We start from the raw sequence: 72089 nt of genomic DNA on the forward strand, positions 1-72089 counted from the left end.
TCCTTCGTGAGAATATCCTGAAAAAGGCAAAATGTTGGATATATTAGTGCTATACAATTTAATTCTTCAGTAGCTTGTCCTACAGACAGTAATTTATTTGTAAGAGACGGTACTAAAAGAGTATTAGGTAAAGATATTGATGATGATAAGTGCACTGTTCCAGCCCCTATAACTGGATACATGACCCCGTTAGCATTAGAAATACTCGTTCTTCTTGGTTCTGTGTGATTGGCAAGATCATATGGACTAAAGGTCATATGGTATGTTGCACCGGAGTCTACTATCCAGTCATCTTTTCTCTGTTCCTTAGAGACTATGAAAGCACTGCTGTTGTAATAGTAGTCGTTACCTTGATCACTGCGATTAATAGAAGTCTCTGCTTTTGATTCCACAAGAGGAGTAAGAGAAAGTTGGGGTCCTGCGTATGCTATTGATGCTCGTCCAGTTCCACCATTAGCTTCCTTTAGTTTCTTTGCTTTGAGTTCATTCCACCATTTTGGGTAGCCATGCAGCTTGAAACAAGTTTCACGTGTATGTTTTACGTTCCCACAATGAGAACAGCCATGTCCTCCACCCTCTATCTATCCCTTAACCTTTAAAAAATTTAGTTTCCCTCCCCTCGGTGCTGCATACCATGTTTGTCTCTTTTTCATATGTAGTGGTGGACTAGTTTTTCCCCTTCTAATTGCCATTACTGAAGCAGTAGGACCACCATTGGTTGTGAGCATGACTGATTGTCTGGTGTCTTCTCTTCGGACACAGGCATAGGCTTGTTCAACGGTTGGAAATGGTTGTAGTTGAAGTACATCACTCCTAATTTTATCAAGTCTATCATCTAGTCCATCAAGGAAAACATAAACCCGATCTTCTTGAAGTAGGGTGTTATATTTATGTATATCACTTGCGCACTCCATTGGATTTGGGCAGCGAAAGTCGATTTCCCTCCATAGGCCTTGAAGACCATTGTAGTATGACTCGATGGATTCTCCACTTTGTCTTATTCGAGTGACCCGTCTCTTCAAATCATATACCTGAGATTTGTCATTCCCGTCAAAATAGGTTGTAGCAATTGATTCCCATACCTGTTTTGCTGTTGGAAACCGAATAAGTTGATAAGGAGGGGTCCATCGAGTTGATCAACCAACCCTTTACAATAGAGTTTTTTGTCCTCCATCTTCTGAATGTAGGATCGTTCGGATCTGGTTGTGGAAGATCACCATTTATATATCCTAGTTTGTCTTTTCCTAAGATATACATCTCGATGATTTGGGACCATAGAGCGTAGTTGGTTCCATTAAGTTTGATAGTAATCGGTGTAGCAGTATCATATGTCACTATAAATGTCGGGGTCTGGTTTTGTGTCAAAACCTGACTCATTCTTGTGGTTAAATCTTCAAGGATAACAGTAGTTCCTTGTTGATTTTGTTCCACTAAATCAGTAGGGGTTGCTATCGTCTTCTGTGTTGTTGCTATTGTTACAATAACAGCTTTCAATAATTTAAAGGAAAAAGAAAATAGTTTTTATGTATCGCTCTAATATCATGTTACAAAAGAAAGAGTTCTTCGATTTGTATTCACTCGCTTAATGTTTTAAGTTTACAATGCTCCTATATATACACAGAGAAGGTGTTCTTGAAAACTACGGATTCCTGCCACAGACAACACTTATACAGGTGTGGAATAAATTAATTACTAAACTTTCTCCTACAAACTCTCAACTAGATCAATGTATAGCTAATGCCAACAGTAATGCCAACAATACTGTGGACTTGTGAAAAAAATGCTTGCAAATAAAGCTATCTCAATAACTTGTTCAGAAGAGGATTAAGAAGACAAAAAAGAAAGGGAATCTCAGGATTTTATTGCAATTTCAAAATTATAAAATAAGTAACAAATAGCTCAAGGAATCATTCTCATGATAGAATCTCACCAATTTGAAGTATCTCAATAACTTGCAAATAAAGCTATCTCAATAACTTGTTCAGAAGAGGATTAAGAAGACAAAAAAGAAAGGGAATCTCAGGATTTTATTGCAATTTCAAAATTATAAAATAAATAACAAATAGCTCAAGGAATCATTCCCATGATAGAATCTCACCAATTTGAAGTATAACTTTATCACAAGAACCTACCTTATGGAATTACAATCTTATCTTAAATAGTTTTACAAATAATAGTTACTTAAATAATAATTACTTAATAACTAAACAAATCCTAACCGCTAAAAACTAACTAGGTAAAGACAAGAATAGTTAATATTAACTACTACTTCCACTTAGATGATTGGCATCATTTATTGGAAATCAACTGCTATTTCCTGTCAATAAGCATTGCTTTGTTAAAATGCATTGCTGGAATCTTAGCTTGCACAAAATATTCAATTCATTGGAACTTGCATCAATATAATTATCAGCTTTAGCATCATTCTTCCTTTTGTTAGGCTCAATTTGTTTCTTTACTTTGACTTTTTTTCTAATGTCCTTGTCTTGATCATTAGAACTTGCATCAATTTCCTCTCTCACCAAGCAACTTGTCTTAGGCAAGTAATGTTTGGTATAGTCTTGAAGGAATTGAGGATAAAGGTGATGAACTTCACTGCCTTGTAACCACATTGCCTCCGAGTTGGGTTTGGATGCCCATTTCACCAAAAATTTATGATAACCCCCTCTTCTGGTAGACACAAGTTGAAGTGTTAATATTGAATCAACAACTTTTGGTGTTGGCTGAACTTGAGGGATTGTTGAAAGAGGATTCTCCACTTCTTAATGGATACAGAACCATAATAAGCTGTAAGATCTTTCATATTGAAAATTAGACTAAACTAAAAATTTGTTATTAGATCAATCAAAAAGGCATTAGTTCTCAACTTCATAAGGATCTTGAATAGACCACCTCTCCTAGTATGCAATTTGTTGTATGTTCTAGGGGGAAACTTTCCTAGCCGTAATCTAACTAAAACCAAATCCATTTCCTCAAAATATAGCTCCTTCATGTGTCTATTAGCTTGTGTAGTATATTTAACAACCTGATATGTCATCTTGCACTTGACACTCATGTAAATTGGATATAAATACTACAAAATCCAACCTTATTTCACTAGTCTTCTGAGGTAGAGGCAAGGAAGTGATGTCTATAGGAATCTTAGGGTTAAACCTATAGACCAATTCAAATTGTGTGATACATGTTATTTGATTAACATTAATTATTGTACGCAAATTTAACTTATGGTAAAATTAAATCTCAATTTACAATATGATCATTAGTTAAGCATTTGAGCAGATTACCAAGACTTCTATTAGTAACTTTGGTTTGACCATCAATATGTGGGTGGAAGGCACTAGAGAAAAGATGTTTTATTCCTAATTTAACCTAAAGTGTTTTCTTAAAGTAACTAACAAATTTGACATCTCTGTCAGAGACAATGGAAACTAGATGCCATGTAGCCGTACGATTTCTTGTAAGAACAAAGAAGCAATATGAGAAGCATTAAAGGTCTTTCATCAAGGAACAAAATGCACCATCTAGGAGAATCAATTTACCACCACTATGATAGAATCATTACCACGAACTGTCTTTGGAAGGCCAAGTACAAAGTCCATACTCTAATCAAGCTAGGGTCTTTATGGAATTGATAAAAGCAATCAGCAACCAAAGAGGATGTTTTATCTTGCCTGAAATATCTTGTTGCTCCATGCAACTCCTGAACAATAACCTTTTTTAAGGACCTCTTAAAAACACATATATGACCACCCTTAGTCAAATAGCCATCTATTATTGCATAGTCTGATACTGGAATAGGAGGACTGTTGTGCAAAGAATCCCAAACTTACTTAAAATCTAAGTTTGTACTATAGTTGTTCTTCATTGAAGCAAAACTTGAATGACTTATTGAGAGAATGACTAATGGATAAGGCCTGTGACTAAATGCATTTGCTACCTTGTTCTCGCATCCAGTCTTGTGCTTGATAACAAAGTTGAATTGTTGTAAATAACTTAACCATTGAGCATGTTTAACACTCAAATTGTGTTGAGAATGTAAGTACTCTAAGTAGTAATGGTAAATAAAATGAACTCGTGATAGATAAGGTTAGGCCTTCGGTGCTTTAAAGTTTGAATAAGTGCATACAATTCTAGGGCATAGGCTAAGTATTTCCTCCTAGTATCATTCGATTTTCACTGTAATATGCAATAGGATGTCCTACTTGACTAAGCACACCCTTAATGCTCACGTGGGATGCATCACAAAAAAATTTAAAAACCTAAGAGAAGTTAGGAAGTTTAAGAATAGGAGCCTTTATCATCTTTTGCTTAATATCTTTAAAAGTTTGTGCTGCTGCAGAAGACCACTTAAATACTTTGGCTTTTAAACACTCTGTGATTGAAGCCATGATGGTACTAAAAGCATAGATCGACAATAAAAGGTGGCTAAACCATGGAAGCTTTTGACTTCAAAAACAAATTATAGTTCTAGCCATTATGTGATTGCTTGAATCTTCTCAAGGTCTGTTTCAACTTTTTGTTGGAATATGATAAAGCCCAAAAAATTCACCTTGGATTGAAGAAAAGAACATTTGTTAAGGTTAGCATAAAACTTCTTTTATCATAGCACCTTGAAAATTTATTCCAGATGTTCTAAATGTTCCTCCATTTTCTGACTAAAAATAAGTATATCATCAAAATATACGACAACACACCAGCCTAAAAAGGTTTCAAAGTCTGAGTCATCACCCTTGTGAAGGTGTTTGGTGCATTTGTTAGATCAAAAGAACATTTGTTAAGGTTAGCATAAAACTTCTTTTATCATAGCACCTTGAAAATTTGTTCCAGATGTTCTAAATGTTGCTCTATTTTCTGACTAAAAATAAGTATATCATCAAAATATACGACAACAAACCAGCCTAAAAAAGGTTTCAAAGTCTGAGTCATCACCCTTGTGAAGGTGTTTGGTGCATTTGTTAGATCAAAAGGCATCACAAGCCACTTATACAGCCCATCCTTTGATTTATAGCATTGTGATCCATCAATGCCCATCATAGTTTTGTTCTGGTCTCCATAAAAGCCTGTATTCCTTACATTGTTCATGTTGCCCTTCACATTATTCTTCAATGGTGTAGACTTATTCATGCCATGCTAATCTCTCTCATATTTATTTCGAATGAATGCTTATTGTTTTTGTATCTACAAAGCAAGTTGGTAAGCTTCATCCACTGTAAACAATCTAATAGTGTGCATGTCCTTCCTATTATACCCTCATAAACCCTTCAATTAACTAGCAATGGCTTGTTGATTAGTTTCTATAATCTAACTTCTCATTATCAAGTCATGGAATTTCTCTATATATTGATCAATAGACATGTTCATCCTTTGTGTCTAACAAAGCATATTTTTATACACTATCTGCGCATAGTTGTTTGGCAGGTATTTTGTTTCTAATCAAGCCTTCATATCTGCTTATTCTTGTATAGAAGGTTAGCGTGTACGCCTCAATTGTTGTTCTTTTACACTCTCTCACCATGAATGTGCAACCCCTTTTAATTTCAGTTTAACAAACTTGGTCGTTCTGTTTTCTGGCACTGAAAACCATTCAAAATAATCTTTTAAAGATACCATCCAATCATGAAAAGTATCATGATCAAACTTCTCATTAAAGTCAGTCACTTTCATCTTTATTTTTTTAATGAGTTCATCCAAAACTCTCTCATTTTCTTTGTATTTATCCCTACCCATATGTTCTCCCTCTTCATATTCACCTCCCCCATATCTTTCATCTAATTCTGCCCTTGGTTGACCTTCCCAATACCTCCATTAATGCTCTTGTCCTCTATATTATCCAGAAATACATTGCTAGAATTTTAGCTTGCACAGATTACTTCAATTCATTGGAACCTGCATCAACATAATACTTAGTTTTAGGACTATTTTTCTCTTTGTTAGACTCAATAGTTTCTTTCCTTTGACTATATTTTTAATATCCTTCTCTTGATCATTAGAACTTACATCGTATTGTCGCTTGACAATTTGATTAATCAGCTAATTAAACTATAGTAGCAATCATGTTCTATTTAGTGATTGACATGTTGATGAAGATTAGAAAGGGCTGACATTAGAAAAAAAAAATTTAATGGAGAGGACAAAGCAAACTAATTCAACATTAAGAGTAGAGGGACCAATAAAAGCTTTTTACCAATGTTTCGACATATAGTTTCCTTTTGATTGGTGTATTCATTGCGGATACATCAACAATGGTGAAGCCCGATAAGCTTCTGTGCTCTGAATCACGAGCGATAGTTTTGTGACCTTGAGTAGGCCTCAGGTCCAACTTGCATTCAGCTTAGACGAGGAGCTCGAAGCCCGATCAACCTCGGCCCTCCAAACCACCCCTTTGAGCGCCGCCCATGTGAACACGTGAGCCTGCCTTCTTCTAGATTTTCAAAGTAGAAGAAACCGTTTTCAGCCGTAACAAATATTTAAATATTTATACGCAGGCGCACAAACCCCAGTCAGGTCTTAGCAGCCAACAAAAATTTGAAGACTTTGAAAATTATACTTTCATTGGTGGCATTTCCATTCAACAAAGTTCAGGAGGCTAATTACCAAAGAAACCAAAAATCTACTCATCCATGCATGCATATATAAACTAGTGTCATCTCTATTCGGCTTGGTACAGTCTTTAACACTATGGGTGTCGCTAGCTACACACAAGAATTTACATGCCCAATTTCCCCAGCACGCATGTTCAAGGCCTTAATCTTAGACTCAAACAATTTGATCCCAAAACTCTTGCCGCAAATCGTAAAAAGTGTTGATTTAATCCATGGAGATGGAGGAGCTGGAAGCATAGAGCAAGTCAACTTCACTGAAGGTTTGTAAACAAGGGCTATATATTAAGGATAGTCATGGTAGCTTGCAGCCGCGGATCATGGCCGTCGCGGTGGCCCTGTGAATCACTCGTACGGTTAGGATTCGTGGCTGCAAACAACTGCCATTGCCCTTAGCCTATATATTTAAGCATTCTCGCATAATATATGCGTATATATAATATACACACACGCGCACTTAGCAATTTGTTTTACTGATGCAAGTCTTATGCCAATATCACAACTTGGTGCATGGATTTGATTAGTTTACCATGCAGGTACTGATATCAAATACGTGAAGCATCGAATTGATGAGCTAGACAGAGTCAATCTCGTTTGCAAGTACACTATGATTGAAGGGGATTCACTTGGGGAGAAGCTTGAATCTATTGCTTATGAGGTCAGGTTTGAGGTAGGGAGTGATGGAGGTTGCGATTGTAAGATGACAAGCAGCTATTTAATGCTTGGAGATTTTACTCTCAAAGAGGAAGAAATCAAGGCTGGTCAAGACAAAGCTAGGGGAATATACAAAGTCGTGGAAGCCTACCTCTTGGAGAACCCTCATGTCTATGCTTAGTTTTGTGTCTTCATCATGAACTAGCTCTATATATGTTGATCTATCATGTCATTTCAGACATTTGTTCTTCGTATGTTATAATTCAGAATGGTAATTCAGATCAGAATATTACTACTGAAAATTCATGGAAAAAGCATTATTGATATGGACAACCCCATTTTCAATCGTATGTTATGAACTGGGATATAAGAGGTAAATCAATCATATTAACGATACTAGTGAACAAAATCCGCGCAGAAAATTAACTTCTAGCAAGTACCGATCGAGAGGAAAAATTGCAGTGAACAGATTAGTTATTTTTTAGTCACGCTTTGGCATATCTTGAACCTATACCATATTTATTCACTAATTAAACATTTAGTTACGTGGATTAATAATTAATATGACTAGTCTGCATGGAGAGGGAGAGAGGGAGAGACGCACAGTCTTTTGCTACCATGGGCGGCGAAAGTGTGACTTTTTTCTTTCTTTCTTTCTTTCTTTTGGTAATGAAGAGGTGACTTGTTCAAAATTCATAATCCTAGGACGTTAGGAGCAAGCAAAGATAAAGCATTTATGATTGAATGGCTGCCAGTGAAACGCAACATTACCACACATTAATAGAGTAATCTTAAAGCTAAGAAAAGCCCCCTTTTCTAACCATAGTGGGCATTGAAGTGGAGCAAGAGTACTGTGCATGGTTGAACATGTTCTAACTACGTGGCTTAATTAAGAAATTGCTGTTCTCCAGCAATAGCTAATTAAAATATATGCGGTCAACATCACTATACATTGTGTAGGTTCTGTTTTGTTTTGTTTTCTTTATCTTTTTTTCTACATGGCTAAACGGGGTTTGCTTTGCGATCCTAGCGAATGGCATCAACCTGAACCACCTGCATCCGGCTACATCAATATGGCGTGTTTATTTTTGCAGGTTTTTGCGATCCTAGCAAATGACATCAACATGAACCCAGTTGCATCAGGCTAGATTAATGGCGTGTTTATTTTTATTTTTAATGTTTTAAAAATATTTTAAAAAAATTAAAAAAAAAAATTATTTTTGTTACTTCAAATTAAATTTTTTTTAGTATTTTTAGATCATTTTGATATGCTAATATCAAAAATAATTTTTTAAAAATAAAAAAATATATATTATTTTGATGCATTTCCAAACAAAAAACACATTGAAATAAGGGTAATCATTTTCGGTTCGGTTTGGTTTTTACCTAAAAACTAACCAAACTGAATTTTAAAAAAAATCAAAACCGATTCAAAATAATCGGTTTCGGTTTGGTTCGGTTATTTTAGAACAAAAACCGAAACCCAACCGATTGGTTTCGGTTTGGATTGGTTTCGGTTCGGTTATTTTATATTAAAAACCAAAAACTATATTGTTTTTTGGGGGTTTCTTGTAATTTCTAATGGGTTTGGTTTCGGTTTGGCTCGTTTTTTTTCCGGTTTGGCTTGTTTTTTTTTTGTTTGGTTTTTTTATTAATTTCAATTCGATTCGGTTCTGTTTTTCGGTTTCAGGCTTATGAAACTGAACCGATCGGGTTTTTTAAATATTCTAATCGATTTTTTTTCACGATTCGGTTTTTTTGTTATTTTTTTCGGGTTTTCTCGGTTTAATCGGTTTTTTGATTTTTTTGTTCACCTCTACTTTGAAAAGCAACCGCTACCACACTCTCAAACATCCTTTAGGGGTGTTATTATTAAATTCCTCTTGAACATATTAGTATTATCTCCTTACTAAATTCCTCTTGAACATGTTGTTAGGATAGTTATTATACTTCGGTTTGTCTATTTAGTGATAGTGAATAAACTTTGATTTGTATATGCTCTATATTACACGTGACAATAACTTTATATATATTAATATATTTAATTTTAATAAAAAATTTATTTATCTTTAATATTCATTAAATATTTGATTAATAAATCTAGAGTAAAGATAAAGTTTTTGAAACAAAAATGCTTTGCAAAAAAAATTATGAGTTTTCATAATTTTGAGATTTCTATTACAACAAAGCATTATTCCTAAATATTTTTGGTCAATGCTCTATTAAGACTGAATATATATATATATATATATATATATATATATATATATGTTATTTTTTTTTATGAAATGAAGCAATTAGTTTTCTTAAACTAATGTATGAGAAATACCTAGAACTAATATGTAGGTGCTTGTCATATGATATATTTATTAAAATGACCTACATGAGAATTTCACATGGAGAGATCATATATATTTATAAAAAAAAGCTCCCGTGACAGTTGTGTAGGTGATCCGTAGACTTGAGATCACCAAGTTTATATAGGGAATGTTATATTTTGATTCTGCTACATGTTGTTCTAATAAAGGGTAACAAACGGGAAAATATTGGGCATAATATAAATTATATAAAAGTATTTGAGTAATTAAAAAAGGATTCATCATCTTAGGTGAATTAGATAAAATATTTCATATATTCTCAAATAATATTGATTGTAAATTCTTAAGTAAGGTGAAATGAGATTTGAAAAGAATTTCAAATCTTGTTCAAAGAATCAATGAGTATGGTATTAAGAATAAACATGATTTGACAGAGTAGACACACTTTATTATATAATGTCTAAATTGGAAAATAGTTGACGGAGAGATATAATAATTATACTAAGAAACTAGTCAATTAAAGATTAAATCAAATCACTTATGACTTTTCTAATATTTAGGGATCATGACAAGTTGCTAAATATTGTACTTGATTTTCAAATATTAATCAATTAATTGTTGAATTAAAAATAGATTAATATTTTTATTTATTTAATCCTATTTTATTTAGGTTGTGATTTATATTTGGGCCAACTTATTAGGGAACCTAATAGGTCATATACATAAAAACCATTGGTCATAAATTAAACTAAAATAATTAATCAAGTGTGACTTGATTGTGAATAAGTTTTAGACACTAAGAACTAGAATGTAATTTATATAGTAAATTATACATATGACTTATTAGGTTCCCTAATAAGTAGAGACTTGATTAAATAAATTTTTAAAATTTTTCTAAAATAATATATATGATATTGTTCAGAAGCAAATTGATGTCTTGTCATTTATAGGGTTTTCAAGTTTTCTATGTAGTACACTACAAAACACCTAAAAAACACAGAACAAAAGAGCTAATACTCAAAGGCATAACAATCATTACCGCTAGAGATCAGACACTTGGTTGACTTGTGGTTTGCGGCAACTCAGTCTTGAAGCAATTATTCAAAACCAAAAGGAATATATGATTTTTAGGTAATTTTCGTATAATCCCTAAACAACTCTAGATCTATCTAACAAGATCTTAAGTTTATTGTTTTTGCTGCGTATATGTGTTTCGGGAAACCCAATATATAGATCCTGGGTCAAGTTGAGTTTTTTTAACAATTTTGAAAGTTGATTCATTAAAACATAAATGACCTATTTAGTCAATTCATAATTCAATTGACTTGACCACACTTGGTTGAGATATGAGAAGGTCAATTGTAAGATAACTTTTTAAAAAGTTTTGTTCAAAATGACATGCTTTCTTTGTTCAAAATTAAAATAGACTTGGATTGACCCAACAAATTCACAATTTAGGTCTCAATTTAGCTTCTAGATCTAATAACTATCAACATATTTGGAACCTTTTAAAATGAATTTAATGAATAGATTTTAATAAAATCTTATGTTTGGAAATCACTTAAGTGTTTAGAATTGAATTTCAAATAAAATTTAATCTCTAAAAATGCTACAAAAGTGAATAAGAGGTCACCTCTTTTAATTTACAATTCCAAAAAGAAGAAATTTAATATTAAAATTAATTTTTTTAAACATCTAGCTTTTTTAAAAAAAAACTTTAAAGAAATAAAATGAAGGTAATGAGAATAATATATAAAATAAAATGAATTTTATTTTATTTTTTAATATATAAATTCAATTTATTTATTAATTAAAAAATTCAAATTAAATATTATAATAATTAGATGAGTGAAGATGTGAAAGTTATTTTAAACCCACCCATTCATTCCTATCCCAAGTCCTATCTAACTTCTAAAGAGGCACGCACATGCTCGAGCATGCAAATGAAATCCACCAATTCCAAATTAAGACTGCATCTTGTCCGTACAGTAACAACCTTAACAGAAAAAATACACCGACCAGTGCTGTCATCGGCGGCGGCGGCGGCGACGACAACCTCATCATCATCACTGGTCTTAGAATCTTACCTCCAACCTCACATAAACGACACCATTTACGCCAAAAACAGAACACTTGACAGCTACATAAAATCAGGGAACGTTACCCTTGCTCAAAAACTATTCGATGAAATGTCCATGTGTGATGTTGTTACATATAACTTGATGGTTTCCGGGCTTGGAAAATACGGAATACCAAAACAAGCTCTTTACTATTACTATGAAATGGTTTCCTTAGGAATTAAAGAAAGCCCATCAACTTTTTCTTCTGTTTTAAGTATATGCAGCAGCCAAGATGGGTTTTTAAGACAAGGAATTCAAGTTCATTGCAGGATTATTAAACTTGGGTGTGGCTCCAATTTGTTCATTAGAACTTCACTTGTTGGTTTTTATATGCAGATGGGATGTTTTGATTTGGGTTTTAGTTTGTTTGATGAAATGCCTGAGAGAAATTTGGCTACTTGGAATTTGGTTTTACGCGGTTTCTGTGAACTGGGTCGGTTCCATGAATTATTAAGAGTGTATCATGAGATGAAATTGGATGGTGTACATCCGAATGGACTTAGTTTTTGTTATTTGATTCGAGGGTGCCGTAATGAAAAGTTTTTTTATGAAGGGAAGCAGCTGCATTGTCATATTATTAAAGTTGGATGGGCGAGATCAAATATTTTTGTTGCTAATGCTTTAGTGGATTTTTATTCTGCTTGTAAGAGTTTGAATGATGCAAGGAAATCATTTGAGTCCATTAAGGTGGAGGATGTCATTTCGTGGAATTCAATAGTGTCAGTTTATGCTGATTGTGGCTTATTATTTGAAGCTGTTGAGTTGTTTTATTTGATGCAGTTTTGGGGAAAGCCATCAATTCGTTCATTTGTTGCACTATTGCATTTGTCAAGCTTGAATGGTAATATTTTGTTTGGGAAGCAGATTCATTGTTGTGTCTTGAAGATGGGTTTTGACATTGGAAGTTTTCATGTACAATCTGCGTTGATTGACATGTATGGGAAATGCAGGTACATTGAGAGTTCAGTGTCCGCTTTTGAAAGTGTTCCCAAGAAAACTACACAGATTTGCAATTCTTTAATGACCTCTTTGCTGCACTGTGGTATTGTTTATGATGTAGTTGAGATGTATGGTTTGATGGTTGATGAAGGAATTGGACTTGATGAGGTTACATTTTCCACAACACTGAAAGCATTATCAGTTTCTGAATTTGCAAGTATGGACAGCTGCAGATTGGTGCACTGTTGTGCAATGAAATTAGGTTTCGGATCCGATATTGCAGTTTCATGTTCGTTGATTGATGCATATTCAAGGTGTGGTCATGTTCAACTTTCAAAAAAGGTTTTTGAACAACTTCCTTCACCAAATGTAATCTGTTTTACGTCAATTATCAATGGGCTTGCACAGAATGGGTTGGGGAGAGAATGCCTTCAGACATTTGAAGCAATGATCCGAAAGGGTTTGGAACCTGATAAAGTGACATTCTTGTGTGTTTTAACTGGATGCAGTCATTCTGGGTTGTTTGAAGAAGGAAGATTGATTTTTTATTCAATGAAAGCCCAGTATGGGATCTGTCCAGCAAAGGAACATTTTTCCTGTATGGTTGATATCTTGGGGCGTGCAGGTTTGCTTGATGAAGCTGAAGAGTTGACGCAAAAGGCACCTGGAAGAGGTGATTGTGTGATGTGGACCTCATTACTGCGAAGCTGTAGGATCTATAGGAATGAAATTGTAGGAAGAAGAGCAGCGAAGGCATTGTTAGAGCTTGACCCAGAAGATTTTTCAGTGTATTTGCAAGTATCAAACTTCTATTCTGACATTGGGGAATACGAATCCTCAATGCACATTAGAGAGCTCGCTATAGCAAGAAAGTTGACAAGGGAGATTGGTCGCAGTTTTATTGAGGTGAACAATCCCCATATAGATTGGAGCTCTGTCCAAAATAAGAAAACTGAAGACATCAGGCATCGCCTCTGACAGTAGACAGAAATTGAACTTTCTTTTCACAAAATCCCTTCTTGTCAAGTGTACACTACATAAAATATCTATGTAAAGTTTTCTTTTGCTTGAAGCGTTTAATGTGCATGTAGTGGGAAGTCACCATAAGCTTTTTGGCTGCCCTGTTTGGTCCAACAAAACAGTCGATTTCTTCATAGCTTAAAGTATTTTGCATTGTTTCTCTGCCTCATTGTATACTTTTGCAGTAAACATTTAATTTACGTCTTCAAAGAGAGAACAGAAGCCAAAGGCAGAGTCTATGAACACTTGGAATGGTCTGTGTATTTGTTGAGTAAAGCAAAGTAGTTTAAAAAAAAATTCCTTGTACTTTAAGTGTGGGGGTGTAGAAATTCGTGCTTGTTAATGTGCTTTTAAGCCAAGCCATAGAGCCCACAAAGCTCCAGATTTCGTTATCTAATCTCCACATATAAATAATCACCTAATGTTCACAAGGACTTGCATAAATCAATTAGTGTTGCGAAACATAAAGAACTGACAATATAATGGATAAATTCTTCTTCATTTCCATTCTTGGTTTGCTGATAGTGGCTCACGGAGTTGCAGGAAACATGGCATGTGACAGCATTGCCATGCTTGAGAAGCTTGAAAACTTTGTCATAGAAGAAGTAGATGAGACAGAGTTTTCCAAGGTTGTTCCATCATGGACAAGTGAACGTGGGGGCAAGGTTCTTGTCAATGTTGATAGCTTTGGTGCTATTGGAGATGGGGTTTCTGATGACACTCAGGTGCGTTCTGTTTTCTTGAAATAACTTCATAAACTTTTTAGTATTTGGTTTTCCTTGGTGGTTAAGCTTCACAAGTCAACTCCAAAATTGATCACCGATAGCTCACCTTTAAAGAACCAGCTAGCCTGGAGCTTATGCAATACCATTTGAAGCATACAATATTTCCCTTTCTGTCAACTTTTATGATTCTTTCTTTGTTCAAAGTAGTCTTGATGCTGATTATCAAACTGGCTTTATTTCGTGTTGTTATATCACCAGGCCTTTGAAAAAGCTTGGAACACAGCCTGTACTACACCAAAATCAGTTTTCTTGGTTCCTCCAGGACGGCATTATATGGTTAATGCAACGAGATTTAAGGGGCCTTGTGCTGATAGGTTGGTCATCCAGGTAATTTGGAAGGCTGTATCAATTTGAGTTGACCAAGACCATATACTTCAGCAGAGATTAGCGTTGTCATTTATTGCTATGAATTATTGTTGGCACTTTTCCAATGTGATAGTAATATGCATATATCCCCATCATCAAACATTCCATCTTCATTATGCATTTGCAGATAGATGGAACAATAGTGGCACCTGATGAGCCTAAGAATTGGGATCCAAATCTTCCTCGACTTTGGCTATACTTCTCTAAATTGAATGGAGTTCTCTTCCAAGGGAACGGAGTAATTGATGGCTCGGGAAGCAAATGGTGGGCATCATCCTGCAAAAAGAACAAGTCAAATGTAATTCTTCTAAACTCTATCTAGATTTACCCCTACTAGTGTGTTGCTATTCCAAGAGTAAAATGTAACACATATTTCTCTTTCTGTACTTTACAGCCTTGCAGAGGAGCACCAACAGTAAGCATCTGTTTCTTCATTACATTCACCATTGTTTGAGAAACATATCCAAAACATCAAATAGAACTGCCAAATGTACACTGTTGGAACTAACAGACAAGGATTTTGCAGGCATTAACTATTGATTCAAGCTCAGCTGTAAAGATTAACGGCCTTACTATCCAAAACAGCCAACAGATGCACTTTGTGATTTCCCATTCTGATTCTGTGCGGGTTTCTGATGTGTTAGTCTCAGCTCCAGAAGATAGTCCCAACACTGATGGAATTCATATTACTGGATCAACTAATGTTGTTCTCCAGGACTGCAAAATTGGAACAGGTTTGAAAACCTTATCATCATTCTTTTCTTCCTCTTCCATTTTCTGAGTATAAGAAAATGAGATTTAAAGGGGAGAGAGCTCATATTCGTTTGTTTTTTAAGCATTTGTCTTAAAAATGATAAAAACAAACCACAAGACAAGTAAAACAATGAAAGAAATTAATCATGATGCATCAATGGAGAAACTTAGAATTCAAGACTACGTTCCCAAGTGAAACAAGTTTCATGGTAGCAAGTATACTGGTGTTATAGGCACACTTACTAACAGGTCGTTGTGTTGATTCTACTTCAATATACAGGTGATGATTGTGTCTCAATCGTGAACGGTAGCTCCAATATCAAGATGAAGAGAATTTTTTGTGGACCAGGACATGGAATCAGGTATATTTACTGTGAAGTCCTACAGCTCAAGGTTCAATTGAATTGTTAATGTCCACTAAGTGTTTACAACAACTAGGAATGAGTTTCTTATTTTATTATGAACCAATTCTTTTGCGCAAATGTTTCTGCTAATCAGCATTGGAAGTCTTGGGAAGGATAACTCCACTGGCATGGTAACAAAAGTAGTCTTGGATACAGCATTCCTTCGGGAGACAACAAATGGCCTCAGAATTAAAACTTGGCAGGTAATACTTTGCATGATGATGAACTGTACTGTTCAGACTCTAGAGGCTTCGAGTGCTGTTTTTCTTAAACATGTTCCAAATCTTACTATATAGGCTGTGCTTTTAAATGTCCAAGTGATCATTCCAGTTTTCTGTTGCAGGGTGGTCATGGTTATGTCCGTGGGGTACGCTTCGAGAATGTGGGAATGGAGAATGTTGCAAACCCCGTCATTATTGATCAGTTCTACTGTGATTCTCCAAAAACATGCCATAACCAGGTAATTCTGCCATTTTCCATTTTACCATATCTTGTAGTAATATATTTGTTACAATAGGCTAACTGCCAACCATCTGACCAGAATCTCCGTTTTTTTTTTTTTTCTGCCGTTCTTTCTCTTTAGACATCAGCTGTTGAAATAAGTGAGATAACATACCGGAATATAAGTGGTACTACAAAAAGTTCAAAGGCCATGAAATTTGCATGCAGTGATACTGTTCCTTGCAGCAACATAGTGTTGAGCAACATCAACTTAGAGAAGAATGATGGCACAGAGGAGACCTATTGCAACTCTGCACAAGGCTTTGGGTATGGTGTCGTGCATCCCTCAGCCGACTGCCTAAGTTCCCATGCCAAAAACTGTAATGTCATTGATCAGATGAAAATTTCTGAGCTTTCTGAAACCAGTACTGAGGATATTATTCACACTGAGCTCTGACTTGATCTTCAAAGAAATTAAAATAATCTTGTTATAGTATTACTAAATAGGGTGAGTGGAATGTAGGGCATGCTATTGCTGCTAGATGATTTTTCGAGGAAAATGCCAATCTGCAGTACTAGGGTTCTAAACTTACAGCAAGGAAAGATGCTTCCTATGTCATAAGCTTCACAGATTTGTAACAATAATAAGTCTTTTTTATTTTATTGTTTAGGGACCAAATCCAATTATTCAAGCAATTCAAGGGACTAAACATAGATTAAGACAAATCAACTTTTCTTAGAATTGTAGAAGCTGTGGCGACAAATTAGAATTGAAGACTTCCGTGCAGGACCTGGTTTATTTGAAGACTGACTCCTATGTTGTCTGTGCAATTCCTGCTGTATTATATTATGAGATTAAATATCTCAATTATTTGATAATGAATGAAATCGCATGTGTCGTAATCTATTATTCTACTGTTTGTGTCAAAATATTTATTAATTACATAACTTAAATTAAATATCTTCTTAGAAAATTAAACAACTTATTTAATAAACTAAATAAATTGCTTAATAAATGAGTTATTTCTTTGAAAACACATAAATATTATAAAAATAATAAGTAAAAAAAAAACAAAGAAAAATAATCAAAACATTAAATAGTTTTTTTAAGTATATAAAACTATTAAATAATACAATTTAAAAAATTAAATAATAAATTTAACGCATATAAAATAACACAAAAACGATAACAAGTAACATAACTTTGTTAAATAGAGTCACCAGACAAAAATTCTAAATTAAAAATTTTATTACGTATTTTATCTTCAAGCAATCTAATTAAATACAAGTTCTAGGTCTATTTTGAAGAGAGAAAAAATCTAATAAATAATTGTGAATTATTATAGAGATTTATAAATTAAATAGAAAATAAAATTTCCAAGCATAATATTTGATTCCTTAAACTAAATAAAAATAAAACTAAGAAAACAAATAATTTTCTCTAAAGAACCTCTAGCATCAATCTTTCCATGTTCGAAATAATTCATCCTCGAGTTTAAATTGTTATTGCATTGATATCATAAATGTCTAATCAAGACTTTTTAACCCCTTATTTTTTTTAATTTTAGATATGTCAATTTTAATCTTTTCATGTTAAAATTTACATAAACAACAATAATTGATAAATTATTTCTTTTCCATTGACTTTTATAGTAATGAATTGTAAATCTTGAACTTGCTTTATCAACATGTGTATACAGATAACCCTTAAAAAAATCTATATTTGTGTTAATAGTAAACATGTAATTAAAACGGCACCGTTTCAAAGCAAACTGTTCATCTCCTTCATCCCGATTCAGCGGAAATGGCAGAGAACGTGGTAACTTCTTTCCCCCACAATGTGCCATTAATAGTCCAATAATGGATGTTATCCCAGCAGCTGAATGATCACCACTCTGAGAGGTGCAAGGGCGTTCTCTTGCCTATAAATACGAACACAACAGGTGAACGAAAGTGGGGATAGAGACAGAGAGACAAAGAGAGAGAGAGAGAGAGAGAAAGCAGAGGCGCAAGGTGAGATAGAGGAAACCGGGGAAACAAACAACAAACGAACGAACAGAAGAATACCAGAGGGAAAAAAGAAAGAAAGACAGAGGAGGCATGTAGAGAGAAAACCAGAGGCAGAGTGAAACAGAGGAGAGGGACTGTAGAATTTCCTTCAAAACTCCAGCAATCGGGAGCAAGCTCAGACGAACAGGAGACGAAGACTAAAAAATACAGGAGCCGAGAACAAACGAAAAGAAAGACCAAAGGGAGCGAAAGTAGAAAACGCAGAGAGGATATAACACAGAAGAAGCACAGAAACAGAACAAAAAAAAAAACGAACACAGAGAGAGACAGAGATAACAGCAGAAAGAATGAGAAGGAACAAGAAAAAACAGAGGAGGAGAAAGCAGTTGGCCAGCCTTCCTTCGCCGTCTTCATCCCCAAGCATCTCCAGGTACGTGAGTTCTACATTTTCCTCCCCTTTGCTTCGTTTTTTTTTTTTATATATAATGAGTATGCGGATCAGTTTATGTAGAATCCCTTAAGATCCTAAAATTAATAATGATGTAAATCTTCAATAACTCTAAAATCTATAGTAATCAAACTAATCAACTCTGGAGCAAACCCAGGCTTAAAAAGTTTAGCTACCCTCTGAGCGTTCCCTTTGCATTTTAATTACATAAGCACCGTGCATCTTCATTTATAATTAACCCTTCTTGTAGCAAGCGTGCGTGAAAATTTCATGCATGCCTGCTGCTTTGCCTATTCGGTCACTGGCTTAGGTTAGTGTCCGGGTTGAGCAGGCCGGGTCCAAACCAGGCCGGGCTGGCTGGGTCCAGATCAGGCCGGGCGGTTTGGACCCAGCCCAAAAAAATTTTAAAAGCTGAGATCGGGCTGAAGGCTCATCCAGATCAATCTGTTTTGGGTCAAGGATATGTTTTGCAAGACACACCCTTATTTTTTACCCTTTTATTTTCACCTTTTTTTATTTTGATATCTAGCAAAACAGGTATTTTCGATATCAGAAAATTCCAAAAAAATTCATGGACCTTTTTAAATTTATTTGTAGGTCACTCGTGTTTTTTTAGATATTTCACTGTATATTTAATATGTGGATTTTTACTGTGAAGTGCAAATCTGGTGTATGATACTTTTTTTAGAGAAAAATAAAAACAAAATACGTATGCATTGATTTAAATTCATTTTATTGGTTTATTCACTAACATCAGCGCCAGAAATACCATATGTTCTTTTTTTTACTACGTAATATTTACCAACGCTAGAGTTGGAAGTATCCATAGTTCAATATTCACTGACGTCAGAGTCTGGAATATTACAAGTAGACCATCATAGTATAAACCAACAAACTCTTAGCAATTTAAGACAAAACCAGCAATGCAGTCTGCCTTAGGCAGGACGCTTAAGGGGTGATAATATTTTTCATTTTGCGTGACCAGTCTCATACCATAGAATCTCTATTGACGAGTTAGGATTCCTAGTGACCATAATACTATGTGACAACTCTTTAAACAAGACATTTTTCCTATTTAAGAACAGGATGTCAAAAATTAGTTCTTTATTTTGATTTTTAAGGTCGTCGTGATGTCGGGTGCGACAATCAATATAATCACCATCAATATAAATATCATAAATTGATGGTTGATTCCAATTCATAAAAGAATTAGGATCATCAAAAGTTTCAGTTTCAATATCATATCCATCATGATCAAGAGGTTGCCTCCTATACTCTCGCTTTTAAAATGGGGTTTCGAAGTTGATTATGAATCTATGATCACTCTCCTTAAAATCCTTCAAGTTAGGACCTTTATCAATTGACGGTGCAATTTTGTGATTTGTCTCTACATGTATTTTATTACCTATTCTTGAACATCTCTTTTCTAGGAGACATCCATGTCTCCTTTTACATGAGCACATCTTGTTTTGCGACATCTTTCATCCATGGTTATTCAACAACTTACAACAACTAACTACCAAGAACAATTGGGCTTTGATACCAATTGATGCAAACATAAATAATGCAAGAAAAACAACAAACACAATCAACAAAATTAAGCCGAGTAGGGTCACCACACAAATCTAAAATTTTATTACTATATCTTTTCTCTTCAAATAGTCTACTGAAATACAAGCTAAAAAACTTTGTTTATACTAGTGATAGGTCTATTTTGAAGAGGAAAAAGAATCATAAGAAATAGTTATAGAGTTATTACAGGGATTCCTAAACTAAATAAGAAAAATAAAATTATCAAGCTCAATATTTGATTTTCTAAACTAAATAAAAAAAAAACACCATACAGAAAAATATTTTTCTAAACTGAATAGGAATAAAAATAACAAAGAAAACAAATAATTTCCCCATTAAGTCCTTTAGAATCAAAATTGCATCATACTTACAATTTTTACCTCATACTTAAGAAAAAAAATAAAAAATAAATTGCATCAAACTTAAAATTTCCTTTACAATCAGATATCATCATATTGTAAAAGTTAAATTATGGTTATAAATGTTGTCATAAACTAATTCTTGAATTTCTAAGAAAAAATATTAATAAAAAAATAAATGAAAAATGATTTGAGGATTGGGTCAAGATAACACAAATTAAAATTTGGAGGACTAATAAGAATGAAATTATAAAATTGGAAGTCAATTTGGCAAAAAATTAGGAGAATTGATAAGTTTAGGGACTTAATTAAACTTTGAAATAGTTTAATTAATGCAACCAGAGGCTTAATTAAAGAAATATCAAAGTTCAGGGTCAATTTGAGTTAAAATTGCAAGAACTTAAATTATAGGGACCAAAGTTGATAAACATTGATACTATAGGGGGTTAATTGATTTTTTCAGGTGTTTTTTTTTTAAAGAATTAAAAGTTGAGGAGTCAATTAAGAACTGAATTAATTAAATTTGAAACCAAGTACTATTTTGTAAATGGCGTTGGAATCTAGGGGTCCAATTGCAATTGATCCAGGGGCGACATTAAAAAAAAAAAAGAAGATTTTCATGAATAAGGGCCCAATTGCTAAATGTCAGAACTTATGGAGCAAAATGAAGATGCCCATTTCAGCCGAAGAAACGACGTCATTCCAAGGAGGACTGTTCATCCTCTTCCTCCTTGGAATAGAGGAACTCACCTGCAAAAGAGAGAAAAGGAACGAAAAATGATGGTGGCTTCTATTAGACCCATCAACACAGCCATAGTGATCCCATCTTTTCATTCCTTCTTCACCCAACGATGTGCCATTAAACATTAAGGAAGCCATCACTAACAGTCTAGCAATGGCAAGACTGTTGGTGTCCTAATCCCACCAATCATGGAGCTAAAGTTATCTCCACGCAAGATCACGATCTCAAGGAGATAAGGATCGAATTTCCCCTAAGAAGGCTTATAAAAGCATAGGCGTAGGAAAAAACAGAGAACCTGGGGTGACTAGAAACGAAAGAAAAAAAACAGAGGAAAGATCATACAGAGAGAGCCAACAAACACAAAAAAATAGAAAAATCAGATAGAAGGACGACCATAGAGAAACAGACAAAAACAGAGAGGAAGAAAGGAGCGTTGTCCAAACCAACATCGCCTTAAAGTCTTCATCTCCAACAATGACTAAAGTAGGTAAGTTCTTCTTTTCCCCTGTTTTGCAATCATAATTACCCTGTCATTGTTGCAAGCATGCGTGAGTAATTCACGCATGCCTGCTGCTATGGCAAGCCAGGTCACTAGTCTGGCCAATGACTAAGCTAGGCCGGCTGGATCAAGCCCTGTCCATATGGCTAGGCTAGATCCAGCCTATAAAAAAAGGAAGAAGAACTATTGAGACCGGGCTGGGCCTCAGACCCAGCTGGTCCATTCTCTTTAGGCTAAGGGTGTGTTTGACAAAACACACCCTTATGCTTTTTTTTTTTTTTTTTACTTTTCTTTATTTTTGATATCTAGCCAAATAAGTTTTTTAAAATATTAAAAAATTCTAAAAAAAAGTTAGGGATAATTTTAGATTTATTTGTGGTCTCTCGTGTTTTTCTTGACAGCTTTACTTAGAATTAGATTGTGGGCATACACTCTGAAAAGCGAGTATGCAATACATATTTATCTTCTTTTTTTCTTTTTCATATATATATATATATATATATATATATAGACACACACACACCCCCCAAATATTCATGCGAGTCCACGGTGGATTCACCCTATGTTCTAACAAATGATATACCTACCTCATTCATGACTAACCGATGAAAAGAAATAGGACAAAAATGAAATAAATTATACAACGAAAAGAGAGAGTAAAACTTAGACTTTCTCAAAAATTGAATACTCACTCGGAAAACCTCCAACAGAAACTGCTTTGGATTTTCTTTGTGCTTCTAGACCTACAAAGTATAAATCTTGTATATTTCTAGTCATCAATCCTCAAGCCCAAGTTCTTAAATCAGTTTGCTTTAGATTTAATTATGATTCAAGTGGACATTTTTTACAATCCTATCACCTACAAGTTCATAAAAACAAATGAGAGGTAACTTTTGCATTCCTAAACACAAACTACAGCACTGTTTTGAAACGCGGTTGAAATTGAGTATTTTAAAAATTTTAAAAAATAAAATTTCTTACTTAAAATTATTTTTTTTAATATTTTCATATCGTTTTGATGTGCTAATATCAAAAATAATTTTTAAAAAATCAAAAAATATTATTTAGATGTATTTTCAAGTAAAATATATTTTGAAGCGCAATCGTTATGACCCTCTCAAACATCCTCTAAATCTTAAAACCACTCACACGGCATCGTTTCATAAAATTGAATCACTATCACCAAATCAAATAAAAATGTCCATGGATCTTAACACACAACAAAAAAACTCCTTGCCTATGAACTGGAGCTACGAGAAAAATGGCCATTGTAAGAGAATATGACTGCCGACACCGTCACGCCAAATTGGCACTACGAGAACACGCCCTAGGGAACGTCTCGTTGTCCTTGTGTGCTAGCATTTTGTGGGAGCATGTGGGCCATGCATAGCACAGATCAAACAGGTTTGACTGTCCCTAGCAACCAGCGTTTAAATTTTACTGATAGTATACCATGATTTTTTTTTTTTTACCCTTTTTTTTTTAAGGTTACCATGATTTTTTTTTTGGTTTAAGTTGATCCATTTATTGTAATTAAATTATACGAGCATTTTAAGATGAGTCTATGCCTCAAGATGTTTGTTTTGTTTTTTTTAATTTAACGTGAGTGTCCGGACCAGCTTGCGCGTACCTCGACTAATCCCACGGGCCCTGAAGTTAACGACCATATAAGCCTCCAGTGACCATCATATGAGCAACCACAGGGCTCGAACATGAGACCACAGAGGGAGCAAACCTCTTGGTCCCAAGCTCTTACCACTGGGCTATGTTCCTTTTTTTACTTCTTTAAGAACATGCTTGCGTTGCTGACAAATTTTTTTACTGATAAAAAAAATATTCTTGCATGTAGCGTATCACAAGCACATAAATTTAAGTGTATTTACTAGTTAGGTGACTCATAGAGTCAATTTTGTTTTAGTATAAAAAATATAAAAAAAAATTAAATATTTTTTTTAAATTAAAAAAATATAATATTCAGGTAATTGGCTCAAATGAGTTTAATAAACTCGGTTAATTTAATAATATCATTAGAAAATAAGATATCGACAACAAATAAAACGAAAAAACAATAACAATTCAATATATATATATATATATATATATATATATATATATATATATATGAATGCTTGCTAATATTATAGAAATATATCTTCACAATATTCTCAAAACGTTTCAATGATTTTATTTGTTAACAAAATAAAAATTAAATTAATTAGGATAATTTCATAGAAAGAAAAATAAAAAAAATAAATATAAAAAAAATAAGACAAAAAAGTCAATTAATGTTAACTTTTTAAATGGTGACCAGGGTTATAAAACTGAAAGTAATATATATGAAAAAATCATGAGGGTTAAAATCACAAAAAAAAAAACACAAAATAAAATCCAAAATAAAAAATACAATCAAAATAATGAGTGTTAAAATTGCAATAAAAAATAAATCAAAAGGCAACAACAAATTTTAAATTTGAGAGTTAAATTGAAAAGAATAAAAACATTAATAGAAGGAAAAAAATCAAGACAAGAAAAAAAAAACAATATACTAAAAACTTGGGCTGAGGAGTGAAACTACAAACAATGAAACTTTTATAAAAGATTCAAGAAAAAAAAAATAAGCATCAAATCTTAAACATCAAAACATAATAAAAAATAAATATACAAAATTATTCAACGTGTTCTTTTACACTAAAAAAAACTCTTAAATATAAATAAAAAAACTTATGCAGTCACTTAATTAAACAAATCAATAATCATTGTGTAAAGCAATGAGAAAACAATCATCAACAATAAACAAAAATAAAATTGAGAAAACCAAGTGAAAAATCAAGATCAAGATATCTAACATCACAATACGAATAATTTACTTGATTATATTTAATGAATTCCTCTATCAAAATAAATTTATAATAGAAAAACACATTAAATTTGTAATAGAAATTGATACACACATAAAATTTATTGAATAATAATTTAAGATAAAAACAATGCAAGGTTGTACATATGAGAAATCTTATAAAAAAATCAATTTTTAAAAAAAATTTAATCTATATAAAATTAAGAAAAAAACACTGATGAATCATACCTACCTCTTTAAAAGTTAAACACACCCAATATCATATAAAAATAATCACAATCTAATTAAAACATAAACACAAAATTTATTTTAAAAAATACACACAAATAATGCATTATTTTTTAAAAAAACAAAAAAAAATCAGGCCAGACACTGTGAGACCTGGCAAGCCTAGCCCAATAAAGCAACGGCCCGCACGCGGACCCGCAAGACTAGGCCTAAGCGCTGGCCTTTATTTATTAAAAATTTTTAATGGGGTAGATGAAATCACGCAAAATAAAAATTCAAAAATCAAAGTGAAAATTAAAAAAAAATTACATTGGTTCAATCCATAGGTAATTGTAAAAGAGTATACAATAATTCTAAAAATTAATTCCTTTTAGTGTGTGAATGGGATAGAAGCTCAAACCCTCCTCCACTTCATCCGCGCTTGCATTATTTCTAGTGTTCGAGGAAGTTAACCGATGAAGGAAGAATAGTGTTTTAAAATTTTCGACAAATTCTATCACGGCAGCAATGTCTGAGAAAGGGAGACATGTCCTCTTACGACCCTACCATGGCGTCAAATTCTCACTCACTCAAATGTCATGACCCTCCCCGTGTAGTCACAGCCCCACCCATCTTATCAATCACATCAAATTCTATCAACTCTTTCTCTGTGTCTCTCATTGTTTGAATTAATTTGCAGAATTCTTTTTCAAAGTAGAAAAAATTCAAAACTTCATTTATGTCCAGTACAGTTTGAACGAGACGCATATGTCTTAGTAAAAATATACTCTTGATTTGAATTCTCACTCACACATCAATGAAACTTGTTACTTGTAAAACCACCCCCACCGCTGCTTCAACACCCCTCCACGATGTGCTGCACTCCCTCCACTCTGCTTCTCCTCTCTCTTGCTTCCATCCTCTCTGTCTGCTCCTCCGATGCGAAGAACATGCTTCCCTCTGAGGTTGAGACCATTTTCAAGATCATGGAATCCATTTCCTCGGATGAAAAATGGAGAATCTCTTACCCCAACCCTTGTAATCCTGGCTCAACCTGGCTTGGAATTGAATGCAAACTAGGACAAGATAACCACCTTCATGTCTCCAGGCTTGATTTTGGTACTCATCCAAACCCAACTTGCAAGAACACTGCTGCATTTCCTTGCGAAATCTTTGATCTTCCTCATCTCCAATCTGTTTTTTTCTCTCAGTGCTTCACTCACACTAAAACCACGCTATCTGCTTCACCAAATAGAGGAGGAGCCTTCTTCGATTCTTCACTTCAACAACTCAGTCTTAGATCAAACCCTGCACTTGTTGGTCCGATCCCACCACAAATTTCCTTCCTAAAGTCTTTAGAGATTCTTACATTGTCACAAAATCGCCTTTCTGGGCGTATTCCAGTTGAGATTTTTAGCTTGAACTCGTTAGTCCACCTTGATCTGAGCTACAACATGCTTACGGGTCCTGTACCGATCCAGTTGGGGAATCTCAACAACCTTCAAGGCCTTGATTTGAGCTACAATTCACTTACTGGACCAATTCCTGGCACCATTGGCCGCTTGGGTATGCTTCAAAAACTTGATTTGAGTTCAAATTCATTCATTGGTACCATTCCTTACAGCATAGAAAAGCTCACTTTATTGACTTTCATGGCTTTGAGTAACAACAAATTGAGGGGAAGTATTCCAAAAGGAATTCTGAAGTTGCAAAGTTTGCAGTACTTCATCATGGATGATAATCCAATGTATATACCTTTGCCAGCAGAGTTTGGTAAACTGGTGAAACTGCAAGAGCTGAGGCTTTCCAATTCATGCTACTCAGGAACTATACCACCAAGCTTTTCACTGCTTGTCAATCTAAGCACATTGTCTCTGCAAAACAACCGATTAACCGGTAAAATCCCAGAAGGATTCAGCAGCCTTTCTCGTATATACCACTTGAATCTTAGTGGAAACTTGTTGGGAGGTGTTATCCCTTTCAATGCAAGCTTCTTGAAGAGATTAGGAAGGAATTTGGACCTAAGTGGCAACCCGGGTCTTTGTTTGAGTCCATCTGAAGCATATAACAATGTCAAGAGTGGCAGTGGAGTTGGTGTCTGCGGCACTGGTTCTCTGATCAAGAAATCTCAAGCTGCAGCTCATGGATTATCCAAATTATTCTTCCTGTTTGCTACTCTGGTTTTTCATGTAATGCACCATTAATTAGTGTGTTGTTAAACCTTTCTTCTTTTCTTAATTAAATTCTTGTTTTAATTTGGTTTTTTAGAGTTAATCTTTTTATGTTGGGCTCTGTTGTCGAAATGAGTAATGATTAGTGTGTTATTTTACTCCAATGTTTATGTTTATGATTAGTAACTTTGGCCCTCCGACATCAATGTTTATGTTTGTGACATCATTAGAAAATTGGCCAAGCAAGAACAGGTGTTTTCCGCTCGTGTTTTCTCTAAGACTTTGAGCGACTAGTGGCTTCATAGGAAGCCGTCTTTTCTTATTGCATTTGAGGCCATAAATTAATTTTTTTATGATAGTGTATTTTAATTTTTGAATTGTGTTCAATGGTATGCTTTCTTAATGGCTCAACTTTTAAATACAATATATCAAATATTTTTTATTCGATAAAATTCATTTTAAGCAAATGAATACCTCAATGAAAAGGTTATCTCTCTATGTAATTCTTTTTCTCTGATAATGTTTTTTTTTTATCGAGTTATTTTAATGTAATGTTTATTTCTACTTTTTATATATATATATATATATATATATATATATATATATATATATATTATTGTATGGAATTCTACCTATCTCATTGTTGTGTATTTGTTGGTTTTTTTAATTTTTAGAGATGTTTTTTTTTTAATGGTTATGGGTTTATTGTGAGCAATTATTGGCTTGGGAACCATAAAAAACAAAACCAAATGAAATGAAAACACCAATGAAAATATTGACAGGATATTCTATCTATTACCAATGGAATAGAAAGCCCTTACTAGCAAGTTTTTGACAATGATATTCCATCGTCCATTGGTATTGGAAAATATTGATGGAATCTTCGCTATATATTAATGAAATATTTTATCAATATTTTCTAATTTTTTGATAGTTAAAAATGGTTGGAGATATTAATTATTTTGTTTCACTTAACAAACATGGTTTCTCGAACCATGTAGGAACGTGTATAATTTATATTTTTCAATCTTGATTTTTATTATTTTAATTTATATTTTTCTATTTTAAATCATTGTGTATAATTAAAATTCTTTCTTTCAATTTCATCCTTGAATATTTGATTGATTGAGAATTTAATTTCATAGTTTTTCTAGATAGGACGCTTCCAGTCTTATGACCTGAGTCACGAGTTTAAAAAGTTAATGTAGTTTGACACTGACTTTTTTTTTTTTAAATAGGCTTTGTGATTTTCATCATTTTCTTTTCTATTAGGTTATCTCGATCTCATGACTTGAGCCATGAGTTTGACGGGATAACCTGAGTTGACTCAACCCTAATTACCGGGGTTACATGCTGTCATGCTAACTTGGATTGACTTGGACTGATTTTTTTAGATATTGTTTTTTTACTTAATTTCATCCTTTCATATTTAATGGGCTGAGAATTGATCTTATTCGTTTATACCTCTTTGGAAAAATATTTTTTTTCATAAGTTATTGTGATTTTTTTTTAATTTGATCTATTTGTTGTCGTTATCTATTTTTTATTATTTAATTAAAATAAAACCAACTTAATTAATGGAGTTAGGTTTGACATATTCATCTTCTTTCTTTGAAATGTATTTGGGCACTTTTATACATATAAAACAAATGCACGACCAGTAATTATGCTATAAACTAACACTAGACTTTAATTTCGTTTAAAATAAAAATAAAGTGATATAAATGTATGGAGTAATATCATGTTTATTTGGACACCTATAAGGCATTTATTTAATATCATTTTAACTTTATTAACAAACGTATATTTCTTATTAATTTGTACTATCTACACGTCATGAGTAATAATTGAGAGGCTATGATTCGTTACTAATTATTAATTAATGATGTAAATAATTTTAAATTAACAAATAATAATTATTTATAAATCTGAAATTAATGCTAATTGTAACTGTTTTTATACTTCGAATGCAATGTAAAGGTTATATGAAGGTAATCTTTTTCCAGCATGAAAGAATAAAAATTAAAAAAAAATGAATTTATAAATTATTTTGAGATGTTTAAGAATACGATAATGGTTATTTTTTAAAATATATTTTACTATAAAATATATTAAAATAATATTTTTTAATTTTTTAAAAATTATTTTTAATATTAACATATTAAAACAATTTAAATATATAAAAAAAATAAAAATTTAAAGCAAATAAAAAGCATCCATTTAGATGCATGTATAGAGTGATTCTGTCCATGCTTTTCACTGTCTTGTCTTGTCTTGGAGCATGACATTATTGTCCTTGCATGCAAATAGTATTAACTTTCAATAAATGCTAGATGATAAATTACAAGTGTTTTTTAATCTATAAAGATTATTACAACACTGAAAGAAAAAGTTTAGATAGAGGTTCTATGCGCATTTAACCTTAACTTTCAAAAATTCGGAACATAGAGATGAAAGAGTTTGGCAATCTTCATGCGTGTTCCTGATTGGGTGGGAGCATTTTTTTATTTTTTTATTAACATGGATGTCTAGATCAGCTTATGTATACCTCGATTAATCTCACGAACTCTGAAATCAACGACCATATAAGTTTTCAGTGGCTATCATATTAGTAATCACAGGGTTCGAACATGAGACCACAAGGAGAGCAAACCCTTTGATCTCAAGTTCTTACCACTGAATTATCTATTAAATAGTTAGTATGTTATAGTTTTTACATTTTAGGATTGGAACATATTTTGGGACATATAACATTGATGTCTTTTTTTTTTCAATAATTATTTTTTATGTAAGTATAAATTTAATTGTAAATGTAATGATATGGCGAAAATAATGAGTGTTTTATTGCAGAGAAAGCAATAAAAACAATAATGAGGAATCATGAAACTTGGTAGTGTTCGGTAGAGATAATCTACATAGGAGGTATTGTAGCTTTCGGTATCAATTATAGTATTGATTGTAATTTAATTATCTCAACAATTAATTATATTTGTATCGTATTTTCGCATCATTTGGGTTCCTAAACTCTCTTGAGACTTTTACTTTGAACTTTGTATTTTATTTTGTTACAAATAAGTCCTTAATCAAATTACTATAAATACAATTTAGTCTCTATATGATATTATTCATTTGAGACCCTACATGTCAATTTATAAACTCGGTTAAAATTAATCAATAATTTAAATATTTTTTTAATGGAAAAGATAATAGTTGAGTGGATATAAATAGGTATCTTTAAAAAATTGTTTTCTATAGTATCACATATCTATTGTCATAATTTTCTTGTTAAAAAAATTATTTTCAAAATCTCAACTAAAACAAATCAAGATAAAACATCATAAAAAAATTTAGAAAAAAAGAAGAAGAAATATTCTAATGATAGTCTTAAGACATTATAATAAATAAAGGTTTTATCGAATATAAATTATTATTTTTAAGTCATTGAAGTGTTTTTACATTTTAGGGATCAAAATGTATATTAATAAAATATTCCATACTATAAATAGATGACACTAGATAGGTGACACGTGTTTTGCCATGGGCATAAACAAATTTTTTTTTGTAACTTAAAAAATGATACTCTATCATTGCTAGCATCTGTTTAAAGAAGGAAAACAAAAATACATGTTTATTTAATGACATTATAGAAAAAACAATGACAAATAACAATAACTAGAAGAAAATGAACAATTGTTAAAAGGAAACAAATCATAAAACTGAATGTCAAGATAATTCAATGTTAAAGGATAAAATTAAAAAAATAAAAAAAATAACAAAATAAAGCGCCTCGAATCAACTTGAGCTAGCATGTCAAACTCGCAACTCATAGAAAGTAAATTGAAAACAATAATGACAATCAATCCCCAACAATCTAAATATAAAAAGCGAAAAAAAAAAGTCAATAAAAAATCTAAAAAAAATAAAACACCAACCAAACTCATGCAAGACCGCTAAATCTTGTGAGTCAAATCATGTAAATAATCTAATAAAATAAAATAAAAAAACAATAAAGCTTAATTTTATATTGTAAAAACAAATTTTAAAAGACAAAACTGTGAGGCGTGGTTTCAAAAGAATAAAGAAAGAAAAACACAAGGGTTAGGTTTTTTTTTTTCTTTAAGCTGTTCCCAGTGAAAGAGAGAAAGAGATGAGAAGAGGAGCTATGTTGTGCTTGTAGTTGTGTTTTGATTTTGAAAATGGAGTGTCAGGCTGTCAGCGGAGAGAATGAGAGTTAGTCGGGACTTTTTTAGTTCACTTTTTTTTTTTTTGGGTTAATGATTCCTCAAAATTTTTTTTTAATAATTATTGGGTCCCTAAACAATCAAATTTGATGTTAAACAACTTCGGTTCTTATTATTGTAAATTTTAATTTTTTATCTTGATCTTTTTGTATAAATTTTATTTGTTTTTAATTTTATTCTTCAATCCTAATTTACTAAATATTATATTCTTTATTTGGTTCTTATTTTTTTAATTTTTATTTTTTTTCCTAGCTATTTTTTTTGTAAAAGTTTTATTGGTTTCCAATTCCATCCTTCAATTCAAATTGATAATATTATATTTTTCAATTTGGTTCTTATTATTTTGATTTCTAATTCTTTTTCTTCGCCACTTTTATAAATGTTATTATTCCTTTCAATTTCACCCTTAAAATATTGTTTTTATTTTTTATTTCAATTTCTATCATCATTCTTTTGATTTTATTTTATTCTTTAAATTAATTGATTTTTCTTTTCAATGAATTTTTTTTATCATTTTTTTTATAATTGAATTTTTTTTCTCAATTTCATACTTCAATATTTGATCGATTGAGAATTGGAATTCATGATTTTTCATAATTGGATGCTTCATGTCTAATGACCCGAGTTACGAGTTTGAAAAGTTAACATGATTTTTATTAAGAAAAAAAGCTGTATAATCCTCTTGATTTTTTTTATCAAGTTATTCCAATCTCATGATCTGGACCGCGAGTTTAGCGAGATTTCTCAGGTTGACTCAGCCCCAATCACCATCATTACATGTTTATCATGCTAACTCGAGTTGACCACGACTGATTTTTTTATGTCTTTTTTTGCCCTATTTCATAGTTTTTAAACTGACCCGATGGTCAACCCTGCGTAAGACCCGATTCATGGGTTTTAACCGGGTCATTTGGTCATCCCGGGTTGACTCCTAATTTTTTTATACAACAAAATAACATCATTTTCATTAAAAAATAAATAGTCAACGGGTTACAACCGGGTCTTTCCGAGTAAACCGGATCATCGATTCAAATTGGGTTTTTGATCGGATCATTTGGGTTTTATCCCTCTCCTATTTTCTCTTAAATTCGGTCTGATTCCAGCCCTAAAGTGGCTAAGTCTCGATTCAACTTGCCGAGACGACCCAGATTTTAAAACTATATCAATTTCAGCACTAAACATCAATTTTTTTATATAGAAAAAAATAGTTCAACACTATGGGTAATAGCACCATGCTAGTAGTTTACTAAAACAATTGTGTTATTTTTGGTCCTTTAAACCATAGTTTTTAAACCTGACCCGGTGGTCGACCAGGTATAATAATCGGGTCACGGGTCAGATGGGTTGACCCGGGTTAACCCGGGTCAACCAAGAAAAAAAATTCCATTTCAAAGCTTTACCAGCAGCTTCAAGCATTCCTAGTCTTAATGTTTATTCATTTTACTCTTTCATCAATATTTACATGTTGAACAATAACAAATTATTAAACTACATCTTATATATTCTGCAAAATGCAGGCTTTTATTGTTGAAGATAGAAATATAAATTATGATGAGTTCCTTATAATAAAATGGTTCAAATCCCCTTGTTTCGTGTTTAGATTATTCCATTAAAGAGGACTTGCGTTCCTACTTTCGCACCTTTGTGCAACATAAACAAAAACCAGCAATTGAAGTGAGCAATTTGATGGCTTCTTGAAACAGGTATGGCGGATCAAAGACTAGTTTGCCCAAAACTAGGGAGATGCAGATAAAGAACTAATTTAAGAAACATGAATTACCCATGTAATTAAATAACAACAAATTAATTACCAAAAAAGCCAAAAACCAGAAAAGCCAAAAAACCACAACAAAGATCCATTGGTGATTTAATAACCATCATACTGTTTTACCCGGAAGAATCAAGCAATGAAGAACAGAAAACTGAACAGAAACATGTAACAACAAATGGTTTTGTCATTTGTGTGTTACCCATAACCTAGGATCTGTCGGCTTTGCACCCTTTAACTCTGGCAGCATCTTGTTAGCATCTCTCTCCTCATTGCATGCTGAGAAGATTTTAAGATTTGAGGAGGAAGCAAAGGCAAATAGGCAAGCTTTGAAGATTGAAAGATTAGGTTTTCTATGATTCTCTTTAGTTGCAAATGGTTTGATAAATTGATAGTTAAAAGCTAAAACGGTGACGTTTTATTTTTATATATATAAAAAAATCAGTCGAGTCTCGTCTAGGTTTACCCAGGTCAGCTGGGTCCCGGGTCAACCCTCCAGGTTGATCGGGTTTGGCCGAGCCGGGTTTTAAAACTATTCTTTCAACTCATCATAATGTTGGAAGAAATTTTATTCTGAGAGTAATATTACAGATTACATAAATAAACTAAAATTGCTAGCTAATTCACTGTTTCTTCTCCTGTTCATCCAAAGACAAACTTATTGTGGATTCGCAAAGTACCAAGCCATTGCCCTCCTTTCTTCTTCTTTGATGGTTCATCTCCACTTTGCCATCAGACCCAATTAAGTTACCCTACAACTGGCGTTTGATGGGGGAAATGGGTTGGGATTTGTTGGTACGCTTATATTAAGGAATAAGTTCTAGGGAGTAGGGAATTTATTGTTTATTTACACCGAATATATAGTAGATTACAACAGTAATCTACAATGTATTTTTTTTTTCATTTTTTTTTTGTACTTTTTCATTTTTTTTCCAACGTTCCCATTTTTTCATTTTTTTGTTTATTTTTTTCCAAAATTACTTTCCTTTTTTTTCCTTCCAACTTTTCATTTTTTTCTATTTTTTTGTTTATTTTTTCCAAAATTATATTTGTTGATTTTACTTTTTTAATATTGAGCTGGTTAAAATTTTCGCTTTGTAATTTCTTTCCTTTAAAATACTGTGAATTGCTACGGTGTTTTCCCACATGGTTTTTCTATTTTAGTATTTTTATTTTTTAAAATTATATTTGTCGATTTTTTTTTATATTAAGTTGATTGAAAATTTAGTTTTTTAATTTTTTTTAAAACATTGTTGATTGCTACAGTGTTTCTTCGCATGTTTTTTTTGTTTTTGTTTTCTTATGATTTTCTCTAAAATTATCATTTTTTATTTTATTTTTTAATATTGAGCTGGTTAAAAATTACAGTTACAATATATGAGGAAAGCACTGTAACTTTCCTCGCAAATTACTGTGGATTGCTACAATGTTTTTTCCCACATGATTTTTTTCTGTTTTGTTATGTTTTTCCCTAAAATTGACAAAGACAATTTTATTTTTTTAAATATTGAGTTGGTTAAGAATTGTAATTACAAGTAAATACAAGTAAGGCTAAATCATGTGGGGAAAACATTGTAACTTTCCTCACAAAACACTATCGATTGATACAATTTTTCCTCACATGGTTTTTTTCCAGTTTCTTTCCCTGTTTGTTTTTGTTATTTTTTTCTAAAATTGTCTCTGTCGATTTTATTTTTTAATATTGAGCTAATTGAGAATTTAGCTTTGTAATTTTTTTTCTTTAAAACACTGTGAATTGTTACAGTGTTTTCCCATATGATTTTTTTATGATTTTTTCCAAAATTATCTTTGTTGATTTTTTTTTTAATATTGAGTTGGTTAAGAATTATAATTACAATAAAGCTAAATCATAAGAGGAAAGCGTTGTAATTTTTCTCATAAAACACTATGGATTGCTACAGTATTTCTTTAAATGGTTTTTTTCCCCCTAAAATTGTCTTTGTCGATTTTATTGGGGAAAACACTATAGTTTTCCTCACAAAACATTGTCAATTGTTACAATGTTTTTTTCTCATGGGTTTTTTTCCTTCCAAAATTATCTTTGTTGGTTTTTTTTTTTAATATTAAGTTGGTAGATAATTTAGCTTTGTAATTATTTTTGCTTTTTATTAACAGAAAAACTAAATTATGTGGCGAAAACACTGTATCTTTCCTTACAAAACACTGTGGATTCTTACAAATCATTTTGTTCAGTCTCTAAGTTTTTTTTTTTTATCACCAACACAACTTTTTTTTTCCATCATGAAATATTGGCTCCATCATACCTTTAGTTTCTATTACTTATTTAACGCTGGTTCACAATTATAACACTATAAAGTACATTTGTTTTATAAGTCTGCGGCAGCGCGCGAGCATGCCATCTCGTTGTTATTTCAATTGTGTATCAAGAGATAAGACCATTGAATCTTCTTTTCTCTGTAATCACTAAAAGACTAGTGAAGTTGGGTTACAACTAACAACTAGGATTTTTTTTGGGAAATAAGTAATAATAATGTCCTAAAATCCAAGATATATAAATAAGAGGTGTGTCAATATATTCAAGTGTTCAGATTTCTTCTTCTTAATCTAAGAAACTCCAGACTTATGATAGAAGCTTGAGTACCTGTAAAAACAGTCTCAATTATGGGGACTTAAAGACTTTTCAATGATAAATTCAGTATATTTATAAGAAAGGTATTAAATGACTTGGGACAATAAATGACTTAAAATAGTTTTAAATTCAAGGAATAAATATGTTTGTTCTTGATTTTTAAGTTGGTTAATACTTTGAAATCTATATATTTTTATCTTAAGAGATGAAAAGTTATGACCTTATACCTAGATGGTTCAAGGGGTATTTATACCCCCTGAACCTTGTCATTTTCAAAGAAAGGAAAGACTAAAAAGCCCTTTGCTTCTAGCGACATTAATGAGAGACAAATATATTTTACATATCATTAATAAGATAGGAAGTATGGTAGATCCTTTAAGAGACCTGATATACACCTATGAGTATAAGCATGATGGTTTATCATGTCTTTTATACTTTTATTGTAGATGATCGTCCACAATCAAGCATTTAGCCTTACAACTTGGACATTACCAAATTCTTTGGGTATGACATGTTCGCCAAACCCACGTTACCTTGGGTTTGGCTGGCTGCCAAATCTAAATTCTTTAGGTTGGCATGTTCGCTAAAATTAGTTGACTGTTAAGTTTAAGTTCTTTTGGTCTGACATGTTCACTAGACTTACGTTACCTTGGGTTTGGCTGACTACCAAGCCAAAGTACTTTGGGTTTGCCATGTTTTCCAATCCCACTTTACCTTGGACTTGATAAATTGCTAAGCCCAAATATCTTGGGTTTAGCATGTTGTTCAGATCGACACTACCTTGGATTTGACTGACTGCCAAGTCCAAGTTCTTTGGGTGTGGTATATTTGTCAGACCTGTGTTAACTTGGGCTTGGCTAACTGCCAAGCCCAAGTACTTTGGATCTGGCATGTTCGCCAGACCCGTGTTACTTTGGACTCGGTTGACTGCCAAGTCCAAGTTCTTTAGGTCTGACATGTTTACCAAACTTACGTTACCTTGGGCTTGGTTGACTGTTAAGCCAAGTACTTTGGGTCTGACATGTTCGTTAGACCCATTTTATTTAAGATGATTTGTATTTATAAAAATCTTAACTAAAAATTTGACTTACCACCCCCAACCTTTAATGCTTGATCTTGCATTAGAGGTTTAAAAGATTTTTTGAGGGAGACAATCAGTCATTAGACGTTTTATCATCCTTTGGAAAGAGACAGTAAGGCGTTGTACATCTAAAAAGATTTCTAGAGAAAAGGTATAGGTTTTTGGGAAGACCACCTGATGACGCATAATAAATATTGCAGATTTTTAGCCTTCCTAGGGTTATAGATGAGGTGTCATCTGTCTTGCATTCCTATTGTCACACATGTGCAGCGTTGCTGGCGATCATCCACCCTCATGTGTGTGTGTCAATCTATCTGGCAAATATGGGATGTCGCACGTGTGCGGGGTTATGACGAAAACATCCACTCTCATGTTTTATCTTATCTTCTCGCAGAGATGGGGAGCCAAGAAATTCTTGTCTTTTATCAGTGAAAAATTGGAATGGGAGTCGCCACCTAGTATTTTGGTCACTAGGAACCTAACTGATCTTAGAGATCGGGTACGGAGACTGGTTGCGTAAAGAGAAGGTATTAGCACCCCAAATACTCCATACCTAAAGTAAGCTACATTGTTTTATTGTCTGATAAAATCTAAGGTCTTGTTGTGGTTTATAATTGTTGGTCTGTTTAAAGTTTACGAAAAGTCATCCTCGGTAAGGAGGTCCTTATCTTATCGAATAAAACTTAACCATTCTAACATCAACAAAAGAATTTAATATCCGAAATACGTCTTATGTATAAGATTGTAACCCTAGATACTAAAAGACAACAAAATAATTTTTTTGTTATTTTTGAAATTTTGGCCTAATTCTCGTGACTTTAATAAACTGATTATTAAAGCCAAAATGCATGGTAAATAATTTTTTGAATTTTTCTTTGTTGTTTGAAAATACGATATGAATTTTTTTAAGAGACTTGACCATATGCATGAAATAATAATAATAAGCTTAAAATTGTTCAATTTGGTTGATATGGCTAGAAAGCTAAGACATAGGCTTAAACCATTCATGGGAGTCCAAGACTCAATTCTGCTATTTGGAAGTCTAAATCTTAACAACAACGAAGATGTCAGAATATTTCCTGTAGCTTAGACACTGTTCAATGTTCAGCCCATATCTCAAGTTCTAAAAATCCAAATGCAACGATTCTTTTTTTGTTGGAAAGTTGAGACAATTTACTAATATAATGTAATTCAAGTGAAAGATTCGATTTCAACTATAAACATGCAGGGTTAAATAGGTACTTAGAGTTACAAACATTAGATTAAAGTCATACATTCAAATTTATGGATCAATATTACATTTCAAGTTTTAGGAGATAAGACTCTTAATTTACAAATAATTACATGGTCAAAAGCAAAAGGTAATTAAACCAATATTATTCCTGACACGACCCTGATGGACCTGAAAATAGAAATTAACGTGTACACATAAATATAAAAAGGTAGTAACAAACAATAATAATGATAGGTAATAATCTCCATAGAATTTCTTTTCAGACATAAAATTAGGTATAAACCTCTTTTACAACATGCATTTTCCATCTATTACCAATATCCATCGAATATCCTGTCACATTCATTGAGAATAATTTCATCTTGAAAATCTCAACACAACTCAATGATTTTCGAATACCATCTCCTTATAAATCAATTCTCACTTTATATCAAGATATTCATCTCTTGGTATCATTAGCTTATCTCATTTTTTTGGAATAACTAATCAATATTTTCCCTTTTTATTTTCTGGAAGGTACTCACCGACACTAATAAATCTCATTAGTATCATTAGTCTTCTAATATTAGGCTAGACTAATCAATTACATTCACGTGCCGATATTAATACAACTGATTAGTATCATTAACTATTCCTATCTGGAGTATCAAATCTTATTCATATCTGGTTTACCATCAAAGTTACCGATGTCAAGAACCCTTGACATCATTAGCCTCCTTACCTAGAGTAGCTAATTACACCAGAAATGGTTGCCGATACCAATGTGACCCATTGATATCATTAACTATTCTCGACCTGGAATAATTAATCAACTTATATTTTTCACTGAACCATGAGTAACCTTGTCGATGTTAGTAATCTTTACTAACATCATTAGTCACCCAATTGCACAGGATCGACTAATCAATTTAAGAAATGCCGGCACCGATGAAACCTCATCGATACCATTAGCAATCCAAACCCAGATAGCTAATCAATGTCGTCTGAAATACCGGTACCAATGAAACCTCATCAATACCATTAGCTATCCACACACGGATAGCTAATCAGTGTCACCTGAAATGCCGGTACCAATGAAACATCATCGATACCATTAGCTATCCAAACCTGGATAGTTAATCAATGTCACCTGAAATGCCGGTATCAATGGAACCTCATCGATACCATTAGCTATCCAAACCCGGATAGCTAATCAATGCCATCTGAATTTTCAATTCGTACCGATCCCCTTTCTTTTTTCTTTTTTTTTATTTATTAATATCATATGCATTGTAACTACGGTTGCTAAGTATCATTCACACACAAACTTAGTTATCGAAACTACGACCACTAAGCATCATTCACATAACCTTGGTCACCCTCATCGCAGTGCCAAGTATCATTGTAATATATCCTTAGCCACCGACACTATGGTGACCAATTATCTATCATTTCTCTCCCAATCTTTAAGTCATTGTGTATACCCAATCCATACTGAGGTATGTAAGATAATTACATCTATTCCAAGGTTATCATGGCTAATTCGATGCCTATCAATGTAAGGTAATTGTATTCATCGTAATAATAACATAATTAATTCAATACATAACAATGCACGCAAGGTACTCATATTCGTTCAAACATCATCCTAACTAATGGAGGTATATCGTTGCGTGCATGGTACTTTTATGCATTCCAATAATATCATCACAAGTTTGATACATATCAATGTATGTAAGATACTCATATCCATTTCAATTATATCATAACTAGTTGATACACATCAAAGCACGCAAGGTAATTATATTCATTCCAATATTATCGAAGCAATAAAACAATCAATTCTGAAATTTATCAATAAGTTTACATAATTTAAAAAGACAAGGTGCGATGCACCTACCTAGAGTATGCGTATGTGCTGCCATTCCATGCAATTGTCCAGTCCCCACAGCTTCCTCTGTACCACCAGGGATTCAGTTTTTATCAACAATACAACCAACATCACAACTTTATTTAATTTTCATTCAACTAGTATTCTCAAACCAATCACAAGGAATTTCCTTAGGATCTCATACTCTTACCCATTTTCATGTTCATATTCATTCTTATAATTTTGTTATCAAAACCATCACTCAACAACAATTCCAAGCAAAGATTAAAAATTGTCTAATTATGATCGATTTAGCTTAACCAACCTAGAACACTATTTAGTGTTTGAATCAAAACTAAACTGAAAAAAACTCAATTCTGGGCTTGATTTCTCTATAGAAATACAACTTTCATGAAGAAATCAACTTCAAATTATTTAGTTTTAAGACTCAAAATCAATAATCACAATAACCCCTCCTTTATAGCTAAAATTTTGGACAACGAGGATTTTCATCCCTGGAAATCTTTTTCAACTTTTAACTTATTTTCATGCATAAACAACATTATCCAAAGTTGTTTGTCATCATTAAATTACAAATTTAATCAATTCTAAAGCAAAACATTCAAACAATTTCTCTACGTCTACAATATAGCAAGATTCGGCCAAAATAGAGAAACTCATCCCTTTGGGATTTCTCCTAATTTTTTTTTACACACACTATATATGTTATTATCCTTGTATAGCATTATTAATACAGCAAAATGATGAACCATTCATTTTCTTTCACTTTCTCCTCGTGCGATTAAACATATACGACAAACCTTAACAATTAATATTCTTATATCATTATCACAACAATAATTTCACCCTACTAGTTAGAATCCATGAAAATCTTCATTAACTAATCAATTTGCCAAAAATATATTTATGGTTAGCTTTAACTTGTTGGTTCCACCCCATTCATATCCACACAACCAACAAGTTAGCTTTTTATTCAATCAACATGTTCATATAGCAATGTTTCTTTCTATTCTTACACAATAATCATTCTTCCCCTCATATAAAGAATACACAATTAATCTATAACAATACTAATAACAAGAACATATTTTACCATTACATCTTCCATAAACCCTAACACCCACACAATTCTAATTTCATTAAAACATGTATTTAATCAAGCTTTCTAAATTTTGCCAAAACTAGCAATAGATTCACAAAGCAATAAGTCATCAACCTCTAATTATTTGTTTGAACCCAACGGTCAAAAAATAGATCATAGAGTTTTGCACAATATATTTCAAATTCAGAATGATCCAACAGTTAGATCTCCATGAATCTGAATAAAACCAAGCTCATCTGAAAATGGACGAGCTACTGTTCAACATGAACGCCACCTTGCTGGAAAGTGCATTTCCGATCTCCACAGTCCAGAATGAAGGCAAAACTAGACGCACCACATATCCAAAAATAGGCATGATCCAACGGTGTAAGAGAGAGAATTTGGCGGCGACCAAAACTGCCTTGCAGGTGTATTTCCTTCTAGGAAATTTTCGATGATGATTTTTGTCAAACGAATTGTGTGTCATCACATCCCTCTGGTTGGTTATTAGAGGAGTGTGAGAAGAACAATATATCCATAACTCAGCATGATCCAACGGTGGATTCTAGAGATATGGCCATCGGAGCATTATTGGTTCCTCCAAATTCTGCACTTCTCTCTCTAGTTGAATTCTCTATTGTCTCTTACTTTTTTTTTAACTGGTAGCCTCTTTGCTGTTTTAAAGGCACATTTCCCCTAATTACAACTATGTCCCTCATATATGCCTTTATGTATTTTATTTTACTTTTCATGTAAACTATCTGATTTGTTTCTGCTTAAGTTGCTATTCTTTACCGAACTCTGATTGGGATGAGATCTTTAACCAAGGTAGGAAAACATATTAATAGACTTCATGCAAAATTTCATCCCAATCCAACGATTGAATTGAGAGCTCTGCTTTCTAATGTAAAATTGGTTAGTTCATGACTTTTCGTCAACGATCCAAATTTTCTTGTTCAATCTTCACATAAAATCATATCAATTATCCTTCTAAACCTTTAAGGTCATTTTATTATTTTGGAATATATTCATTTTAAAATTTCCACCTTTATTTATTTATCGGGTATTATTATTGTTTCAAAGTAATGTCACTAATTGTAATTGGTGCTTGTACCTTCAATCCTGCCATTTTCATTGCATTATCCTTTATTATAATGTATTCTTTATTACCTCACTTATTTCTTAGAAATATTTTGTTATTTTTCTCATTATTTAATCCATTAAAACACGTTACCAGTTTCTGTCCTTATGAATTCTAAACCAAAATTCATTTTATTGAGGCCATTCCCTCCATTATATATCACTTTCAGTCTTATATTTACATGGTAGTTTGCATATCCGCATATTTAAATTATAAATTTATAGGGTTTCACAGTTATACCTTGATCAGTAGCACTGAAGGGGGACCTTCAATCCCTTGGTTTTTTTACTTTTGTCAATAGGCAAAATAGACCAATGCAAAATACCATGAAGGGAAGGTCCTCTCTATCAAAAAAGTGGAGGGAGTAGTGGGTAATAGTGAGGTATACTGGCTTAGCCAGACCTCAAGATGGGTATAGCCCAATCTAGGGTTGTACCCATATTGGAGGACACCCCTAATGGGTGTAAATGAAAAGCCTTTCTTGGGCCTAAAGAAGGAGAGGGTTTGTACCATGTTGGACAACCTCCATACTGAATATGACATCAGTTGTATGGCTAAAGGGTTATATGATGATTTGAGTAATTTTGCTTCTATATTTTTTTTTTTAATTTCAATACCTTCCATTTCCTGACTGTTTTTTTATGCAGGGTCTTTACCTAAGACCGTTAGATTCAAATTCAGTGGGTCTACCTTGTCTATGCCTAGTGGCGACTCCTCTTCTAAAGAAAATCAATCATTAGAGCGAAGATGAACATTAAGGAGATCTCCACAGTCCAATTCCATGCTGAGGATGTTCCTGAAGACATCCCTATAACTAATCTCTCTATTGATGAGGTTTGTTAAGAGGCAAGATAAGAGCAAATTATACATATGTTTTTAGTCCTTTTACACTATGCTTTTTAATGTATTTTAAGCTTATTTGAGATTATTGAAAGTTATTTTTATGAGTTTGGCATGCCTAGGAGACTTTGTAAATTAATAACTTAAAGATAAGAATTTCTGCATTTTATGTTTCAAACCTTACTTTTTGTGATAGGTTTTTCATCGAGTTATAATTTTAGAATGTGAATGTGGCTTGAATCAAAGTTAAATTAAACATATCAAGCTTTCTAGTAAGGTATTATGGGCAGAAATCCAAGTTCGTTTGGACCTCTAATTAGACTAGCAAAATCGGGCTGAAATCCTCCTTGCAGCAGGATTCTTTACTTTCACACTACAGATTCAAACAGACATATCTTGAGCCTCAAACATTGAATGCATGTGATTCAAAAGCCAATAGAGAGAATAAATAGAGCAGAACACAACTGAAACAGGGCTCTATAACATTCTTCTCTTCTCTGTTTTTATCAATCTCCATTAGCAAGTCGTGAGAAGTAATATTATCATTGTAATTCTTTAGATTCAAGTATTTATTTTTTCTTATTCAAAATTAAGCTATTGATTGTTATTCAAGCTGATCAAATTGTTTTGAGATGGCATGTATGCTTTGTAATTTCTTTTAATCTGTAATTGTTGTTAGGGATTAGATTACGAAGTAAAAGGATTAATTTAATTGCTACAACTCTCATATAGATTTATTAGGGAAAAATAAACTATGTTAAATTTTCAAGCTTTTGAACGTTTGCTTAGAATAAATGCATAGATTTTACTCATAAGACTACTGCCGAGTGAATACGAATTGCTTTCAATGTTAAATTCGCTTAATGGTAAGAAATTGATTAGAGAGCTTTGTCTAATTAATTAATCTTAATCTTATCATTTTCCCTCAGCTTTAAGGGATATTGAATTTATTTGCTTGATGTGAAATAATATTTATTTTACTTTGATGATCAACAAATTTATAGGAATGAATGTGTGGACCATTGAATTGAGTTAATGACATATCAATTTATTATTTTTAGAAATATTGTTTTTTTAATTTTTCATTCAAACACCTCGTTCTTTTTCATTTCAGTATATTGTAGGAAGATTAAATAAAATTTCTCTTGGGTTCGACTTGGTTTTCATGATCATACTAAAAATTTATTTTATTTGTGATGGTTAAGTCAGAATTATATTTTGGAGGTTCCGACGATTGACCAAATTTTGGCACCGTTGCTAGGGAAGTTTTATCAAATTTTTCTTCAATAGTGAACTGATTTATGCCAAGATCTTCCCGTACAGGTGCACTAGTATTTGATCATGAGATTGAAAGAACAACTAAGGCAAATAGGAAGACCATAAGACAAGAAGATAACTCGTCAAGCTCATCAAATCTGAGTGCAAATTCTAAAAAAGAACTCAAAGTAGAAGTGCCAAAAACAGAAAACATGGTAGAACAAAGGACATTAAGGGAGTTATCAACTCCCAATATGAACTAGCAGCCTTTATGCATTGAATGTCCAAATATTGATGTAGATTTTGAGTTAAAATATAGTTTGATTCATTTACTACCTGCTTTTTATGGCCTTGAAGGTGAGGACCCCCACAAGCACTAGAAGGATATCCATGTGGTTTGCTTAACCATGAAGCCGTAAGGAGTAAAAGAGGAATAAATTAAAAAATAGGCTTTCCCATTTTCAAACAAGACAAAAGATTGGCTTTATTACCTTCCATCTAGATTTATTACCACATGGAATGATCTAAAAATGAAGTTTTTGGAAAAGTTTTTTATGGCTTTAAGGGCAAGTACTATTAGAAAAGAAATCAGTGGAATTCACCAGAATAACGGCTAAACGATGTACGAATAAATTTGGAAAAGCAAATATCACAGTTGTTTTTTCTCCTCAACAATCATCAAGTACAGGTATGTATTTAAAGGATATTGTAAAATTATTGGCCACCAACACATAAACGTTTCAACAAGAGATGAGAGCAAGCATTCAAAATTTGGAAAACCAAATATCACAGTTGGTTTCTTAAGTACATAAAATAGGTTACTATCTCAAGCTGAAATTAATCCCAAGAAAAATGCATGTGTCATGACTCTAAGAAGTGGCAAGGAAGTGCAAATCAAGACAACAATAGCGGGCACCCAATAAAGGAAAGAGAAATCAGCCGAATCACTGGATTTGCCAACCAACAAGGTAAGTAAAAATTATATGCTACCAAGTTCTAATATTTTAATTCATGTCCCTTTTCCTAGCCGAGTTGCAAAACAGAAAAATAATGAGATAGAGAATAAAATCTTTGAAACTTTTCGGAAGGTGGAGGTGAACATTCCATTGTTGGATGCAATCAAACAAATTCCATGATATACCAAGTATCTCAGGGAGTTGTGCACAAAGAAAAGAAGGCCGGATATTAATGAGAAAATAAGGGTTTGAGAGAATGTGTTCGCAGTCATACAAAGGAAATTGCCTTAAAAATGTAAGGACCTATTTATGTTCAATATACCCTGTGTGATTGGAAATTGTAAGTTAGAAAAGGCTATGTTTGATTTGGGAACATCAATTAATGTCATGCCACTATCAATTTACAAGGATTTGAATTTAGAACCTTTTTAAAAAACAAAGGTAATAATTCAATTAGTAGATACGTATAATTCATACCCTAAAGGCGTTGTTGAGGATGCTCTAATTAGAGTAAATGAACTAATTTTCTTGTTGATTTTTACATCATTGACATGGATGATGAGTTTTTTTTAAATCCAACTTATATATTATGAAACAGCAAGAACAAAGATCGATGTGCATAAGGGTACTTTATCTTTTGATGAAAAAATAGTAACATTTAACATTTTTTTATGTTATAAAATATCTAGAAGACTCTGAATCTATTTTTCATGCTGATGTAATTGACCATATTATACAAGATGATTATGAGCATAATTTCTTGAAAGATGAGTTGAACTTCGTATTATAGCATTATAAGAAAAGTAGAGATGCAAGGCTGGAGAAGAATGAGGACATGAAAGAATCAATTATGTCTTTGCATGCACTACTTAAAATGCCAAACAAGTTGGTTAAATCTCCTTTACAACTATCAAATTCTTATGAAAGGGTTTTACCTTTTGTTTAACAGGCCTTGAAATTGGAATTGAAGTCTTTATCCAAACATTTGAAGTATGTGTACTTGGAAGAGGATGAAACCCTGTCAGTGATTATCTAACCGAAGTCCGAGAAGAAAAACTATTGAGAGTTTTCTAACCAAAGACAATAAAGAAAGGCGTTCTTGGGAGGCAACCTAAATGTGGTGTTACACCATGAACAATAAAGATTTTTTTTTGTTTTGTTCATTTTTTTGTTTTATGTTTCTTAATATTGTTTATTTGATATTTTCTCAACCATATTTTCATTGCCAAACTTTATTCTCTCGGGTAAAAATATGGAGCACACTGAAGGACATACCCAATGTTAAAGATAGACAGCATTGCGCAAAAAGAAAAATCATGGTAGTTTTCCCCTCTCTTTAAAATGTTTAACTGCAAACATTAAGAATGATGTTCATATTAAGAATTTGGTTGGCTATGGTCTATGTTCAATTTGATTTTTGAATCGACAGTGACATGGATTGTGTCAACAATTTATGTGTTGACAGTAGGATGTGTGCACTAATAATTTCAGCGTCAGCCGTAGAACTAGGTTACGTTGACAATTTTTGAGTTGGCAGAGACTCAATTTTCGTGAATGATTTCTGTGTTGACAGTAGTACGTGCGCGCTGATGATACCAGTGTCAGTCGTAGAACTAGGTTGCATTGACGAATTCTGGGTCGGCAATGACTTAGTTTTCATCAACGATTTCTAAGTCAATGGTGTCCTATGTGCGTTGATGATTTCAGTGTTAGCCATAGAACTGGGTTGCGTTGATGATTTCTAAGTCACCAACGACTTGGTTTTTATCAATGATTTCTGAGTTAACAGTAGACTAAGTATGCTGACGATTTCATGCATTAGCTGTAAGACATGAATTGCATTGATGAATCTTGTTTCACCAAGCGAATCAGTTTTCACTGCCGAATCCTGTGTCACTCAATGAATCCGTTTTCGCTGTCGAATCCTGTGTCAGTAGGGAATTAGTTTTTGCTGACAAAATCTGTGTCACCAACGAATCAGTTTCACTGCCAAATTCTAAGTCACCAGCGCATCAGTTTTCGCTGACCAATTCTGGGTCACCAAGCAAATCAGTTTTCACTGATGATTTCTGTGTCACCAGCGAACTAGTTTTCGCTGATGATTTTTATGTCACCAGCAACCCAATTTTTGCTGACAACTTTCTGTGGCAGCACCGCTTAATTCACTGATAAACTACATATCGGAAATGATTTAATGCTTGTAATGATTGCATGGTATAATTGTGTAATATGTGAAACACTTGAATGTGAACATGTGTATTCTTGAAATATGGTTGATGACGAGTTATGTGATTATCGAGTGCAGGGACTGATTTGTGATTATTGATGTGTTAGGTGATGCGACCAGGATCGGACCTTCAACCGGGCTAGGGCACCCCGCGTGAAGAACAGGTAGGTGGTTTCCACCTTTTTTTTGTATAATGTTAACGTTCTGAAATGATTTATTTATGAATGATATATTATTGCATTGTGGTGAATGTTAAACCGACTATGAAATGATGATTGAGTTGTTGATGAAGGTTAAACCGATTATGAAATGTTGATTGAGTCATTGATGAATGTTAAACCAACTAGGAAATGTTGATTGATTAATTGATGTTGATGAATGTTAAACTAACTATGACATGTTGATTGAGTTGTTAATTAGCTTCACCCAACGACATCCTAGATGAATGGTCGGGTTATATTTGATGATTAGCCTCGGCTAATGTCATCCGAGATTGATGGCCGAGTTATATTTGATGATTAGCTTTAGCTAATGGCATTCGAGATGGATGGTCGGGTTGAATTGGTGATTAGCTACAGCTAATGACTTCCGAGATGGATGGTCGAGTGTGTATATCTTGATTAGTTATGGTTAGTGGCATCCTAGATGGATGATTGGGTTGGAACACGGTGGATAAACATATTAACGGTACTACAAAGGATGACCAGAATAAAGTGAATTAAAATAACCGTGGCAAATGAATTAACTTCGGTCCCTACCACACCTATGAAGAGGTTGGGACATGAGAGCAAGAGTATTATAGCTAAAGAAATATTAAGGTTGCATATGTATGTACGGTGAAACAAAAGGATCATACCCACTTAAACCATAAACGAAAGTAACGCCAATATGTTTTTAGTTATCTGTTGTCATGTCTCAGATTATTTATAATTCTTGTACCTATTTTGCTCCTGTAACAAGGATATCACACAATCAAGGTGCGTAGGAAAACACCCCTTCATGGATCTATATATTTTGCGACGAACCTTGTACCAGTATGCTATGTTATTATTTATTTTGTATGAACAGATGTATTAATCACTTAAATTGTCATCCGACCCTTTTACAAAGACTTGTAATGAAAATTGTAATGGAACACGGATGTGGATGTGCGAACATGTAGATATGATGTTGTGTGTGTGTGTGTGTGTGTGTGTGTGTGTGTGGTATGCTCTATTATAAGGATGTTGTGTTGTAAAATCACATAAGGATTGTATGAACGAAAGTACTAGTTGTGTAATTTTTCGTTCGGTACTCTTGTATAAACTTGTGATGATAAAGAGACTAGAACAAGAATGTGAACTTTTGAGTATGTCAATATGATGTAATGTAAATGTACGAGTATGAAAATATAATATTATAGGCATGTGAATTGAGTATTCATTTTATAGGAATGTTTATTTACAAAAAAAATATCAGTATGGTGTCATGATAAGGAAAGGAACCTAATTATTAATTCACGAATGTTATTGTGTGAAGTATCGAGAACTTAATGATTTACAAAAAAAAAATCCACCGATTTTGGCTTGAAAAAAACCGGGTTATTACAATTCAAGACAATCTTTATAAGTGTATACCATCTTTTGGTTGATCTTCCTTTTTATTTTGTTTGGCAGCCTCTACAACTTCATTCATCTTTGGCCTATATGGGGATGAATTCAAATGTTTGATCTTCCATTTAGCCCACAATTCAACGATTGTTTTTCCATTGAAATTATGAGCATTGTTCATGACTATCCTCTCAGGTAGCCCATATCGATAAATCAGTTCTCTCTCAATAAACCTTTTGAGTCACATATGTGTATGAACAGGCTTCGATCTATTTAGTAAAGTAATCAATTGCTACTAAGATGAATATGTGTTCATTGTTGGCTTTTGTATTAATAGGCCCAATAACATTTATCCCCTATATTATGAATGGTCAAGGGGACACCATGTTGAATAGAAAAACTGGTGGCGCAATGACCTTATCTCTATGTACCTAGTATTTGTGACACTTCTTCATGTAATCTATGCAATCTCTCTCTATGGTCATCCAAAAATACCCAGCTCCTTAGATCTGTATGGTCATCATATATCTATTTACGTGTGTAGCATAGATTTCCTCATGTATTTCATGCAGTGCTTTCCTTGATTCTTCTTTATTCAAACACCTTAGAAGAGTTCTATTAAATGACCTCTTATATAAAACTTCTCCATCTAGGTGGTAAACCATGGCTATTCTTTGTATTTTTTTCGATCTGACTTGGATGCCCCTTGGGAGATTCTCGATACTAGACAAATATCTTTACATCGTAGTACCAAGGTGTGAAACCCTGGAAAAAAAGTGATTAAAATAAATGGTTAAATGTTAAAATAATAATAAAAATAAAAATATTTCTCATATTGACTAGTTTTACGCTATTAAGCAGAACGCTTAATCTGACCGTTAGATCGAACTGAAATTTTACGCGAAATCTCATAACATATAGTCCTACATTTGTTTTTTATATAATTTTAGGGCAATCCAAGTTCACGAAGATATTTTAAAAAATGCTAATAGTCGAATAGTGAATAACATAAAATTCATCAATGACAGTTTTGTAAATAATCTTATGAGCTGGCAATGTCCAACAATTTATTCTCCCTTCTTTTGACGCTAGAAACAGAGGTAACAGAGGAATAAAATAGAAGGGAGAGAAAAGAAGGACGGAAAAACGCTTGAAACAAAAAATTACCTTGAGAGAAAGAGTAGAAATTGTGTAGAATCAAGGATATAGAAGCTGTAAAACAACAAATCACTCCCTCAAGCATGGATTTAAGAAGAAAACTAAGTTATGGAGAAGGGAGATAAAGGGGTTGTAAGTCATGGCAAAGAAGAAAAATTGAAGGGGAGGAAAAACATCACCAGGTTAGCTTTCGAAGTTCATTTTAGTTTTGGGTAATGAGTTCTACGTTGTTTAAACAAGTTTGGGTGGAAAGAAATAGATTTAATACATTGTTCTTAGATTTCTTGAATTAGGGTTTTTAGGAGAGAATTCGGGGAAAAATGTGAAATTGTTGAAATTGATACATTGTGATAAGATAGGTTGAAAATGATGCAAAATAATGAAAGATGGAAGATAAAAATTGGGTGTGATGAAAAACAACAATGTCGGTCATATTTGAAATAAAGGAGGATGAACATGGAATGTAATAAAGATTGTATAATTGTATGTGATTATGGTGTGTTGATGCATAAATGATTAAGTTGTATATAGGGATATAATAATATGTGGAAAATTTAAGTAAATAAATGGTTAATGTCAGTGCATGCTAATATGTATAGGTAGAGAATTTAATGTATTACGATGCAAATTATTAGAGAGTATTAAATTATATGTTCATGAACAAGTTAGTTAATTATGAAGGTATAAGGAATGGTGTGAGGATTTATTTGGATGATTATATGACATAGTTATTTTGCCATGCTTAGTAAAATAAAAAATAAACAAAAATAAATAAATGGAGTTATGAAAAAGAAATTATTGAAGTATGAAAGTGTAAATCAATGAGAATTGAAGGTATTTACTACCGATAACAAAAGATGCATTTTAAGGGAAATTAAGTTAGGAAAATATGTATTTTTTAACGGAAGAATTAATTAGTATGAATGGAATTAATGTTGAGACAAGAATTATTAGAATATGTAATGTTGAAATATGTAACGTGACAATGAAATTATATACATATTACAATTCTGGATATGAATATTGTAACAAGCATACCTTCCCTTTATTTATAGGAGGAGCATTCGTGGCTGGAACTTTAGCGGAGCGAGCTCGAACACCTGGAGCTGCAGGTAGGTGTTTCTCTCTTTAACTATGTAAAGTTATTGTAGTTGTTCTTTCATTTTCTTATATGTGATTGGGTTGTCTTTGTTATGTACGTTTGATAATTATTAGAACTGAAATGTGTCATGGTTGTAAGAGAATTATGAGAACACATGGTTAAGAATGAAATTAATTAATATAAGAGGTAATGTGTATGAGTTAGTTGTTTAAATGGTCAGAAACTAAGGAGATATAAACATTTGATTTTGACTTGGTTTCCAAAGTGGTGGAAAACTAAGGTGAATAGTATTTGACTTAGCCATTCGCAGAGGCATGTCTAAGGTGGTACGAACAGATGACTTAGTTATCTGTAAGAATGGAAACTAAAGTGTGGTTATAAAACTTAGTCATCTATGTATGAAATGGCTAAGATGGTAATGACTTTAATCAGGAATTGAGGAAGGCCTGGATTATTTGTGTGATTACTTGGTTTCCATTAAGATGGGGACCAAGGTGGCAAGAGGAGTAAACTTTACAAGCAAACTATGAAGCTTGATAATGAAGAAGTCATCTCAAGTAACTAAAGTTGAAGGATATGTCTAGAGAAAATTTATTAGAGATTATGGTGTTAAAAAAAATATGTAAACTATATGTATGTGTGTGAATAAATTAAATTAGTATTACTAAATAAATTATGTTGCATTGTTACAGGTCCTTCTCATATCGCAGGACAACCTTGATTCTCTTCTTTTGTGGGTAGTTATTTACTTTGTATATTTTGGGTATGTGGATTATGTAATATTCTAGTTCACTGGGATTTGAAGTTATCTTTTGGGCTTGTAATTAGTGTTAAGTCAAATACCACTTTTTAGATAATTAAATATCTTTTGTGTAGGCATTAAAGAATTTTAGTTTGCATGTAGATAACTTTATAATATGCTTTGTTTTAATGACTTCATGTGTGAAGAGAAAAGATATATGACACTATTATTAGAATGGAAAATGGTGAAGGTATAAGTCGAAGTGGATGAAGTGATGAGAAATTAAATTTTGTTGAAGAAGGTCTAGGATGGTTGGATCATAAGTATGGAGGATAAATTGTGTTTTAGGTTGATATCGACACTTAGGAAGGTCAATTTACAAAGGAGACTCTACCGAATTTTTGATAGCCAGTATAATAATAATAATAATAATAATAAGAACAACAACAATATAATAATAATAATAATAATAAGCTTAAAATTGTTGTCAAGATAGTTAGGGATCAGGGATCATGACATATATTTCAATGAATATGACATAAATTAAACTCATTCTCAAGGTCATGCCTAATTTTTTTGACTTCAAGCCTAATGATATGACCAAGATGCCGGCCTGGGTAAGATTTCCAACCTTACCACTTCGGTGTTGGACTCCCCTATGCTTATCTAAGCTTGCTAGTGTAATTGGTAAGCCTATACATTGTAATGGCCCTACAACCAACATGGCAAGGCTCTCCTATGCCCGGGTTCTTATTAAGGTTGATTTGCTGAGGGATTTGTCCAGTTCTGTAAATGTTATCCTCCCTAATGGCTCACCCCTTGCTCAGCAGGTTATGTACGAGTCACTCCCTCGCTTCTGCAAACAATGTTATGTCCTGGGGCATACTGTTTCTACATGCCACAAAGGTTTAAAACACAAGAAAAGGCCTAGGACATTCATGATGATTCTGGTAGTCCATCTGCAGAAACTGAGGCAGTTGAGAAACAACACATGTACAATCAGGGCCCTCCTATTGACACTCCAGTTGATCCTATGTCTACTGAAGCTGCCACCTCTGAATTCAGGAGGCACTCATCCCCTGGGCATAAAAGGACTAAACTTGCTGCATCATCCACCCCCAAAGCGGCCTTAGGATTTGTCCACGGTACTGATAACTTTGAGGATATGTCTGCCTTACCGGTTAAAAGACAATACTTAACCAGAAGCAAAGCTAGCAAAACTGTTGCCCACCCCTGTTTGGGACAACAGGGGACTTCCAAGGGGCATGTTCCTGTCTAAAGTGGCTCTGATGATTCAACTCCAACATCCTCGATGTAGTTTGGTTGGGGGCTTACTTCATTATTGGTTATTGTTGTTTGTTGCTTCTGTCAGCTGGTTCTCTTATGTTTGTGCAGTTATCCTGCTGGTTGGCTTGTTGCTTGTTCTTCTCTGCTCCTGTTTGTCAGGTTGTTTGGGCTTCCTTTTGTCTCCTATGCAGCTTAATCTTTGTGTGGTTTTCTAGCGTTCCTGGCAGTTGCAGGGTGTTTCCCCTGCTTGTTTTGCTAGTTTTGTGCTATGCTAGTTGTTGGCTGACTTGTTCTTGCAGGAGTTGTTGGTTGTGGTTTTGTTGCCTTTGTTCTATGCAGGTTGCTAGCTGGGGCTTCCTTGTGTCTGTATTGGCTTTGTGGGAGTCTGTTCCCCTAGCCTCTCTTTTTTTTGGGAGCCTGTTCCCTTTTCTGGTTTATGATTCTGGATGCAGGTTATGTTCTGTTGTACTGGTCCTTGCCTGATGGCTTGCTTTGGTAGCTAGTTTAGGGGTCTATTTTAGGGTGTCTGTACCCTTTGTCTCAAGGGAGTCTGTTCCCTGTATTTGTATATGCTTGTACAATTGACTTGCTGGTTTCCAGCGCTGTTTTATTTTGATCTATAAATTTCTTACATTTGATAAAAAAAACCTCTTGACAATCTTCATTCCAAATACCAGGGTTATTCTTTCTTAACAACCTAAAGATTGGATCGCATGTAGTTGTCGACTGGGAGATAAAATAAGCTATGTAGTTCAACCTCTCTAAAAAACCCCTTGCTTCTTTCTTAGTCTTAGACGCTGTCATTTCTTTAATGGCTTTGATTTTGTCTGGCTCTACCTCGATTCATTTATTACTTACCACAAATCCTAATAACTCCTCAGATTTAACCTCGAACGTGTATATTGCTATATTCAACTTTAACCAATATTTCCTCAATATTTCATAAAGCTTCCTCAAAGTTTGCACGTAATCTTCTTCCATCTGGGTTTTAGGAATCATATCATCAACATAAACTTCAATCTCTTTATGCATCATATCATGAAATAGTGTTATCATTGCTCGCTGATATGTGGCTCTAGTATTTCTTAAACCAAATGGCATTACCTTGTAACAGAAAGTTTCCTATTGGGTAAGGAAGGTTGTTTTTTCCTTGTCTTTATCAACCATTTTGATCTGGTTATAACCTGAGAAACCATCTATGAAAGAGTAAGTAAATTTCTTTGCAACATTATCTACAAGGATGTCAATGTAAGGGAGTGGAAAGTCATCGTTCGAGCTAGCTCTATCTAGGTCTTTAAAATCCATACATACTCGAATTTTATTACCTTTCTTGGGCACTACCACTATGTTTGATACCCATGGAGGGTATTTGACCACTTCTAGAAAACATGCATCTTATTGTATCCTCACCTTTTCTTTCACTTTAGTTAGGATGTCTGACCTTATTTCTTCGTAGTTTCTGGTTTACAGGTTTGCACCCATCTATTAGAGGCAATCTATGTACCACAATACTAGTATCTAGTCTAGGCATATTGGTGTACGTCCAAGCAAACACATCAGAGAGTTCTTTCAATAAAGATACTAAACCAACCCTTTCCTTGGTAGCAATCTACATTTCAATCTTCAATTCCTTTTTCTCATGCTTAGTGCCTATATCCACCATTTCTAATCTTTCTTCAACGGGTTTTAAAGCCTTCTTAGACTGCTCAATTATCTTAGTGAATTATGCTATGTCTTCATCTTTAAATTTTCCTCTTCCATAGCAATTGTGTTTGACTAATTATTCTCATTACAATGGGTTTATATATTTATTTAAGTTTCGCTTTTAGATTGCCTGAAAATGGAAAGTGTTTTTATATGAGTAAATAAAAATAAGCAAAGGCAAGAGATGGAAGAAAAATACATGATCTCATTAAAAAATAGTGGCTCAGTACATATGAAACCCTCAAACTGATAACTTGAGTCGTGATTATCAGTTGGGTGAACATGTAGAAAAACATTAATAAGAAATAAAGGACTTACATAAAGCATGTAAGAGCTAAACACATTAGACAAGCACTCTTGAATGAAATCACTTTTTAAGGACAAATGAGATTTCTTGGGTCTCTCGATTATTTAATTTTTCTCTTTCAATAAGCTTCCTTACGAAAATTTCTGTAAGAGTGTCTTCAAGTGTATTTATCATTAATTAGAGTAGGAGTAGCTCGAAATGGCTCTACTCAACTTTCTCTATTTCTTCTAGACAAACTAATTATAGCATTGGAAAAACTTTCCTCTTAGTCCTTTAGCCCTTGTCCTGCTCTTATTACAAATGTTGGTCGTGGGAAAGTATTTTGGATATGTGAGATCTTTATTTTCCTCATCAGGCTCCCTTCCCATAATCCATTCTTCTTTCCTTTTGAATTCCTACTGCCCTAGCATAGCCCTTTTTCGAAGGCATGAACACCAGTCCAAATCTTTGATCAGCTGCTCTAAACTTTTTTATGTTTATCATCTCAGGCATATCGATGATTGGGTCGTACTAAAAAGCAGCTATGCTTCAAGAAGCATTTCACGGCCATAATTGCGGCTTCTGAAAGCTTTGGTATGTTCTATACAATGTTTTTGGGCACCCATTCAGCATTTACAACTTCAAAGGCATGTAGATCACCATCTGTATTGTTTTTAGCCTCAATATATGGGACTGCCATATACTTCATAATTTTCATAACCTCTACAGACATCACAATCACCAGTTTTTCATTGATGATAAACTTAATTCTTTAGTGTAGGGAGGATACTATAGAACTAGTGGCATATATCCAGGGCCTTTCTAATAACATGGTGTAAGAATGGTGGATATCCATAACTTGCAAGGTTACCAAGAACAGTTGTGGGTCGATAACCAAATCAATATTAATGCTTCCAATGATGGGCCTTGGTGTTCCATCATAGTCTTTTGCATTCATAGTGATGGGTTTCATATGAGAAGCATCGATGGGCATTAGGTCCATCACATGTTTTGGTAACATGTTCAGAGCAGACCTATTGTCTATGAGCACCTTAGCGATGACACAATCTTTACATTTCACTATGATTATAATGGCTTATTATGCCTAGTTCCCTCATGATCAAGTTCATCTTCAGTGAAATACAAGTGGTTGGCAGATTGAATTCTCCAAATAAAATGCTTCATAGAGTCTTGTGTCATGTCTTGAGGGACATAAGCTTTATAAGGACTCTTTGGAGTGCATTTCAATGTAATTCTGAGCTTGGGATCAAGGACATCAGAGAAATTCTGGCTGGTGTTTTCTTCAACTAATCTACCACTATACTCATTGTGCTTCATCAATTTTAAAAACTCAGTAGCTTCCTCCTCACTCATTGATTTGATGACCTCATAAGTTCTGATTAAATCTATCACGTCCTTTTCCTTGGCTTTCTGCTGGTTTTCCAGTTCTTCAAGGGTAAAACACCTTCTGCTTCTAATTAATCCTCCAATTTCAACATCAAAAATTCGTATGGAAACTATGGTGGGATTGGATTGTCTGTATTTATAAGGTAGAGCATTATAATTTCCACATTTATTTACCACTAGCTTGGTGCAAATCAATTTTAATGGCCCATTCTCTGTTGGTTGATATCTGCATCCCACCACCATTCCTACCTCCATCTTCTCTTCGAGGGTGTCAATTCTTAACAGTCCTCGTGTCATCATACTCTTTACTTCATCATTAATTCTTTCATAATAAAATGGCATGCCCATTATGCTGGTGATATAGGCAAAAGTCACCCTTATTTTTTACTGCTTGTTTTTGTGATGGTGTTATGAGAGCTATCTTTAGCACCTTGTATAACTCAATCATGGCTATCCTTATATGTTTTACTTCCTGCCTTCTTGTCTCTATAGCATTGACATTTCCACTTCTTAAAGCATGGTTAGGAAGGGGATTTGAATTCACATTGGGTGCATCATCAAAAGTAATCAATCCAACTTTAATGAGCTAAATGACCTTCCTTTTAAAAGTGGAGTATGCCTCAACACTATTTCCTGGAGCATTAGTATGATATTCACATTTTAAGTTAGGTTTTTACCAATAGGGAAATAATGGTTGCATGGCTAAGGCGGGGATAGGTGTTATTTGACCGATGTCGAGTTGATGCTGTTACATCTCTTTTAAGGATATGGAAAGTGGAGGAAAGTGTTCATTGTTTCTCTAGAAGTCATTTCGGAGACAAAATGTTCTTCAGTTAGGGTATCTTACTGGTTTTTTAGGGTATTGGGTTGATTTTTGGGAAAAGGTGTAGAGAAGTTCACAATGGATACAGAAATAGATTTCTGGTAGGAATTGTAATAACTTGTTTTTAAAAGGTTGTTTACATCTGTCTTTTTTCTTCCCAATGAATCTTTTCTTTTTAGTTAGATTCACTATTTTCCCAACTTTGATTGACTTTGATTGCAGCTATTCGTTCAGCCATAATCATAATATCTGTGAAATGTTGAGTGGGGGCACTTACTAGATAGTCAAAGAAAGGTGCTTTAACATATTGGAAAATAAATTGGTCATTTCTTTTTTCAATAGTGGGGACTCAACCAGAGCGACCTTTTCTCTCCACCTTTGAGCATACTCCTGCACCGTCTCTTTATTTTCCTTTTCCATCATTAAAAGTCTAGATATGTCTAGTGTTATGTTCATGTTGAATTTGTACTATTTCAAAAATTCTCCTACCAAATCTTTCAACCCTCGGATCTCACCGATGTTGAGCCTCATGTACTAAACCAGTGCAACATCACTGAGACTATCCTGAAAGAAATGGATGAGTAATTTATCTTCATGGACCACTTGAGCCATTTTGTTGCAGTAAGCATTCAAGTGGGTCAACGAGCATTGCATTCCTGTGTATTTGATAAATTCAGGTAATTGAAAGTCCTTTGGAACTATGACATACGGTACCAAACACATTTCAGCTGCTTTCACGAGGTCATATATATTAGACCCCTTGATCACTTTCATCATTTCTTCCAATTTTATCCACCTGTCATAAGCTTTGTCGCCAGGATTCGCTTTTTGAGCTTCTTCACTAACTACACTTACCACAAGAGGCAACCTTATAGGGCAAGTAGGTGGGATGTATGGGAAACTTGTGAACTGGTTTTTTGATGATGCCCCAATAGGCCTTGGATTCTGATGTTAAGAATGAGCCATAGTTGTTGGATGAGGGGATACCTGAGCCTCCATTGATCTTGTTTGCAATGCCTGCTCAAATAGGCTAGTTAACCTTACCATGTCACCCTTAAGGTTCTTCATTTTCCTCTAATGTTCAACTTCTAAGGAGGCACGCTCTTCTTTCTTTATTATCTTTTTTTTTTATCTTGTTTGATAAATTCACTTAAAAAAAAGACCTATATTTCAACTCCTGCATATGCATATATGTTAAGAAAATGTTCACATGTTGATGCTTATGTATGAGAATGTATATTGGATATGGATTGGCCTTTTTAAACAGATTCATGACTTTTATAATTCCCTGGACAAGATTTCTAAGTTCAATTGGTTGCTGTAAATAAGCATTTGTCAAGTTCTTATCATGGATGAATTGCAAAACACATTAGAAAGAAAGATGGGTTGTGATCTTTTTATAAATGATAAAAGTGTTCATAGATTGTTTAAAATTTTTCAAAATTCAAAAGCCTTATACATCACTACTCATAAAAATCATCATCTCTATTAGCTATGTTTCTAATAAAAAAAGTGATGACACTCATGTGTTCTCAGTACTTTATAGCATCATTTCCAATTTGGATGGCCTATTGTTGCAACCTTTCAACATGACGAGCTACTTGCTCAATTTGTTGTCATTTGTCTTATTTTGTCATGGAATAAGATATTATTAGTGATCAGTACCCTATTACTAGTTGCTAAAGCTTTATTGCTTCTCTCTAGCACTCGTATTGTAGTCTTTAACGGTGCTACCTTAGCCATTGTCATTTGCAGGTCCTCTCTCTCAATGCCAAGCTCAGCTATTTTAAAGTTAATTTGAATATCAAAATTGTAAATATAGTCTTGACATCCTTGATGCTCTTTCATAGTCCTAATTAACTCCTTCATTTCAAAATAATGACTTTTTAACTTTTTCAGCTCCTCCTCTCGAATTTTAGCTTAGATAGCAATACTATGATTTTCCCTTTAAAGACTTAGTTTTTTTCTTGGTAGTCTCTCATGCCAAACTCGTCAGCTTTCCTAGCGCTCCTCTCTTCCTCATATTGTGTTACATATTGGGACCAGATTCTTCTTTCTTCTTCCATGTCAATCCTGGCTAATTGATTTTGCTCTTTTTCAACATCTAACTTCTTTCTAAAACTGTCTCTTTCCTTCTTCTTTTTTTAAAGAATCTATTATTTCCTTATTGATATTTATCATGCCTTTGGCTAACCTTTAGGTTTTGGCCAGCTCGTTTTTTTTGTTAGCACATGTTTGTTAACCAACTCATCGTACTTGGTTATTTGAGTTCTCAACTTATATTGGATACTCTTGGCTATTTCTTTGGCTACCCCAATCTTTTTCTACCATTTTTTTATTACCTTGTGATTGTTTGTCAAAGCCACTAGCTGTTCATCTTTCTCTTTCAACTACTGGTTTAGGTAATTCCTTATTTTATCTTTCTTTTTTAGTTGTTTTTCCAAGAGTTGTTGTTGCTCTTTGTTGTGGCAAAGCTCAATTCTGCACCTTTCTAGCTCCTTTCTTAACTTTTTCTCATTATCAATCCTTTTTATTTTTGGTTACTCCACTTCTAATTCTAAATTTCTAAGATTTGAGAATCTTATCATTCCATTTCCTTGAAGGATGATTGATGTCTCAATAAACTGATGAAATTTGTTTATCACAGAGTTCTCGGTACATATTGCATTCCTACAAATAAAAAGCCTTCCCTAATATTATCTAGTAAGTTCCATCTTCTTGAAGGATGACTAATGTCTGAATAAATCGGTGAAATCTGCTAATCACAGAGTTCTGGGTACATATTGCATTCCATCAAGTTCTCTTGTTACAAATGTAGGTGCATAATTGATGTATCTAGTTACACCAATCAAAGGAATTCATATCTTACTACCATAACTCATTATGCAGACCACGTCATTCATCCATGGTGTTTTCCACTTGAAGTTGCTTTGTGGTAATGCGGCATATATCTCCACCTATTGTTTTCATCCAAATTCTTTCAAGTCTCATATATAATAATCTTTAATTGTCAAAGATCAAACCACCAAAAGTTATTGAAAACATCTCTTGGTGTTTTGATGTGACTGATAATCCATAGATACAACATTAGAACACAACATCCCATAGCTCCTTTCTTATGCAACCTAAATGGTTGAGGTATAACATGGTTTCGGCCAAAACTGTAGCAAAAAGGTTGATTCGATTATGCTCATACTCCATGAAGGCATTTACAACTTCTAAACTGATGACTTTGATTTCTGATAGGAACAAAACTAACCCAAATATGGAAAAAGCTAGTAGCTTGTACCATTCATCTCATAATTTTCCCTCCTCAACATTCTTCCTTATTTTGGCTTCGATGACTTTCCACTTGAATCCTTCATTTGCTACCCCTACACTGGCTGATTTTTCCCAAGCATTATAACCTAACTACCTCAAAAGTTGTGTCTTCAAATTTTCATCTAAGGTAAATTTAAGACTGTTATTTGAGAAATCTAACATCATTTCATACCCCTCCAATGTAAGTTTCATATCGATGTTCCTGAAAGTAAAGCACCTATAATCGAGATTCCAGAAATTTCATAGGGCTTTTACGACCATTGCTTGTACTGGAAGCCTCATTAGTTGTGAAATCCTCTCATATTGTCTCTTAAAGAAAGTCTCATTGATATACCCCATGATGGGTAGCAATTTTTCCAAGTCATTTACCATGTGATTTATCTTCGTAATGCGTAACAATCCATTAGCATCAATTCTTGGATAGTTTCCCTCAGCTAATTACGTTAGCTCAAATTCTTGTCTAAACTCTTAAAAAGATTGATATTTTATGGAAGTCATGATTTCAGTTTAGAATACTATAATATAGGATTAGCATGGTCAGGCTTGCCTTGATGCAAATTATAGGTAGTACATACAGCCTAAGGACAGGTTTTATTCATTAAGTGAGCATGGGTAGGTTTTCTACCTGGTATCAAAGGATCTTAGATTTGTTTTTTCCAGTGAAAGGTCTTCCTAAAGATAGTATGAGGGCATTTGTGAGGAATGGTTAAGACACGTATGTCCACCATTAATAAGTAGACACTCAAATATGAGTTTGTTGTTTTACGCCTTTAAATCCTGACCAATAGTCAGAGGGCAAACCGTTAATCCCCCACTTAACCTGGAAACTTATGTGTACTTTAAAAAATTAGAGCAGGTGATGCATGGGGCATTAATCCATATCCAATATACAAATGCATGTGCAATATATAAAGAAAAATAAAGCATAAAAAGAATGCATGTTGATAATATGATAGACAAAAAAGTATTAAAAAATAAATCATAAAAAGAATAAAAATGTACAGACCAAAAAACAAAACACAACAATCAGACAAATGAACAAAGCTTAGTCCATGGGATGTCCTTGGTGGAGTCACTATTATATCGTATATATGCGACGTTGTGGTGATCATCCTCTTGGGTCGGGATCTTTATGGTGATGGGGAAAAGAACAAAGAATTCTTATTTCTTTTCAAAAATAAAATATAGAGTGCCACCTAGTATTTTGATTACTAGGAACCCTAACTGGTCTCAAAGTCTGGATAAGAGAACTGGTTAAGTATAAGGAGGACATATCACTCTTAGTGCACCTTACTTAAGGTAAGTTGTATTGTTTATTTGTTTGGTATAAACTAAGGTGCTATTTTGTTTTCTAACTGTTGGTCTGTCTAAAGTTTAAAAAAAGTTATACTCGGTAAGGAGGTCCCTGTCTTATCATGTTAAAACCTAACCATTCTAAAGTTGAAACATGAAAATAAAAGAAAGTGTCATTTTCTTCAATATCAAGAATACAACTTACATATAAGTTCATAGTCCCGTATATTAAAAGAAAAAAATAAATATTTGGTGTTTTTGAAATGTAGGACAAGTTCTTATGGCTTTAATAAACTAATTATTAAATCCAATATGCATGCAAAATAAAGAGACTATTTTTGTGATTTTTTTTTGTATGCTAAAATATGAAAATATAAATTTTTTTTAGAGACTTGTCCATATGTACACAAGTAAAACATATTTTCGTGTTTTTTTCAAATAAATTTTTTTTTATTTTGTTTTATTTTTTCTGAAAATTGTGAAGAAAATGGGGTATTTTTAATACCAGATCAGTATCTTTTAGTATAAGTGTAACGACCCAGCCTTTTCAAGGCCAAAGTCACTGAATTTTTTTTTTTACATTACATCATATCAACATATTCATAAATTCTCATTCTTGTTCTAATCTCGTATCATCACGAGTTCATACAAGAGTGTCGAACAACAAGTTACACAACTAGTACTTTTGTTAACCTGACCACGTGTGATTCTTACAACATGACCTCCTCATTAGATGAATACCTCATATGAGTATTCATACACTTCATATCAACCTGTTCGTACATTCTCGTCCGTATTCCATTTTAATATTTAATTACTAGTTTTTACAAAAGGGATCGGAAAACTAATTGAGTGATTTACATATCCGTTCATGCAGAACTCATAACACCCATAATATGCGAGTATATAATTCTTTTCGAAATGTGTGAGCCACAAAATGAATTTCCTTACACGCCATATTGGTATGATGTCCTTGTTACAACACAAGGTAATTTTAAGCATTATAGGTCATTTAAGAAAACATAATAAAACAAGATTAAAGTCACATTTCATTTATGGACCAAAAAGCATAATTCTTTAATTTCCCTTTACTTATGTAAATACCACCGTTAATAATTCATCAATTACCGGGGCTAATCACAGTACTCAAACCCGATCATTCATCTCGAATGCCGTTAGCCGAATTAAGGTTTTTCTCTGTTTAAAGCATAACCATTATAGTCCTTTCATATACTTAGTATTTACGAAACGTAGTATACATGAACGCATCAGTTCTTAAAACTAACTCATACACTCAAATCCGACTATCCTCTTAGGAGGCCATTAACCGAAGCCAATCATTTATTCATCCTGTCATCCACTAGGGTGCCATTAGCCGTAGCTACTCATATATTTTTTTCCATCTCGGTCATCCACTTAGGATGCGATTAGCTGAAGCTAGTCATTTCTTCATCCTGATTATCCATTTAGAATGCTATTAGTCGAAACTAGTCATTTATTCATCCCGATTATCCATTTAGGATGTCATTAGTCGTAATTAATCATTTGTTCATCTCGGTGATCCACCTAGGATGCTATTAGCCGAAGCTAGTAATTTATGCATCTCGATTATCCATTTAGAATGCCATTAGTCGTAGTTAATCATTTGTTCATCTCGGTCATCCACCTAGGATGCTATTAGCCGAAGCTAGTAATTTATGCATCTCGATCATCCATTTAGGATGCCATTAGTCGTAGTTAATCATTTGTTCATCTTGGTCATCCACCTAGGATGCTATTAGCCGAAGCTAGTAATTTATGCATCTCGATTATCCATTTAGGATGCCATTAGTCGTAGTTAATCATTTGTTCATCTCGGTCATCCACCTAGGATGTTATTAGCCGAAGCTAGTAATTTATGCATCTCGATTGTCCATTTAGGATGCCATTTTTCGAAGATAATCATTTGTTCATTCTGGTAATTCATCTAGGGTGCCATTACCATAGCTGATCCTTTATTCATCTCGAATTTCCATTTAAGATGTCATTTACCAAAGCTAATCATTTATTCATTCTGGTAATTCATCTATGGTGCCATTACCATAGCTAATCATTTATTCATCTCGATTATCCATTTAGGATGCTATTAGTCGGAGCTAATCAATCATCTATCCCGGTCATCCATTCGAAGCTAATCTTTGTTCATCCCAGTTGTCGCACGTCATCAAAAATCCGCGCGGCGTCGGCTGGCGATTTTTTCTGTTATGTTTGATTTGAATTTGATTGGTTCGTTGGAGTCGCCACCTAGTAATTTATTGAAGGCTACTAGGAAACCGGATGTACTGGTCTTGTCAGAGATTCGCGAGTAAGGGACTGGTTGTGGTTAGGGAAGGTATTAGCACCCCTAACGCACCCTACCTGAGGTAAGCTGCTTCGTGACTTTGATGTGTTAAAGAAGTTTTAATAATTGTCTTTTCATCGGATATTAGAAATACAACTTACATGTAAGTTAATAATTCTTGACCGTGATCCAATCAAAATATTAAATTCTTCTTTAATCTTTACAATTTTATCTTAAATAAAAATAAAACATCCATAAAACAAATATAAACACACCCATACACTTTCACTATATTTTCTTTTTCTTTTCTTTTGTTGTTACATTCACAATACCAATTATACAAATTCAAAAAATAACTAAACAAAAATTACATTAAACAATTTAAAATTAGCCTCAAAACAATCTGGAATTACAGGGATTGCCATCTGCCACCCGGAACAGTGTCAAGGAAGTTTTCTGGGCGCAGGAACAGTGGCGGCGCGTCCTTCCACGCGCCACCGTCGCTGGCGGCGCGTGGGTTCACGCGCAGCCGGGAAAGCAGCCGGCCGAAACTGGCTTCTTCTCCTCTTCTCTTCTGCAACGCCGGTGACCTGCAAAACAACAAAGAAACACAACAACACAGGCAGTTGATCTAGGTTTTTATTTCAGATTTATTCTTCTCGGGTCTTTTAGATCTGCTCCGGGTTAGCTGCTATGGTTCATCTTCCTCTCTTCTGCTTCGGCGTACTGGCAGCAAGGAGCGCTGGAGGTTGTCGACCGGTGGGGAAGGAGATTGGCTGCTGTTGGCCGGTCTGCGCCGATGAGGGAAGCTCTGTTGCGTCTGTGTTGATGAGGGAGACCGTGGCTTGTGGCCGGTTGAAGAGGGAAGATCTGTCGGCTGTCGGCTGTGGGCTGGAAGGCGGTGCCCTCAGTGGCTGAGAGAAGACCTGGTGCGTGGCTGGTTTGTTGTGGTCTGAAGAGATGATGGGGAACAATGGAGGTCGGTCTGAGGGGGACAATGAGATGGGGACGGCAGCCTTCTTTGTTGGCTGGCTTTTTTTTGTTTCGGCTGGGGAACAGAAAGGTGAGGGGGAAGCGGTGAAGATCTGTGGTTTTGGGGAACAGAGTGGCTGCTCCGGTATAAAAAAATCAAAGGCAAAGGTGGGGGCCCGGCTTGTCTTGGCTTCAGGAGAAGAAGACTCGGGGAGAAAAATTCAAACCAGCCGGTGGGGGGCGGATGTTTGCAAAGAGATAGGGTTAGGTTTAGGGTTTGTTTTTTTTTGCATTTTTCTGATGTTTCAAAATTACCCCCTCTTGTAAAAACTAGTGTATCTTGGTATTTATAGGAAAAGTTTTGCTAGGTCTTCAAACTAGTCCCTCAACTTTTCCTTTCCTTCTCTTTTCCTCTTTTTTTGTAAATTTTGATTTTTCTTATTTTTTTTGTATTTTTGAAAGCGAGCAAATATCAACATCGACTCAATGCGGGAAATCAATGATTTTAAAAATGACGCGTGAAAATTTGAACGCGTTCCAAATATCTTTGAAAATTTAAATTCTTTTGAGACGATGCTAAAAATGCTAAAAAACGATGCAAATGTATTAATAAACGTATTTTTTTGGATTTTCAATGTTTTTCGCTATTTTTGAATTTTTCTGAAAATTTATCAAAACATGGGTCAAAAATTGGGTAGCAACAGATGCCCCCTCTTTACAATGCTTACGAAGCAAAACTCCTCAATGTTTTGCATAGTAAGCTTTGTAAAGAAAATCTTTTTTTTTTTCCGTTTTGTCCTGAGATCCCATCGGGCGATCTCCTTGAACCAAAACCAAAATCTGCGTGGTTGGGCTAACCTGAGATCCCGTCCGGCGATCCCCTTTAACCAGAACCAATATCTTGTGTGTGGTTGGGCTAACCTGAAATCCCGTCCGGCGATCCCCTTTAACCAGAACCAATATGAGATCCCATCTGGCGACCTCATTAAACCAAAACTAAAAAATGTGTGTAACTCGGTCAACCTGAAATCCCATCTGGCGATTCCCTCTAACCAAAGCTACATGAGATCCCATCTGGCGACCTCATTAAAGTGGAACTAAAAAATGTGTGTAGCTCGGTCAACCTGAAATCCCATTTGGCGATTCCCTTTAACCAAAGCTACATGAGATCCCATCTGGCGACCTCATTAAACCAAAACTAAAAAAATGTGTGTAGCTCGGTCAACCTGAAATCCCATTTGGCGATTCCCTTTAACCAAAGCTACATGAGATCCCATCTGGCGACCTCATTAAATTGGAACTAAAAAATGTGGTAGCTCGGTCAACCTGAAATCCCATCTGGCGATTCCCCTTAACCAAAGCTACATGAGATCCCATCTGGCGACCTCATTAAACCAAAACAAAGAATGTGGAACAAATGGTCTCATTGTATGGGTGACGAACCCAAGAAAAATGATGGTCTCATTGTATGGGTGACGAACCCCAGAAAAATGATGGTCTCATTGTATGGGTGACGAACCCCAGAAAAATGATGGTCTCATTGTATGGGTGACGAACCCAAGAAAAAAATGATGGTCTCATTGTATGGGTGATGAACCCCAGAAAAATGGTGGTCTCATTGTATGGGTGACGAACCCCAGAAAAATGATGGTCTCATTGTATGGGTGACTAACCCAAGAAAAAATGATGGTCTCATTGTATGGGTGACGAACCCAAGAAAAAATGATGGAAAACGGTCTCATTATGATGGGTGACCTACCCAAACGGAAAGAATGTGAAGTGCGGTCTCATTATAATGGGTGACCTACCCAGGTGGAAGATAGAAAAAATGTGAAGTGGTCGCGTTATAATGGGTGACCTACCCAGGTGGAAGATAGAAAAAATGTGAAGTGGTCGCGTTATAATGGGTGACCTACCCAGATGGAAGATAGAACAAATATGAAGTGGTCTCATTGTTATGGGTGACCTACCCAGGTGGAGGATAGAAAAAATATGAAGTGGTCTCATTGTAATGGGTGACCTACCCAGATGGAAGATAGAAAAATGTGAAGTGGTCTCATTGTTATGGGTGACCTACCCAGGTGGAGGATAGAAAAAATATGAAGTGGTCTCATTGTAATGGGTGACCTACCCAGATGGAAGATAGAAAAATGTGAAGTGGTCTCATTGTTATGGGTGACCTACCCAGGTGGAAGATAGAAAAAATGTGAAGTGGTCTCATTGTTATGGGTGACCTACCCAGATGGAAGATAGAAAAAATGTGAAATGGTCTCATTGTTATGGGTGACCTACCCAGATGGAAGATGAGAAAAATATGAAGCGGTCTCATTATTATGGGTGTCCTACCCATGTGGAAGATGAGAAAAATATGAAGCGGTCTCATTATTATGGGTGACCTACCCATGTGGAGGATAGAAAAAATGTGAAATGGTCTCATTGTTATGGGTGACCTACCCAACTGAAAGATGTGATGTGACAAGTGTGAAAAATGGGACTTACCTGGCGAAGTCCTGAAGGGATGGTAGAAGAAGGGCCGAAAAACTTGGTGCTTCTTGATAATTCTTGATCGCAGGGTTTGAAAACTCGATGCTTCCTGATTGCAAGGTTGATCTTTTCATTTCTTTGAGATTTTCCTAACAGTAAGGTTTATCTCATCTTCTTCCCGTTTCAAGGTCACAACATGATTCTCTGTCATTATCAGCTCAATGATTCTCCCTTTTTTTTCTCTCTTTTTTTTGGTCCCCAATCTTGCTAAACTACATTGAGGATTTTTCCTGCAACAGAATAAAAAATATGCGCAATGTTTTAACGTTAGCTGTCATGCATGCATCCTTACCTGATTCGAAATATAGGTCCCCCCTCTTCGATGTTCCATCATCACAGGGTGCCTTTGTTTGCATTCCAAAGCTTTATTTGTCCTTCCCATGTACTGACTCATTCGTGTGCTAGCCTTCCACTCAAATGTAAGTGTAGTGCCCATCTCGGGCTGTCCACAACAATTACTGCTCTCGCTGTTTATCAAGCTTGACTCTGCCCCCAAGTGTGGTGTTGCTTCATTCATCGTGAAGGATTTTCTCTCCTGGATTCTTCTGAGAATTATCCTCTGATTGGTTGTGTGCATCATGCCAACCCATCAAGATTGTTAATCAGTCATGAACTTGCCTCTAGTTGAAACAATACTTTTCAAGTATATGTTATTACCAGCCTTTTTGGAACTGTCAGGTTATCCAGACATGGATCTCATACCTTGCAGTGAAAGACTCATCGTTGTATGCTCAATGTTCTTTCTCATGGATTCCTCTCAGCTTGTCAAATTAGATAGTGGAAAGAAATGTCTCGACATCATCAATGATGTTCATGTTATCACCCATATTCATACGGTGAAGTGCATCTTTGAGCTCCAAAACATATGGTCCCACAGTCAGTCTTGGTGGTGTGCATCTTTTCATATTCGTTCGAATGCAACTGTATGCCCACATCGGTCGATAGCCATGTTTCAAAAGATGACGATATAAAGATTTCCTTCAAGTGTATCTTTGCTTTCCCGATTGTTGACGGGGTTCACTAGATCATGGACTATCTTTGAACAACATTGCCCCCAATATGATCTAAATGCTTGTTCATTGATTATCTTTCTTTAAACACCATTGTCCTCAGTGCATTGATTCATCATTTAATCATCTTTCATTGCCCCCAGCTGATCTAAATACTGCTTGTTTTCCTTCTCAGGATCCACTGTATTGCCCCCAGATGGTCAATTTTTCAAGGAGTGTTGAGAAGAGTTGATGTCATTTCATGTCAAATATTTCGCAGACTCACTCGATGTTCTTCATTGTTCGACAATCTTTCTTGTTCTGGAATCAAATCTCATATTTCAACGCTCATGTCTATTCAAATCTAATTGTTGAAATGAAATCAGAGAGATGTCAATTTTGAAAAGTATTTTTGGAAATCAAGCTTGTTTGGTCAAAGATCCAACACACGTTATTCAATGTAGTCCTTTGATTGCCTTGTATTTTGAACACAGAAATGACCCGTTGTAAGATTAAAATGACTTTTTCATGGTTCTTTGTGTCAGTTTTAATCTTTGATCTTGGGTATATCTTTTGATGGTCTATGATGAGGTGACCTTCTGTGAATTTCAAGAAACAAAAAGGCTCAAGTCAAAACTTGAGGATTCATCAAGAAAGATTGTTTTCTTTTTTTGAGCTTTTATTTTATCAGCATGCATAATAACCAATAGCTTAATTCATGAAGTCACGACCCTTATGGAAAAGCTCTTCAAGTTTCGAGAGCGCCATTTATCGGTTCAAATTGCTTACTTGATTAAAAAGGGCTTTTTACAGCACGTAATGCAGGCTATGGTTCATGGCTATGAAAGAAAGGAATTTCAAAAGCTCAAAAGGTGTTTGAGGGTTTCAAAGACCTAGGATCAACATTAACTATTCATCAACTCTCTTTCTTGTTGTCATTGTGGAGAAAGTGACATATAACCTTGTTAATCTCAAAGATCAGAATTCTCTTAACATAGGTCATAATGTAAATCCAACTTTTTCTTTGATGAATAACCAATCTCAATCATCTAATAACTTCAGGGCTTTATCATGGATGCCAAAGGTCATGGCTTTCACATAGCATTTCTCATAGTTTTCTAACATGCCCCCAGTCTAGGTCTTCTTTCTTTTAACTCACTCTCAAACGTTGGACTTTTGTTCTAAGCCTTCTCTTTCACTTTTGTCTTCTCTTCTTTGCCCCCAGTGCGGGGTGTGATCCTAGTCAGGGTTTCTTGAAATAAAATATTTTATCAGGCTCAAATGGGGACCACAAGGGATAATATTTCAAGAAATGTGAAAGGATAACAAAGATGGCCTTTTCTCATTTCAAGTAAGGTCGGTTAGAACCGATAAATTTTGACCTCATCCAGTGTAATGATTGGGACTTGTAAGAATAATGATTCACGAGTCCATAACTATTGAATCCACTACATGTCATTATGCATACTGCTAAAACTAGCTATATGATGTGTGGTTTAGTTTCAGGAGGTATGAGTTCAAAATTGTTTGGTCACCTCATGTCATTTTCAAGCATCAAGTCATTTCTGCAATCAAAACACTTTTAATGTTCATGATTAACCTTTGCATGTTGGAGTTTGATCAAATATATTTTGTCAAAATACCCTTTGAAAGAAGCATCTCTTGATTTCAAAACAACAGGAAGACAAAGGAAAGACCTGTTTCGTTCAAGGATGAGATGTGACCCCAAAACAAAATGCAAGATGGCAAAATCCATAACAAAAATGATTGACAGTTTAACCCCTTCTTAGATCAGCCTCTTTGGCAATATCTCTGTTTTGCCAAGCAATTCTGATCACTTGTCATTCTGAGGATGTTCTGGCGATAAAATGATCGATGACAAGCTCCTTCACAGATTCCTCTCGTCTTTTGCTCACCAACTTCCGGACTCAATTCTTGCAATTGTTCAATTGAAATGGTTGAGGACCCCACCATGACATCACATCTCTTGTCTGGATTATACCACCTAGAAAACAGTGGTTGCATGGGTTTTGTCGGAGTCAGGCACTAAGTCTGGAATCGGGCAGGTGCTGGTAAATAAACTCAAATGACAAAAGGAAGTCAATCCTGACAAAAGTACTTGAGCAGTTGATGTTACAGTGACACCTGGCTAAACCACATGAATAAGGTTTTCTGCCTTCAGAGTTATCTTCTTATTCATCTCTCTTTATTGTTCTGGAATTCATGGCAGAACCTTCAATCTTTCACTTCTTCATGGCTCGTTCAATTCTTTCAACAATCTTCATGTCAATCTTCCCATGTTGTTATGGTTGTTTAAGGGTTGTTGGAGAACCTTCCAATAGCTAGGTTAACTTGGCAGCGCACAGAAACATGCAACACTGCCACTGCTGATGTGTGAAATCACGCGTTGTCTCAACTAGGGGAGAACCTGATGAATCTAAAACTCCTTTGTCTCCTCTTTGACTCCTCACTGACGGTGCATCAAACAGACACTTGTAGAGGGAGCTCTGCTCTGTTGAAGTTTCAATCTTCTTCCTATTTTTCAGCCGAGGTCTGTCTCTTTTCCCTACTTCCGCGTTTTAATGCTGACACTGGTAGGAGAAACTTGTAGGTGATATGAAACTACTTCATTCCTTCTTGGATTCTCCACTTGCAGAGCAACAAACAGATTTCTGTGGAGAGAGCTCTGCCACGATGAAGTTCTATATCTGCTCCTATTTTCTAGCTCAGGTCTGGCTTTTCTGCCTACTACAGTGTTTCGGTGCTGAAACTGGTGGGGTAAATTTTCATATCATCTGAAACATTTACATCCCCTCTTGCATTACCCATTGGCAGATCCCCAAACAAATCTCTACAGAGAGAGCTCTGCAACGTAAAAGTTCAGGGTCAAATCATGGTTTTTTTTTTCAGTTTTTTTTTTTCGGGGTTTTTTCTTTTCTTTTTGTTTTTTTTTTTTACATCTTGTGCCGCTGAACTGGAAT

The 72089-nt window shown here is 34.1% G+C and overlaps 4 protein-coding genes across 4 annotated transcripts; all 4 read left to right on the forward strand.

Annotated features, from left to right (window-relative positions):
* Nucleotides 1-6598: 6598 nt before the first annotated feature.
* LOC18101884 (pathogenesis-related protein STH-2) lies at nucleotides 6599-7601 on the forward strand. The gene is made up of 2 exons (XM_006380165.3): nucleotides 6599-6862; nucleotides 7136-7601. The coding sequence occupies exons 1-2, from the start codon at nucleotides 6679-6681 to the stop codon at nucleotides 7432-7434; spliced, it is 483 nt and encodes a 160-aa protein (XP_006380227.1). The 5' UTR covers nucleotides 6599-6678; the 3' UTR covers nucleotides 7435-7601.
* Nucleotides 7602-11464: 3863 nt separating this feature from the next.
* Nucleotides 11465-13819, forward strand: LOC18101885 (pentatricopeptide repeat-containing protein At3g09040, mitochondrial). Its single transcript, XM_006380166.3, has one exon. It carries the CDS (start codon nucleotides 11509-11511, stop codon nucleotides 13606-13608), a length of 2100 nt encoding a protein of 699 aa, XP_006380228.3. The 5' UTR covers nucleotides 11465-11508; the 3' UTR covers nucleotides 13609-13819.
* Nucleotides 13820-13962: 143 nt separating this feature from the next.
* Nucleotides 13963-17306, forward strand: LOC18101886 (probable polygalacturonase At1g80170). The gene is made up of 9 exons (XM_006380167.3): nucleotides 13963-14375; nucleotides 14634-14762; nucleotides 14929-15099; nucleotides 15196-15216; nucleotides 15328-15535; nucleotides 15835-15916; nucleotides 16053-16161; nucleotides 16302-16418; nucleotides 16542-17306. Exons 1-9 carry the CDS (start codon nucleotides 14133-14135, stop codon nucleotides 16854-16856), a joined length of 1395 nt encoding a protein of 464 aa, XP_006380229.1. The 5' UTR covers nucleotides 13963-14132; the 3' UTR covers nucleotides 16857-17306.
* Nucleotides 17307-25714: 8408 nt separating this feature from the next.
* LOC18101887 (receptor like protein 29) lies at nucleotides 25715-27428 on the forward strand. The gene has a single exon (XM_006380168.3). It carries the CDS (start codon nucleotides 25966-25968, stop codon nucleotides 27295-27297), a length of 1332 nt encoding a protein of 443 aa, XP_006380230.1. The 5' UTR covers nucleotides 25715-25965; the 3' UTR covers nucleotides 27298-27428.
* Nucleotides 27429-72089: the final 44661 nt, after the last annotated feature.

This window comes from Populus trichocarpa, chromosome 8, assembly GCF_000002775.5.
Source record: "Populus trichocarpa isolate Nisqually-1 chromosome 8, P.trichocarpa_v4.1, whole genome shotgun sequence".
Classification (NCBI taxonomy): domain Eukaryota; kingdom Viridiplantae; phylum Streptophyta; class Magnoliopsida; order Malpighiales; family Salicaceae; genus Populus; species Populus trichocarpa.

Bases quoted from the DNA above. Each gene is read 5' to 3' on its own strand.
- LOC18101884 (XM_006380165.3), top strand. From the start codon at position 6,679: ATGGGTGTCGCTAGCTACACACAAGAATTTACATGCCCAATTTCCCCA. The intron at 6,863-7,135 runs GTTTGTAAACAA...TTTACCATGCAG, and splicing joins GCAAGTCAACTTCACTGAAG to GTACTGATATCAAATACGTG.
- LOC18101885 (XM_006380166.3), top strand. From the start codon at position 11,509: ATGCAAATGAAATCCACCAATTCCAAATTAAGACTGCATCTTGTCCGT.
- LOC18101886 (XM_006380167.3), top strand. From the start codon at position 14,133: ATGGATAAATTCTTCTTCATTTCCATTCTTGGTTTGCTGATAGTGGCT. The intron at 14,376-14,633 runs GTGCGTTCTGTT...TTATATCACCAG, and splicing joins GGGTTTCTGATGACACTCAG to GCCTTTGAAAAAGCTTGGAA. The intron at 15,536-15,834 runs GTTTGAAAACCT...TTCAATATACAG, and splicing joins GGACTGCAAAATTGGAACAG to GTGATGATTGTGTCTCAATC.
- LOC18101887 (XM_006380168.3), top strand. From the start codon at position 25,966: ATGTGCTGCACTCCCTCCACTCTGCTTCTCCTCTCTCTTGCTTCCATC.